The sequence below is a fragment of the Schistocerca piceifrons genome, chromosome 5 (assembly GCF_021461385.2).
Source record: "Schistocerca piceifrons isolate TAMUIC-IGC-003096 chromosome 5, iqSchPice1.1, whole genome shotgun sequence".
Lineage (NCBI taxonomy): Eukaryota > Metazoa > Arthropoda > Insecta > Orthoptera > Acrididae > Schistocerca > Schistocerca piceifrons.
Genome location: NC_060142.1, coordinates 173,206,844 through 173,278,932, shown reverse-complemented (window position 1 = coordinate 173,278,932; position 72,089 = coordinate 173,206,844).

The window sequence follows — 72,089 nt, the reverse complement described above, 5'->3', positions numbered from 1 at the left end:
GAAAGTCACAATCAAGACGTTATTACGACAAATTCTAGTTTATTGTTCCAGCATTTAGATCTCTTATCAAGTAGAAACGATAACAGAAAGCGAACCAATTCAGAGATGTATTGTTAGGATCGTAAAAAATCGGTGTAGACCTTACGACAATGTAACAGAAATTTTCGGAGAATTTAAATGAGAATCCTTGTTGATTTAATTTTGAGAGCCTATGTTCGAAAGGGACTGTGCGATGATTCCACTGTCTCCGTCGTATCTAACTTGGTAATCGGGAGAGTAAAATAAGAGGCATTAGGGTATGTAAAGAGGCATAAAGACGTTTTTCCCTAGCTCATAACGCTAATAGAATAGCACAGAACGCTAGTTTGAAGTACCCCTCCGCCATTCACTGTACGGCCACTTGCGGATATGTCTCGTGGTTCCACAGGTGTTGTTATCTAAGGAATCTAGAGGCATCCGCCTACTTCACCAATTTAATCATCATTTTAGTGTATTTCAGCCATCCTATCGTGACGACAAAGACCGATTTGAATGCCCTCTGCATTATAACTACCACCGGCCAAGGCGAATATTGGGCTGTAAAGCGAGTAGCGTTAAGGCAGAGACAAATTGCTCAGATGGGCTCAAAATAACATATTCAGTGCGATATTTCTCCAACTTACGACTGGCTTCCAGTTTACGCTGAAGACATCAATGGTATCAGTGGGGTCTTATCGTTGAATGGACGGTGTAAGTACGTCGCACCATTGACCGTGAGCTTTTTGCTGACTACTCTAAGGAGCTGAAGGTTGCACCTCGTTACAGCAGGCTTCGGTTATGAGATTATGAAAGACACGGAACCTCGTCTCACAGCCCATCGCTCTCTGTCACTCCCTGTTTTGCAAACTTTCGCTGTAGCATCCGACCCACGCGGGGAGTGAGCTCTCAAATTACCCGCCCACGCTGCGGCACGTCGCGCGGCTTTGCTGTACAGTGCCCTAGACGGCGACGGCTGGGATGAGACGCAGCATGGCTCCCATTGGCTTTATTACTCAGTCCATAGACCTATCTGTCTAATTTCGTTTCATTTTTCTAGGTTTCGTTACACAGAGGTGTGTCTTGTGCATCTGAAATACAAGCACAAACGGTCCTAAAATTAGACTGTTATAAAGGAGGCGTATCTTGTTCTGGCAGTGTTTGTAGGTGCAATCAGAAGTTGACCCGGAATTGATGAAGCAATATTTGAAATTATAAGAGAAAGTTTATGCATGATAGACGGTATGCAATGATACTGCTTATTACGTCTGAATACTGCAATGTTGTTAGCCCAACAGACATCAAACAACACGCAGAAAACTAACACTGACAACCAAACCTTTATGACTACTGCCCACTGCAAGGTTGGATGCCGCCTGCTGGCGTTGCGGCACGTGACGCGATAACAAAAGCATGTGAACGGAACAAACACTGACAGGGGACCATTATAGGAAAGAAGATACGAGCTGCAAACGGGGAAATCTATTGAGATAAGCGACTTTGACAAAGGGCAGATTATTCGCACCCAGAGCCTGTGAACGAGTATCTATAAAACGGTGAATGTTCGTGTGGTGTCACCGCCAGACACCACACTTGCTAGGTGGTAGCCTTTAAATCGGACCCGCGTGTCGCCACTATCAGTGATTGCAGACCGAGCGCCGCCACACGGCAGGCCTAGAGAGACTTCCTAGCACTCACCCCAGTTGTACAGCCGACTTTGCTAGCGATGGTTCACTGACAAAATACGCTCTCATTTGTCGAGACGATAGTTAGCGTAGCCTTCAGCTACGTCATTTGCTACGACCTAGCAAGGCGCCCTTACCAGTTACTATTGTTGCTGTAAAACATGTACCGTCAAGAGCGATGTTCACCATTTATGGATTAAAGTTAAGTATTCCACAGCTACGTCCTTTTTTTTTTTTTTTTGCTAGTCTAAATTCTTTGACCTGTTACAGACCTCACGCCAGCCTGCGTGAGCTAAAACGCGTGCCTTTCGGCTTCCTCTCATAGTGGGTTGGCTCTCATGACAATCCACAACAGTTCGCGTGCTACTATCTCTATCTACGGGAACAGGTAGGACAGTGAAATTACCACTAGGCACTAAATGATGGGACGTCCACGACTCTTCAAACAGCGCAGGGCTCGGAGGCTTGTCTGCTTTGTGAAGTAGGCTAGATGGTGATCTGTGGCATCTCTGCTGAAAGAGCAAAATGCAAGTGCACGCACAGGTGATTCGGAGCACAGCGTTCATCGTACATTGTTGGAAATGAAACTCCTCTGCAGATCATCCCTACATGTTCACATGTTGACCCAACGACATCGTCAATTACAAAGACAGTGGGCATGGGACCATCAGGATTCTATCGTCGATCAATGGAAATGTGGTGGCTCTTCGGCTGAATATCACTTTTGCTTCACTGGGTCGATGGTCGTCTCCATAAACGCCGTCTACGAGATAATCTGCGCCTCTAAACGTGCAGCGCGCCACGGGCGCATGGTGGTGGGAGCAGTATTATGCTATGGGAGACATTCTCCTGCGTTTTCATGGGACCTGGGGTAGTAATGGAAGACACGCTAACGGCTGCGAACCACCTGGATCCTTTCATACTTTATGTCTTCCACGTTGGCCATGTCGTATTTCAACATATAACTGTCCGTGTCTCGGAACCAGAACTATACTGCAGTGATTTGAAGAGCATTATAGTAAACTCATGTTGATGTCTCGGCGACCAAATTCCACTGATGTAAATCCTGCATAACTCATTTGGGTTGCTATCGAGCGACGTCACCGCGTCAGCAAATCTTCGCCCTGTTGTCTCCGTGAATTACATGACATCTAATGCCAAATACCTCCATAAACATTCCAACAAACTGTCGTTATGTATCAGTGATGTACTTCGTTCCAAAGACGGAATAACAAGCTATTAAGTAGGTAGTCAATGTCTTGGCGCATCATTGTATAATCCTACGAAAATCTACACATCCCTCCCTACTCAATAAAGAGGTTCACACACTGATGCGTCTGAGAATCTGGTATAGGCATGTGTGTCCAAATACAGAGACGTGTAAACAGGCAGAATATGGCGCTGCGGTCGGCATCGCCTATATAAGACAACAACCGTCTGGCGCAGTTGTTAGATCGGTTACTGCAGCTACGATGGCAGGTTACCAAGATTTAAGTGAGTTTGAACGTGATGTTATAGTCGACGCACAAGTGATGGGACACAGCACCTCCGAGGTAGTGATGAAGTGGGGATTTTCCCGTACGACCATTTCACTAGTGTACCGTCAATATCAGCAATCCGGTGAAATATCAAATCTTCGACATCACTGCAGCCGATAAAAGATCCCGCAAGAATGGGACCAACGACTACTGAACAGAATCGTTCAACGTGTGAGAAGTGCAACCCTTCCGCAAATTGCTGCAAATTTCAACGCTGGGCCATCAAGTGTGAGCGAGCGAACCATTCAATGACACGTCATCGATATGGGCTTTCGGAGTCGAAGGCCCACTCGTGTACCCTTCATGATTGCACGACAAGAAGCTTTACGTCTCGCCTGGGCCCGTCAACACCGACATTGGACTATTGATGGCTGGAAACATGTTGCCCGATCGGACGTTTCAAATTGTATCGAGCGTATGGACATTTACAAGTACGGAGACAACCTCATGAATTCAGGAACCCTGTAGGTCAGCAGGGGACTGCTCTAGTTGTTGAAGGTTCTGTAATGGTGCGGGGCGTCTGCAGTTGGAGTGATATGGGATCCCCTGATAAGTCTAGATACGACTCTGACAGATGACATCCATTCATGTCCGTTGTGCATTCCGACAGACTTGGACAATTCAAGCAGGACAATGGCCCTCAGCTCGTGGTCGTGCGGTAGCGTACTCGCTTCCCGCACCCGGGTTTCCGGGTTCGATTCCCGGCAGGGTCAGGGATTTTCTCTGCCTCGTGATGACTGGGTGTTGTGTGATGTTCTTAGTTAGGTTTAAGTAGTTCTAAGTTCTAGGGGATTGATGACCATAGATGTTAAGTCCCATAGTGCTCAGAGCCATTTCAACCATTTGCAGGACAATGCGACTTCCCACACGTCAAGAATTGCTACAAAGTGGCTCCAGGAACACTTTTTTGAGCTTCAACACATCCGCTGACCACCAAACACTGACTTTACTCTTTCTGAGCCATGTAAAGAATTAAATTTTACTCTTCACTAAGGCTCCACGTTGTCTCCAGGATTACAGTAATAACAGACCTAGGCATCACGCCCAGAACCAGCAGGCTTAACTACTGGCATCAAGAGACGGAAAAATTACACTTAGTGTTAAAAGGGACCACTAAGCCATAACATACATAACGCTCGTCAACCATCAGTACAAGCTCTAGGATTTACAAGCACAATTACAACTGTTCAGGTACTTGGAACACCACAGGCTAAGAAAAAATGAATACGCAGTTTAAATGGGATCCGTTCAGATTTCCACAAATGTACAAATTTAACTACCTGGACATCAGCAACTATCTTACTGATCAAGGAACGACTCAAAATAACCATTTACATTTACCAAAGGCCCCGACCAGTGTTCTAAGCAATTAGGTAGTCATTGAACCACTGTGACAATTTCAATCATTCACATACTTTGTAACCTCCCCGCTATATTTGTACCTATCTGAAACTTAGCCTAACTTTACCTCTCACTCTATAAAAGTCTACATATTACCAAAACTACGTTACCACAAACTATTATCCAACTTAAAATCGTGTGCTAACCTTTGACCAAACAGAACCTAATGTAAACTGAACTGTAACTGGTCAACATGCAACTTGCCATTATATTAAATGCAAAACAAAACATATCACTTCCCAACCACAACATGTGTATGTGAACTGTGTAACGAAGCCTGTGAACGATATCGCATAGAACTGTGCAGTAAAAGGGTGAAATCGATAAATGAATATGCCAAAATGTAAAATGTAAGTGTAAAACGTTGAGCAAAGTAACTTTACATGGCTATTTGGCTGCAATTTTATTAAATTATATTAAATGCGCAACTGAAGTAAAACAATTATCTGGCCCTAATCAAAATTTTCACTTACCTCGCGTCTTGACAACTTTGTTGCCGAGTTCTCGAAAGCACAACAGCAAATAGCAAGCAGGCAGCGGCTAAGCTAGAGTTATGTTTATAAATACATATTCAAACTGATGCATGTGGTAATGCGTGGTGACAAGCAGTGGGATGGGGAGAGTAACTATTCCTGTGAAATGATATTCCAAGACTACGATTTTAGAATGAAATATTTATTCGAAAAGACAGAGTATAACCTCGTGTGATTTTCACACATAACATTGGTCTGAACAATACTAAGCTTGTCAAAATGAACAATGATTTTAAAAGGGTACAATGTTAACGGAGAATTTCTATGAGAACCAAACAGGTGAATCAGTTAATATGTTACTGCATGAGTCAGGGAAGTGGGGTGGTCTTTCTCTCAACTCGGAGCAAGTTAACTAGCTGAAAATCATTCCTAGCTATGCAGTGGTCCAGTCTTACCTCAAATTTCTTCTCTTGAAAAATACATTCATTTAGTTTTCCAATAAATCTATCATGTTCATCCTTGCTGTCCTTTACCATCAATCTTTCTTCATCTAACAGATACAATAACAAGTCCACACAGCACTGCTGCAAATGAGGATGTCCTTTCTCAGCTCTCAGTGAATTTATACTTCAAAGAATGATTAAAATAAATGCTTTCTTGAAATGCTGAGGTCAGAACCCCCTAGTATTCGACTTAGGAAGCCACTCGATGTTACATATTCCACCATATATGCTGATGAAAAGAATCACAGCACTAAGAAGGAGTTGTGCGACACAAAACTAAGATGATAGGTGTATTTCTACTTCTTAAAGATGACGTCTACTCAAATTTCAAGCTAGTCGTGTAAGAGTGGCGCTAGTAGCGCCATTATGAGGATGCAAATCAGGGTTGCTTTAAACAATACTGTGACGGTCATCAGGTTAGTTATCCTTGAGACTGGAGGTGGTGAGTTGATGTTAGTCAAGAATGCCTTTAAGGCGACAAAGACGCCAGTATCAACACCTCCATGAGTTTGAACGAGGTCGAATAATAGGGCTACGAGGAGCTGGATGTTGCTTCTGCGATACTGTACAAAGGCTTGACAGGAAGATAGCCACTATCCGTGATTTTTGGCAGCTATGGTCACGAGAATGTAAGGTCGCAAGAAAGACCAGGCTCCAGACTGCCGCATGGCACTACCAAAAGGGAAGACCATCGTGTTCGGCGTATAGCTCTGGCGCATCGTACTGCATCTGCAGCATCAATAAGAGCAGCAATCGACACCACAGTGACACAACGATCCATCACAAATATGTTACTGCAAGGACAGCTCCGAACCTGACGCCTTGTAGCGTGGATTCGAATGACCCCAAATCACCGCCATTTGCGACTTCGCTGTTGTCAAGTGACAGCTCTTTGGAGGGCAGAGAGGTCTTGTGTTTTCTGATGAACGCTGGTTCTGTTTCGGTGCCAGTGATGGGCGTGTGTTGGTTAGGAGGAGGTCAGTTGAGGGCCTGCAACCAACTTGTCTGCATCCTATTGGACTTACATCTGGGGTTATGGTCTGGGACACGATTTTGTATGACAGCAGGGACACTCCGGCGGTCGTCCCACGCTCCCTGACTGCAAATATGTACGTCAGTCTGTTGATTCGACCTGTTGTGCTGCCATTCATGAACGGCAGTCCACAGGGTGTTTTTCAACAGGATAACGCTCGCTCACTTACCGCTGTTGTAACGCAACATGCTCTGTAGACTGTCGACATGTTGACTTGGCCTGCTCGATCATCAGATCTGTCTCCAATTGAGCACATGTGGGCCATCATCGGACGACAACTCCAGCGTCATCAACAACCAGCATCAACCGTCCCTGTTTTGACAGACCAACTACAACAGGCTTGGAACTCCATCCTACGAACTGACATTCGGCACCTGTGCAACATAAGGCATGCACGTTTGTGTGCTTGCATGCAAATTCTGGCGGTTACACCGCTTATCATTGCATCGGAATTTGCAATGTCTTATCTTGGACTTACATTAACCCGTGCTCTTGCAATGTTAATCGCTGAAATATGTTACCTAGAGGAATTTATTCCCGAAATTTCGTTAGTCTACATTAATTTTTTGGGGTGTTGCGATTTTTTTCCGTCAGTGTATGGCACTAATGATCAAATAATTACACAACATACTCAACAGTCATCAATCTTTCTTAAATAACAGCCGATGACTTAAATTTCCCTAACTGAAACGTATCTTCATGCAAAGAAACAGTATTTATTGCTAATGGTTTACAATTATAGAATTAATTTAGTTACCTGTTCATGGTACCTTAGAAAACTTATCTGGTTAACACGTTTGCAACAAGTATCCAGAATGTGGGGTCGTGATACCATGTAGCTGTTTCGAGTAAAGGTAATGAGAAAATGACTCGGTTTGAAAGAAATACTTCAGACAAAAATTCAGATAAAAATATTGTAAATATGTATTTATTTTGTTCTCAAAAGAATACAGTAGATTTACAAAGCCCACAACGGTCTTCGAAGTAGCAGATACAAATAGGATTCTCACACAGAGTAATCGGAATCGTATATTCTCGATTTACGACTCCCAACAACACTTTTTTAGTGCAGGAGACGATGATAATTTTGGGTCTATATCACGACAGAATTAAAATACAGTACTCGGTCCAAGAATTAGCTTTCATTTAATGAAAAAATGAACAGTTTTATGAACTTAGACTCCACCCGGGGAACGGTATCATCACAAGTGGGAATGCGGAGTGATCGCAAATTAACTGTAACGACGCACTTCTGAAATAATCCATATAATCGCCTAACAGGCACCACAGCAAGTAGCTGACGAGATCTCACCCATTTGCGCATCAATGTAAAACTCCGAAGCGTCCCGCACTGGCACCAGTCAAAGCGTGACCACTTCCCAGATGAAACAGAAACGAACTTGACCTCATCAGCTCAAGATTAGAACAGCATAGACTAGAACTGAATGGCGAATAATCATTCGAACCACAGCACGTCGTTGTTACAGAAACCTGTGAACGTTTCCCAAGGGCTGATGGCCTAAAGCGACCACCAAAGTTTCGTAATACATCAGTGGAAAGGCACAGGTTGCTCAAAGAGCTTATTTCGACTATTCGAAGCTCACTATAGCACAAACTCACAAAGCCTTGCAAAGACAATTCGCAATTGCAGAACAGTAAAAACATTATGACCAAACAATAAAATTGCAAATGAACAGGAATATTTTAATCTCAACGTTCAATGTACCGGAGAGTTCATAGAAAAGGGCCATGGAGCATTCTGCATTGTTGGCGCTGAAACTCAGTTCACTGGGTGAACTCCACTCTTTTACGGTGTTTATTATGGAAGTGAGATGTTTAAAACAAGAGACCTTCTTTCTGCATATCAAATACAGTCCGAAGAACGTCATTAACATTACTAAACAGTTGTTTCAGGGATGTATAGGGTGATTCAACTAAGTTGTTGACTTCAAATGCCGGCCGAAGTGGCCGTGCGGTTCTAGGCGCTGCAGTATGGAACCGCGAGACCGCTACCGTCGCAGGTTCGAATCCTGCCTCGGGCATGAATGTGTGCGATGTCCTTAGGTTAGTTAGGTTTAACTAGTTCTAAGTTCTAGGGGTCTAATGACCTCAGAAGTTGAGTCCCATAGTGCTCAGAGCCAATTGACTTCAAATATTTCTGGAATCGTTTCAGATATGGCAGTTCTGTTTACAGCCAGATCATTTTTGATGATGTCTTCGCTATATGAGTTATATCTCTTTTCAAAGCTGTATCAATCACAGAGATATCGGCATGAATTTCACTTTTTCAAATCAAACGTACCAATAGTAATTTCTACCACCAATATCGTAATTCATAAAGAGACAAGAATTCAGCGGGGTTTGACTCTTCAAATCCGATTAGTAGCTTCAAAGAACTTACAGTTTAGAAATTAGGATTTATGTGTTTTGAACATGGACCTAAACATCGCGTTCGTTCTGCATTCTCCGTAAAAAATGGACAGTTTCTCTTGTTTTGTGGAAGATATTTCTTTTTTCCAACGAATCAGCACTCAGTACACATGAACGACACAGACAGAATGAAAACAACATGACATATTTCCTTACTTGGATATGAAATCGCCAACTTCGGCATAAGGCAGCAATTTGTTTCGTGTTCAAAACAGATAAAACCTAAATTATAAATATTGTAACTTATTGGAAGCTACTAATCTGATTCTGGAGAGTGAAACGCAGTTAAATCGGTGTCTTTTGAAGTTACAGTATTAGAAACAGAAGTTACTCTCGTTACATTTGAAAACACGAAGTTCATACCGGTAGTTTTACAGTTAAAATAACTACGACAAGAGGTTATTCTTCATTTGGTGAGGAATTTTTGAGAATTAATTTGAATGAGAACAAACAAAAGCGATACCTTAAACACTTTAGTAGATACTCGTATCTGAGATGAACAGTTCAGCTGCATCTTCCTGTATTCTTTATTTGTAAGACTGTTTCCATAGCTAAATAATCTTCAGTCGAACTGTACATATCAGACAAAAGTAAATTTACATTCTTTGAAAAGTTGTACAAATAATTTAAAAATGGTAGAAATTCTTATGAGAATTGTCATATCTTACTTAAAAGGAATTTTATTAATTGCTAGGAAATATATGGAAAACGTTTCTACGGCGAGTACAAATAGCTTGGTGGAATCTGCGCTAAGGTGTACAAAAGGAGACAGTATGGCGGTAGAGAGGGCAGTAGAGAAAAGCTGTAAAAACAATGACACTTGTATTAAGAGAGAATGATGTCTGGGGACAGTGGATGTAGCAAGAGTTTCCAGATTCGCGAGATATTCACAACGTCGGAGAGCGCCATAATAACAGCAACGAGGAAACATGAAAGATGCCAAGATATATTCTCTAAAGATATATGCAAGAACAAGTAGGACAGAAGGTCAGAAAATGCATATATGGCTGTACTGCGCAACTAATCCTTGAGATAAGAAATGAAGTCATTTGGTTTTATTTTGCCTTGTTAAGTGCTTGATGCTTAGTTATTCTGAAACGTTCTGAAATTCTGCCCACGTGTATGGCAGGGGTTGCAAAGACACCACAAGTTTTTGCACTCGACCTAGTGGGTTCTTGCCTGACCTAGAGAGTTTCTTTGTATTTCACCCGATTAAACTAAGTAGATGCAGTTGGCATTGTTCTATTCCTCTTTCACACATTTTATTGTTCTGATATTTTCTCTTTATCACTTCTTTTGCTATCGCAGTTCAACAACAAATACGGCAAACCGCAAACGTATATTGCTCTCTTATTATCACAGTAGTGCCTTCTCGTTTTAACACATTCGTAGGTCGTCTGTCACGTCACAGTAAACTAAATTTGATGAATTAACTTTCGATAGTTCATTCATGAAGTTAGAGAGCCTTGGAGTTCTGCCGGTACCGATTGATGGGAAAATTCACGGTCAAAGGACGCCCAGTGAAACTTCACCTGCCTCTCTTTCTCCCTACTTATCGTCCATGGCAGATTTACTAGAAAGCACAAGGTAGTCATTTAACAGAAACCCAATCTAGAGCAAAAAAAAAAATCTGTCCGAGACACGGAGCCACCAGTCGTTTACAACTGGAAGATTCGCGTCATTATTTGAGCCCAAAGTACTGACCTCCTTCAATGCACCACTAATGCGTTTGTTGCAGTGAGACTACAACTGGGAGCCGAAGGTGTGCCTGTGACGTTCTGGCGGAACGCCACGGCGGACGGTGCCGTCTTCAACATCACTGGTCGACAGGCCGAGGACTGCGACCCATTCGAACGTAAGTGGTGCCCGAGTTATCTTTCATGGAAGCGGAATCTTCTCTCTCATTCACAGATACTTTATGCAGTTAATGCTTTAGCATTTATTTAATTAAGAAAGTTACTACACTGCCTGACAATAAAACTTCTCCCCAGTAGTTTAATCTACATCTACATCTACATGATTAATCTGCAATTCACATTTAAGTGCTTGGCAGAGGGTTCAACGAACCACAATCATACTATCTCTCTACCAGTCCACTCCCGAACAGCGCGTGGGAAAAACGAACACCTAAACCTTTCTGTTCGAGCTCTGATTTCTCTTATTTTATTTTGAAGATTATTCCTACCTATGTAGGTTGGGCTCAACAAAATATTTTCGCATTCGGAAGAGAAAGTTGGTGACTGAAATTTCGTAAATAGCGCTCGCTGCGACGAAACACGTCTTTACTTTAATGACTTCCATCCCAACTCGCGTATCATATCTGTCACACTCTCTCCCCTATTACGTGATAATACAAAACGAGCTGCCCTTTTTTGCACCCTTTCGATGTTCTCCGTCAATCCCACCTGGTAAGGATCCCACACAGCGCAGAAATATTCTAACAGAAGACGAACGAGTGCAATGTAAGCTGTCTCTTTAGTGCACTTGTTGCATCTTCTAAGTGTCCTGCCAATGAAACGCAACCTTTGGCTCGCCTTCCCCAGAATATTATCTATGTGGTCTTTCCAACTGAAGATGTTCGTAATTTTTACACCCAGGTAGTTGAATTGACAGCCTTGAGAATTATACTATTTATCGAGTAATCGAATTCCAACGGATTTCTTTTGGAACTCATGTGGATCACCTCACACTTTTCGTTATTTAGCGTCAACTGCCACCTGCCACACCATACAGCAATCTTTTCTAAATCGCTTTGCAACTGGTACTGGTCTTCGGATGACGTTACTAGACGGTAAATTACAGCGTCATCTGCTAACAACCTAAGAGAACTGCTCAGATTGTCACCCAGGTCATTTATATAGATCAGGAACAGCAGAGGTCCCAGGACGCTTTCCTGGGGAACACCTGATATCACTTCAGTTTTACTCGATGATTTGCCGCCTATTACTACAAACTGCGACCTTCCTGACAGGAAATCACGAATCCAGTCGCACAACTGAAACGATACCCCATAGGCCCGCGGCTTGATTAGAAGTCGCTTGTGAGGAACGGTGTCAAAAGCTTTCCGGAAATCTAGAAATACGGAATCAACATGAGATCCCCTGTCGATAGCGGCCATTACTTCGTGCGAATAAAGAGCTAGCTGCGTTGCACAAGAACGATGTTTTCTGAAATCATGCTGATTACGTATCAATAGATCGTTCCCTTCGAGGTGATTCATAATATTTGAATACAGTATATGCTCCAAGACCCTACTGCAAACCGACGTCAATGATACAGGTCTGCAGTTCGATGGATTACTCCTACTACCCTTCTTAAACATTGGTGCGACCTGCGCAGTTTTCCAATCTGTAGGCACAGATCTATCGGTGAGCGAGCGGTTGTGTATGCTAAGTAGGGAGCTATCGTATCAGCGTAATCTGAAAGGAACCTAATCGGTATACAATCTGGACCTGAAGACTTGCCCGTATCAAGCGATTTGAGTTGCTTCGCAACCCCTAACGTATCTACTTCTAAGAAACTCATGCTAGCAGCTGTTCATGTTTCAAATTCTGGAATATTCCATTTGCCTTCCCTGGTGAAGGAATTTCGGAAAACTGCGTTCAATAACTCCGCTTTAGCGGCACAGTCGTCAGTAACAGTACCATCGGCACTGCGCAGCGAAGGCATTCACCGCGTCTTGCCGCTTGTGTACTTTACATACGACCAGAATTTATTCGGAAAGGAAGACAAATTTCGAGACAATGTTTCGTTGTGGAACCTATTAAAGGCATCTCGCATTGAAGTCCGTGCCAAATTTCGCGCGTCTGTAAATTTTAGCCAATCTTCGGGATTTCGCGTTCTTCTGAACTTCGCATACTTTTCCGTTGCCTCTGCAACAGCGTTCGGACCTGTTTGTGTACCATGGGGGATCAGTTCCATCTCTTACCAATTTATGAAGTATGAGTCTCTCAATTGATGTTGCTACTATATCTTTGATGTTGAGCCACATCTCGTCTACATTTGTATAGTCAGTTCGGAAGGAATGGAGATTCTCTCTTAGGAAGGCTTCTAGTGACACTTTATCCGCTTTTTTAAATAAAATTATTTTGCGTTTGTTTCTGGTGGATTTGGAAGAAACGGTATTGTGCCTAGCTACAACGTCCTTGTGATCACTAATCCCTGTATCAGTCATGATGCTCTCTATTACCTCTGGATTGTTTGTGGCTAAGAGGTCAAGTGTGTTTTCGCAACCATTTACAATTCGCGTGGATTCGTGGACTAACTGCTCGAAATAATTTTCGGAGAAAGCATTTAGGACAATCTTGGAAGATGTTTTCTGCCTACCACCTGTTTTGACCAAGTATTTTTGCCAACATAATGAGGGAAGGTTGAAGTCCCCACCAACTAGAACCGTGTGAGTGGGGTATTTATTTGTTACGAGACTCAAATTTTCTCTGAAGTGTTCAGCAACTATATCATCGGAGTCTGGGGGTCGGTAGAAGGATCCAATTATTAACTTAGTTCGGCTGTTAAGTATAACCTCCACCCATACCAATTCGCACAGAATATCTACTTCGACTTCACTACAAGATAAACCACTACTGACAGACACAAACACTCCACCACCAATTCTGCCTAATCTATCCTTCCTGAACACCGTCTGAGACTTCGTACAAGTTTCTGCAGAACTTATTTCAGGCTTTAGCCAGCTTTCTGTACCTATAACGATTTCAGCTTCTGTGGTTTCTGCTTTCTATTAGCGCTTGAAGCTCAGGGACTTTCCTAACACAACTACAACAATTTACAACAACAATTCCGACTGTTCCTTGATCCAAGCACGTCCTGTATTTGCCATGCACCCTTTGAGATTGCAGCCCACCCCGTACTTCCCAGAGGCCTTCTAACCTAAAAAACCGCCCAGTCCACGCCACACAGCCTCCGCTACCCGTTTAGCCGCCAGCTGAGTGTAGTGAACTCCTGACCTATTCAGCGGAATCCGAAACCCCATCACCCTATGGCGCAAGTCAAGAAAAAATGTGAAGCACCCAGAGGTGGAGAGGATAGGTGATGTTATTTTAGTGATAACAAAATCGAGTCAAACTTACAAAGAAATCGGTAGTATGAGTCCACTCATCAATATGACATAACACTCCCTCTGAACTATAACCTATAGACCTATATCTCTAACATCGATCTGTTGTAGAATTTTAGAACATGTTTTTTGCTCGAGTATCAAGTCGTTTTTGGAAACCCAGAATCTACTCTGTAGGAATCAACATGTATTCCGGAAACAGCGATCGTGTGAGACCCAATTCGCTTTATTTGTTCATGAGACCCAGAAAATATTAGATACAGGCTCCCAGGTAGATGCTATTTTCCTTGACTTCCGGAAGGCGTTCGATACAGTTCCACACTGTCACCTGATAAACAAAGTAAGAGCCTACGGAATATCAGACCAGCTGTGTGGCTGGATTAAAGAATTTTTAGCAAACAGAACACAGCATGTTGTTATCAATGGAGAGACGTCTACAGACGTTAAAGTAACCTCTCGCGTGCCACAGGGGAGTGTTATGGGACCATTACTTTTCACAATATATATAAATGAACTAGTAGATAGTGTCGGAAGTTCCATGCGGCTTTTCGCGGATGATGCTGTAGTTTACAGAGAAGTTGCAGCATTAGAAAATTGTAGCGAAATGCAGGAACATCTGCAGCGGATAGGCACTTGGTGCAGGGAGTGACAACTGACCCTTAACATAGACAAATGTAATGTATTGCGAATACATAGAAAGAAGGATCCTTTATTGTATGGTTACATGATAGCGGAACAAACACTGGTAGCAGTTACTTCTGTAAAATATCTGGGAGTATGCGTGCGGAACGATTTGAAGTGAAATGATCATATAAAATTAATTGTTGGTAAGGCGGGTACCAGGTCGAGATTCATTGGGAGAGTCCTTAGAAAATGTAGTCCATCAACAAAGGAGGTGGCTTACAAAACACTCGTTCGACCTATACTTGAGTATTGCTCATCAGCGTGGGATCCGTACCAGATCGGGTTGATGGAAAAGATAGAGAAGATCCAAAGAAGAGCGGCGCGTTTCGTCACAGGGTTATTTGGTAACCGTGATAGCGTTACAGAGATGTTTAGCAAACTCAAGTGGCAGACTCTGCAAGAGAGTAGCTTGCTCGCCAGGTTTCGAGAGGGTGCGTTTCTGGATGAGGTATCGAATATATTGCTTCCCCCTACTTATACCTCCCGAGGAGATCACGAATGTAAAATTAGAGAGATTCGAGCGCACACGGAGGCTTTCCGACAGTCGTTCTTCCCGCGAACCATACGCGACTGGAGCAGAAAAGGGAGGTAATGACAGTGGCACGTAAAGTGCCCTCCGCCACACACCGTTGGGTGGCTTGCGGAGTATAAATATAGATGTAGATGTAGAACTGGATGCATCCACTGATACGGTTGTGAATGGAGTCAAAGTTGTTGTACACTGACCTGAAGCAAGCTGACATGTAACTATTGCAACTGGTCCATTGTATAGTTGATATTGGTACTGGGGCGTAGCTGACGCACGAGCTTGTCCCAAATATGCTCTATTGGGGACCGATCTAGGGATCTTACTGGCCACAGAAGTATCTCAACATCACCCACACCGTTTATAGAGAGACGTATCATGTCTAGACGAGCATTGTCTTGTTCAAAAATGGCACAGCTATACAGTCTCTTGAGAGGTAAGACATGAGGATACAGGAAGTCCGTGACGTATCCTTGTACCATTAGAGTCCCCTCAATCACTGACAGCCGTAACGTGAAGTCATACTCGATTTATCCCCACACTACGACTCTACGAGTAACACCTGTATGACTCTCCAAATTATTGCAAGAATTGGACCTCTACATCTACTTCAACATCCATACTCCGCAAGCCACCTGACGGTGTGTGGCGGAGGGTACCTCGAGTACCTCTATCGGTTCTCCCTTCTATTCCAGTCTCGTATTGTTCGTGGAAAGAAGGATTGTCGGTATGCCTCTGTGTGGGCTCTAATCTCTCTGATTTTATCCTCATGGTCTCTTCGCGAGATATATGTAGGAGGGAGCAATATACTGCGTGACTCCTCGGTGAAGGTATGGTCTCGAAACTTCAACAAAAGCCCGTACCGAGCTACTGAGCGTCTCTCCTGCAGAGTCTTCCACTGGAGTTTATCTATCAACTCCGCAACGCTTTCGCGATTACTAAATGATCCTGTAACGGAGCGCGCTGCTCTCCGTTGGGTCTTCTCTATCTCTTTTATCAACCCTCTCCCGAGGTCGCCGAGCTGCTCGCTGACAATGGTCATCTATCAACCATCCATGCTTCCAGGTCACGCCACCACTCCAAACGCAGCCGTTAGTGTTAATTGCACCCTATGCAAGAGACGATAATTCCCTTGGCTGCTGTTGGTTTCCGACAAATGGTGCGGAATGACAAAGAACGCTGGCCTGATTGCAGGCACAGATGCGAAGAGATTACGATATGCTTGGTTCACAGTATGGCGGTCCTCCCTTGTGGTGATCAGACGTGGTCGACCACGCCCTTGACGAGTATGCCTACCCTCACAATCCAATGCTGTCCCACTTCCGGCTACCGTCACATTTGAATGCGCCACTAATCTGGATATTGCACGATTCTACCAGCTGGTCAAATGGAGACTCACAACTGGCCCACTTTCAAACTCTGCCATGCGTCAGTAAGGCCATCTCACACAAGTAGTAGTATCTCAGTGTCCGTTACAGTGGTGAATCAACATCCGACGCTGTTCAGGACCTTATATACCCTAGCACGCCTGGTAACAACACTGAACGCTAATAAACTCTGGTGGCCTTTCTACCTCTCATAGCGAATTGTAGCTCTCACCATTTACATATCCGCCGAAGGTGTATACGTTACGAAGTTACAGTGACATATGGAAGTATTTCTGGTTGCTTCACTTTGTCAGACAGTGTACATGTGGTGATCCCTGCCGACACTTATGCAGTCGTCACAGACCGAGCATGGGCTTAGAACATTGCTGGGATATTTGTTGCATGCTAGCGCCCTGGTGCTACATAAACGAAAAGGAATTATTCGAATGGGACGGAAATCGGTAGAGGTAATGCACATATACAGACACGCTAAAGATTACAGTTTCAGAAAAACTGAATGATTTATTCAAGAGAAGGAGCATCAAAAATTGATCAAGTCAATAACATGTTGATCCACGTCTTGTCCTTATGCAAGCAGTTATTCAACTTGATGTTGACTGATGGACTCGTGGGATCCTCCTGTTTGATAGGTGTTTTAGATCGTCAAACTCCCACTTAGGTTGGTGGGCCCTGACCGTAATGCTACAGACGTTCTCAATTTGGGAGAGATCAGGTGAACTTACTGGTCGAGGTTGGGTTTGGTAAGCACGAAGACAAGCAGTAGAAACTCTCACCGTGCGCGGCCGGGCATTATCTTGCTGAAATGTAAGCTCCAGCAAGGCTTGCCACGATGGACAACAAAAGGGGGCGCAGAATATCGTCGACGTACCGCTGTGCTCTAAGAATGCCTCAGATGACAACCAAATGGCACCTGCTATGAAAAAACTTGCACATCAGACCATCATCCCTGGTTATCGAGCTGTCTGGCGGGTGACGATCAGGTTGGTTTTCCAGTGCTGTCTGAGGCGTCTCCAGACATATCTCTGCCCTGGAGTCTCATTGCAGAATTGTCTTTAGTGATGAGTCCCACTTCGAACTGAGCCCCGATGACCAGCGAGGACGTGTATGCAGAATCCCCTGAGATTGGTCGGAGACAAACCTGACTGTTGCCCGATACGGCCCGATAGCCAGGAGTGATGGTTTGGGACGCACCTTCCTTTCATAGCAGGACCCCTTTGGTTGTCATCCGCGGCGCCCTTATAGCACAGCGGTACGTCAACGGTATTCTGCGCCCTGTGTAGTTACCTTTCGTGGCAAGCAATCCTGGGCTTACATTTCAGCAAGATAAATCCGCCTGTATACCAGTTTTCTGACTGGTTTGAAGCGGCCCGCCTCCAATTCCTTTCCTCTGCCAATCTTTTCATCCCAGAGTAGCAACTGCAACCTACATCCTCAGTTATTTGCTGAATTTATTCTAATCTCTGTCTTCCTCTACAGTTTTACCCTTTCCAGCTCCCTGTAGTACCATGGAAATTTTTCCCTGATGGCTTAACATATGGGTTATCATCATGTCCCTTCTTCTTGTCAGTGTTTTCCAAATATTCCTTCCCCCGCCGAATCTGTGGGGAGCCTTACCAGTCGACCTAATTTTCAACATTCTTCTGTATCACCACATCTCCAAGTGCTTCAATACTCTGTTTTTCTCACAGTCCACGCTTCACTACCATACAGTGCTATGCTCCAAACGTACATTCTTAGAAACTTCTTTCTCAAATTAAGCCTATATTCGACACTAGTAGACTTCTCTGGCCACAAATGCCTTTTTTGTCAGTGCTAGTTAACTTTTTATGTCCTCCTTGCTCCATCCGTCATGGTTATTTTGCTGCCTAGGTCGTGTCGTGTGACTAGGGCCTCCCGTCGGGTCGACCGTCCGCCGGGTGCAAGTCTTTCGATTTGACGCCACTTCGGCGACTTGCACGTCGATGGGGATGGAATGATTATGATTAGGACAACACAACATCCAGTCCCTTAGCAGAGAAAATCTCATACCCAGCCGGGAATCGAACCCGGGCCATTATGCTTGCATTATGTCCCGCTGACCACTTTTTTTTTTTTAATTGTTCTCATTTTGTTCGTTGTATTTGTTCGGTGCGGATGTCCCATGGCACCCGTTCAAGTTCAGTGTTGAGCCGTTGACTCAGTTTTTTTATTACAGAGGGCAGCTAACCCTCTGACCGAACACGCTGAGCTACCGTGCCGGCGACCACTGAGTTACCGGGGGCGGTCACTGCGTAGATAGCAGAATTTATCTAATTCGCGATCACCAGTTCTGATGTTAAGTTCCTTGCTGCTCTCATGTCTATTACTTCTAATTACTTTCGTCTTCTGTTTACTCTCAATCCATATTCTGTACTCAATAGACCATTCCAACGAACAATCCTGTAATTCTTCACCCTCCCATCAGCGAACGTTATCCTTTCACCTTCAATTGTAATCCCACTCTTGATATTTTATTTCCGTCACTGCTTCTTCAGTGTATAGGTTGAACAGTAGTCACAGTAAAAGTTAACACTGATTAACGGGTAGTTTTCATTTTGATTAGGAGTCACTTAGAGACAGATCATCTATGATAAAGAGCGACATACTCCGTCAGTACAAAAAATTCTAGACTATAATATATATATATATATATATATATATATATATATATATATATATATATAAAGAAAAAGAAAAGGTAAGATGGTGGTTTTAATGCTCCAGGAGTTCTACACAGTCTTCCCCTACTTGAGTACAACCCACGTTCATACAACTATTTGTAACTGCCAGAGAAGTCCTGCGGTCTTGGCGAACCATCAGGGATCCGTTTGCACTTTGAGGTTTTGCTGGAGGTTCGTACAGATGCACACAGTCCCGTCGTCGGTGATAATTTTTTAGTGAAAAAAAGTCCGCGTTTTGCATCTCTTTCAGGTCGCGACAAGAGTCTACGTGTAGTTGTTGGTCGGGAGTCAAGGTGCGCAGGATAAACTTTGCAGAAATTTATCTCTTCTACAAAACATTCTGGAGAAAGAATTGGACATTTGATGTAGGGATGTTCAGTTCGTCACTTCATTGAAATTTGTGACATAACAATGTTGACACGCTAACACCGCTTTCTCACAGCTGTCGGTTGCACACAATTGTTTAGAGTTACTTGTTCAAGCTGCCTCCGTAGTTACTGCGCTGACGTCGATTATACACCAGGAGTAAAATCACTTTCGGAAGTTATTGGACAGACGGCGTATGTCTATAATGCCAATGATTCTATCAGCTGAATCTGTTCACGAAACTATTTTTGATGGTATTAGTAATCTATTAACATACTGACTGACTGATACACTGGCAAGCATTCATTGGCGATACAACTTGTGTCCACATGTTACAGAATTATGTTAGCTAGAGTCAATAGAATTAATATGTTAGGTCAGGTCAGTTACTGTGGTTCTTGTATTGTTTTAAACATGTTTTTAGACTTTTCACGGTATGTATGTGAACGCACTGTGAGGTTGGTAACGTGTTGTCATATGTTTTAGAGCATCAGGGTGCCGTGTTGGCGAAGAAAAAGTGCTTTAACACTCATGTCGACGACTTACTTGTTAGCACCTGAAGATGGCCCACTGGTCTGACACCAGCCAGTTGTCTTGATGTAACAAACAATTTTTGTTGACAAAGTAACAGTTACGATGGAAACGAAGTTGTTAATCTGTAATACAGTGGGAACACCAACGTAGGCAACACGTCCGCTAACGTTGACGACGACGGCCACTTGGTTTAGGTACTCTGTTTCATTTTCTCTCTACTGAACGCAGAACTGTCGAACGAAATGCGTGTGCACCAACTGCAGATGACGTTCCTCACTATTCCAGTCTGTCAGTTACAAACCTATTTTAAATCAAGGTAGGCTTACTACGAATGTCGAAACATCCATTAAATTTTATGTTTAATGGATTACTGTATGATTCGATATCCTAAGAACGTTATGAGCCGCTTTTATACTTCGATTTTTCTTACGTTGTTGTTCTTATAACTGTTCTTATTATTACATGAATTTTATTATTCTATAAGCCGTCTATTTCTCTTTTCCACGACAAGAAGCGCTTTGTATTATGTTTGTTTTCGAAGTGAGTTGTGTACTACAAAACTTTTGTTTCCCTTTCAGTGGACGTCCCTCTGCAGTGACGAAGTTGTGTGGCGTCTAATCCGGCTTCGCTTCTGTAGTTGAATACGTTGTGAATGAAACTCGTTACATCAGATCTGTAACAGCTATTGTAAGTTATTTATAATTGGTAAGACTTGTTTGAGCAGAAAACTGACTACAACTGTGTTGTATATCGCATAGTGGTAATGATTCAAAGTGAAAGAAATCTCATTTTTGTAAACATTATGAAAGAAAATACAAATAAATGTTATAACTTTACTCAATAAATATTTTGCTTTTCATAAAACATTCTTCTTAGATTGTGCGACTGAAATTTAAACTGATGTACAAATTTCGAAATTATGAGGCTGTTCCATATTTCTTTTACTGATGACAGTATATTTCCCAGGTAACAAGTAAACATCGCAAACTAATCACCACCGTTGTCGTCCAGATTATAGTATTTGAACGGTTTGGCTAGAAATGAACGTGATAGAAGTGGGAGCTCCAGATGGCCAAGAGTTAAAAGAAAATAGCATTTCTGGCGCAGGTTGGATGAGGCATGAGCCACCTGCGTTAGCGTAGCTTCCTGGCAGTGGCTGGCGCAGCGGAAAGAATACAGATCGTTAATCCGGGGGTCGTGAGGTCGTGTTAGACGCTGGGATCTGGAGAGAAATCGACGTTCCAGTACTTCCCAAAGATGTTCCGTTGGGTTCACTGGGCTCGTGCCGGAACTCTTGACAGGCCAGTCAGTTTCAGGAATATGACTGCCCACAAACCATTGCCTCTCAGAGGTGCTCTCCGACAAGGTGCATTGTGATGCTCATACAACGATCTTTTCCGAATTGTTGCTCTAGCATGCGCGGTACACAACCCTGCAAAATGTCTTCATATCCGTCTGAATTTAGAGTTTTCTTCGGCGCTACAAGAGGACAATACCGCGGCCACGAAAAACTCCCCCACACCGTAACATCCCGTCCTGCGTACTACACTGTTGATACTACACAGGATGGCAGGCAGTGTTCTCCAGGTATTCGCCAAAACCAAACCCTTCCTTCAGATTGCCACAGGATATACTGTGATTTCTCGGTCCAAACCACTGGTTTCCAGTCGTCCACTGCCCAGTAGCATAACTTTTTACACCACCTCGTGCATCACTTACGACTGAATACAAAAAAGTGTGGCTCCTCGACAATTGTACTCTAATCTTTTTAACCTCTGCGCGCAGTCATTGTGCTAACTCGACTGCTCGTAGCATTTTGCAAATCAGGAGTGATTCCTTCCGCTGGTGGAGTTAGTTGGCTTACAGAGACTAGTCTACTTCTAAATTTACTGAGTTCCCTTTCGCTGGTGGATGTAGTTGACATCCAATAACGAGTCAACTTATCAGCTCACAGAGCTCTCCTAACCGTGTAAGTAGGCTGTTTAGGTTTTTATGTTGGTAACGCCACGTAGAGTTCTGTATGAAAATCACTGACTGTGCTGTGTGCAGTCTGTGGCTGGCTTGCATTGTTGGAATATTTGCTATTGTAATGTTGGGCTGTTGGATGTGAACAGGGCATAGCGTTGTGCAGTTGGAGGTGAGCCGCCAGCAGTGGACGTCAGAAAAAGGAAATTTGTAAGACTAGATGTCATGAACTGATTAAGATAAATACATTGTTTGTTCTCAGTCAAAATCTTTCATTTGCTAACTATGCCTATCAGTAGTTAGTGCCTTCAGTAATTAGAATCTTTCATTTAGCTGGTAGTATTGGCGCTCGCTGTATTGCAGTGTATTGCAGTAGTTTGAGTAACGAAGATTTTTGTGAGGTAAGTGATTCATGAAAGGTATAGGTTATTGTTAGTCAGGGCGATTCTTTTGTAGGTATTACTGAAAGTCAGATTCCGTTGCGCTAAAAAAAAATAAAAATAAAAAAAGTGTGTCAGTTTACTGTCCATCAGAATTAGTAAAGAGAGAAATGTCTGAGTACGTTCTGTTTTGCTCAGCTGTTGGAAAATCAAATAACGTAACAGGTTTTCCAGCATTGTCATTTATAAAATTCCCAAAGGGGAAGTTTCAATCGACTTATTCCGCTGTTACTGCTTGCCTACTGCAACACAGTCCTTTATACGGGCAGGTCTGCCTCTCGTTACGTCTAGTGATCAATTTTGTGTTTTGTACGTATGTTCGGACACGTCTGATCAGGTGCTGTAGGAGTAGCTGATCCAGCAACAGTGGCGTCAGCAGAAAGAAGAGGGAACACAGACTGAAGGGACTGTGTAAACATTTATACTGGTTTAATTCGATTATTAGCATTGTTCTCTTTCTACAGCAATAACTGTAGAATTCCACAAGGTGACAAACTATGTTCTAAACAGCGAATGGTGTGGTCACTAATTTGCGTTGTGCGGTGGCATCGCTTTACGTTTTCAGGAATGCGTGCTGTCAGTCGGATTTTTTTGCAGTTATATGCTGACAAATTACTTTTCTTGTAAGAAATGGGTTCTAAAGAAATACTTTCGTTCACATAATCACATGATTCCAACATTTACTCTATTGGATACCAGCATACGCTCTCTCTCTCTCTCTCTCTCTCTCTCTCTCTCTCTCTCTCTCTCTTTGTCACACACACACACACACACACACTCTCTCTCTCTTTCCCCAGAAATAGTTGAAATTACTCCCAATTCCCAGTTTTCGCCCAAGGTTTCCGGGAAGTTTCCCATCATTGTCAGACGAATACCGGAAGTCCCTTCACAAATATTCACAATTAGAATTCCCTCTGCCACTGCCACTGCCTCAGTCAGCAGGAACGTTTGACTGACAAGAACCAAAACTGTCTAATTGGCTGGATCTAAAACAGCCTGCATAACATTCTCTGAAGTCTAGTGGGGTGCCTCATAATACTCAATGTAAATTTCTTTGTTGATGTTTGTAACGTCAGTCATTTTCAAATGTTTTAAGAGATAGCGGCCAAATTAATAGCACCTATGAATACACAGTTGCTGACCAAGTAGCTCTTCAGTAAGATGAAATTTTCTTCAGCCTATTTGCGAGTTATGTGAAAATTTATCGCAGAGAATCACAGTCTAATAAAAGCATCTGAACCCTGTCATATACTCATTAGTAAAGATACACACACTGCCTGGCAAAAAAGGTGGAGAACACAGAAAGGGAAGAGGAAACGAAGGTTAACTTCATCAGTTCTGACTGATTACAAAATCGAAACCCATTTACAATGAAGTTAGCCATATGCCAGTACGATGTTGCGCCCCCTCTGGCCTGGATACATGAACTGATTCGGCTGGGAAGAGTGTTATAAAGCCGTTGTATCCTACTCTGAGGCAATCTGGCCCACAAGAGTTGTAATTGGTCCTGATCCTTCATAGTCTGGATAAGAGCATTAGGAGGGAGTTGAGGACTGAGCTGATACCACACGTCATATCAGGAACAGATCAAAAGAACCTTCTGGCCACGGTAGTACCCCAACATCACGCAAATAGTTCATAGGCACATGTGCCCTGTGTGGATCGCCACTGTGTTTGAAAATGGCACCACGATACTGCGCGTGATAGGTGACACTTTGGGGATAACATTCGGTGACATACTGTTGTATTGTCAGAGCTCTCTCAGTCACTGCCACCCGTGACCTGAAGTCACACCAGATGGATCTCCACACCATGGTGCCAGGAGTGACTCAGCTGTGCCTCTCCAAAGCATTGGAAGAATGGGATCGCTCACAGGTCGCCACCACACTCGCCGACGATGGATTCGCAGTGGTGTAACTCTGCGATATTTCTCTGTACACAACGCGACGCCATTCATCAGCACTCTATATTTCCCAGGAACGACACCACTTCAAACGCAGTCGTCGCTGTTGTGGTGTTAACTGTTGTCACATACTGTATATCTCGCGACAAACGTGCTTTTATGAGAAACCATGTACCACTCACAATTATATGCAGCCGTGGCACCTCAGAGCCATCATGCACAAAACAGTATGGAAACTTTGTTTTTATGGAAGCTTTATTGGAGGCTTTTACCATGACCATCAAATTCTGGTTCCGGACGAACACCTGCATAAAATGCAATGCAAAAGTAAACTTTTTGAAGCGAAGCATTTCTCCTGTTTGATGTATGTACAACTGTTGCTTAAGCTCAATTTGAGATTTTACGCATATATTGTGTGTCACTCGTTGATGCACTTTTCAAATGCAAACCGCAGACAGAATACAAACTGTAACTTAGAGACGAAACAAGTTGAGATCCACTGTCACGCGGTAATTTCCTTTTCTTTTTGTCTCCAATCTGATTGGGACATCGATTGACATTCTGAAAGTATGTGTAAAATTCCCATTTATATTACATATTAAAAAATTTTTCAGTTTTCGCACCAACGTTCACTTGTAGCCCTACCTTTGATTGGGTAGGATACACAAGTAAAAGGACTGCAATAGAAAGTGCCAGACGATTGCATGGGACGTATCTCCCACTTGTGTCTCACCCAAATGTCACCAGCATAGAAAGGAACTGTGAACAGGAATGCTGGAAGTATGGTCTAGGCCAGGGATTGTGAACAAGTGCTGGATCAAATAATTTGGGCGCGAATTAAATGAATTTGGGTGGGCCTGCCTAATCTAAATAACTCATTTGTTCGACCGCGTTTGAAGTCTAAGCACCAACGTTAATTGTGAATAGGCTATCGGTGCTGAGGCGTCGTAGAAGTTAACAGATCTTCGCTCATGCTCACTCACTGTTAGTTACGGTGTACTCAGATGCTTTAGTAATAACGTTAGATCGCGTAAGCTGGCAGCTTCTGACAAGTACCGTACTGCTTTTAATTGCCGCGGCGAAACAGTGTTCACGTGTTTGTTTTTGTTAGTTGAACAATTATGTCGAGTGCAGCAATTATACGTAGTTAGTACCATTTTTATGCTATCGAGTATTGTTCAACGCGGCTGATTTGGGCAAGAAACAAAAAATGTGAAGTAAGCGTAATACAGAATTTCAAACTTGCTGGGCTGATTGTCAAGAACATGCCATGGTTAATAAAGGCAAATAAACGATGTGTATTCTATGTTCCGGGACAGAGGTATGTGTAACATCGTCTGTAAAACGGCGCTATGAAGCAAGTCACAAATCCCTTTGTCAAAAACGAATCCGTTGGAAGTGCTATTCAAGACAGAAACAGACAGTCGATATCTGTAATTATGTTAGCAAGGATTGTCATATGAGTGTCGCAAATTTCTCAGGTGCATCTGTCATTGCCCGGCGACGATAAATTTTTCAGGGGAGCTTGGTTATCAAGTCCCTCATCGTTTTTTGAAGATTTTTAAAATAAAGGTAAGATAATTGAGCGGATCAGTCCTACTCCTTTATCTAGAAACACAATGAAAGACAAAATACTAAAACTGCCGAAAAATGTAAAAGAACAAAAAAAAATGACATCAAGTCCTTTCCTCATACGCTAACGGAAAAAATTGAAACACCAAAATATAATTAACTTAAAGTAATGAAATTATGGGAACACATTTGACTAGACAGCATACGGGGTATATCAAAAATGGCTCAAATGGCTCTGAGCACTATGCGACTCAACATCTGTGGTCATCAGTCCCCTAGAACTTAGAACTACTTAAACCTAACTAACCTAAGGACATCACACACATCCATGCCCGAGGCAGGATTCAAACCTGTGACCGTAGCGGTCACGCGGTACCAGACTGACGCGCCTAGAACCGCACGGCCACAATACCGGGTATATCAAAAAGAATTATCCGATTAAAAAAAAAACTATTATGTTATTTGCGATACGTGCGGGAACAACTTACTGTTGAAAAGATTAAACTCTCGAGTTTTACATGATTCCCGGTAGGTAGCAGTGCGGGTCAGTAATAACTGTTCAGCGTGACTTTCGTACTAGGTATGGTGTGGACACTCTTACAGCACAGAGCATTAGCATATGGCATGAACAATTCCGAGAAACAGGTTGTTTGTGTAAAGGTAAATCACTGGGCCGCCCACAACTGTCTGACAAAGACGTCGAACGCATCCGCCATAGTTTCCCAAGGAGTCCGTAGAAATCCGTTCCCCTTGCAGCTCCATAGCTACACATGCCTCCGATGTCCGCCTGGTGCGTGTTGCGTCGACGTTTACCCAAGAAACCATAGACAATTCAGCTACTGCAAGCTCTTCTTGAAGGTGACAAAGAACAACGTGTGGAGTTCTGTAATTTTCTTCTTGACAAGATGGAGGATGACAGTTCTCTTCCACTCTTAGTGTTTGGTGATGAGGCAACATTCCATTGAAATGGAAAGGTGAATCGTCATAACGTGAGAATACTGGGTACGGAATAACCACATTAAGTCGTGCAACATGAGCGGAATTTTCCAAAATTTAATGTGTGATGTCCAGTTTCACGAGAAAAGGTGTATGGTCGAGTTTTCTTTGCTGAGGAAACTGTTACAGGAAGCACATATCTCGATATGATTGAGAACTTTCTTTTCCCAAAATTGGGACGTCATTTACCAACAGGATGGGGCACCACCACACTGGCATCTGGAAGTGCGGGAATTTTTAATCAAAGGATTACTGAACGATGGATCGGTCACACTGGTCCATATGATTCAGCCTCACATTACTGGCCTCCAAGGTCACCAGACCTGCACTATATGATTGTTTCTTGTGAGGGTTTACAAAAGACTGTTTTATGTCCCTTCGTTACCAACAACAATGAACGAACTGAGACATCGCATAATAGCAGCTGTGGTACCTGTAACTCAAGACATGCTCGCTGCTGTGTGGGGACTATTTGAATACCGCATTGACATGTCGTGCATCTCAAGGGGAGCATATTGAACACCTATGAAAAGGTATGAAAAAAAAAACAAAATTCATTGTACATGTTTATTATTTTCAAAAATATAGACGTACCAAATCGGTTGATTCTTTTTGACGCACCCTATATTCAACTCATTAACGTTGTAAGATAAATTGCAAGGTTAATGAAAGCGCCATTGTAAATGTGAAATGCTGGTACATTAATAACTGGTGTAACCGCCACAATGTTGAATGCAAGCAAAACGTGCGTTCTGTAGTACATGTGCCGGATGTCAGTCTGTGGTATAGAATTCCATACCTGTTGCACTTGGTCAATGTAAGGAGGTTTAATGCTGGTTTTGGATGACGCTGGAGTTATCGTCCGATGATGTCCCATATGAGCTCGACTGGAGACAGATCCGATGATCGAGCAGGCCTAGGTAAAATGTCGATGTAGTGGCGTGGCAAGACAGCCAAGCCACTCGGAGGTAGCCGAAAGGCACGCCTTAAGCTCACGCAGATTGGCGTGAGGTCTGGAACAAGGTAAAGTAATTATCCTATAAAGAAAAGAACGTAGTTCTTGGAATACTTAACTTTAATCCACAGTTGTAGAACATCGCTCTTGATGATACATGCTTCACATAATAAATATCAATTGATAATGGCGCCTTGCTAGGTCGTAGCAAATGACGTAGCTGAAGGCTATGCTAACTATCGTCTCGGCAAATGAGAGCGTATTGGTCAGTGTAGCATCGCTAGCAAAGTCGGCTGTACAACTGGGGCGAGTGCTAGTAAGTCTCTCTAGACCTGCCGTGTGGTGGCGCTCGGTCTGCAATCACTGACTGTGGCGACACGCGGGTCCGACGTATACTAACGGACCGCGGCCGATTTAAAGGCTACCACCTAGCAAGTGTGGTGTCTGGTGGTGACACCACAGTCGACACACTGTACAGCATGTTGGTTTACAATAGGGGTATGTGGGCAAGCGTTTCCTGATGGAAAACACCCCCTGGATGCTGTTCATGAATGGCAGCACAACAGGTCGAACCACCAGACAGATTTAAACATTTGTAGTCAGGGTGAGTGGGGTAACCACGAGAGTGTTCCTGTTATCGCACAGCACAACGTACTCCAGATGTGCGTCCAGTGTTTCTAGGCCACATACAGGTTGGTCCAGGCCCTCAACTAGCCTCCTCCTAACCAACAACATCAATGGCACCGAGGCAGAACCACCTTTCATCACCACCCTGCCCTCCAATGAGCTCTCGGTTGAATGAAGTCGCCAATGGCGGTAGTTTGTGGTCAGCAGAATCCACGCTGCAGGGCGTCTGGCTCGGAGCTGTCCTTGAAGTAACCGATTTATTGTATTTCGTTGTGTCACTGTGCTGGCAACTGCTTCTCAAATTGCTGCTGCAGATGCAGTGTGATGGGTCAGAGCCATACACCGAACACGATGGTCTTCTCTCTGTCCGTAATGCCAAATGGCCGTCCGGAGCCTGGACACGTGGCCGTGCGTCCTCGAGACCACTGCTGCTTGCTATCACGTACAGTGGCTACATTCCTGCAAAGTCTTTCTGCAGCATCGTAGAAGGAACATCTAGCTTGTCGTAGCCCTATTACACGACCACGTTCTAACTCAGTGAGGTGTTGATAATGGGGTCTTCTTCGCCTTTAAGATATTCTTGACTAAAACCAACTCATCACGTCCAATCTCTAAGGAATTAACGAACACGACCGTTACAGCGTGTATTTGATGGTTGGTTGGTTGGTTGTTTGAGGTTAAAGGGACCAAACAGCAAGGTCATCAGTCCCTTGTTTCAAATAGACTCCATTCTGCTAACGGGACATCTCAGTATAGTCAGAAAAATAAAACGGATAAAGGGGAAACGTAAAAGGGCAGTCACGTTGTCATTAGTAAAAACAAATGAGGGAAGTTGGCAAGAGAACGAACCCAACACTATGCTGAAACAGCATAGGCAAGACCACCTGTGACTTAAAAGGTACAACTGCTATAATGCAGAAAGTACGTATGGGAATAGAAAAACTAACCAAGCCTTAAAAAGAAGGGGTAAAAACAGAGTAAAAGGGAAAGAAAAGAGGATTCCGGTCAGGGAGGTGAATCGGGAATCTCTGAACACTGCATACAGTGGGAGACACCCAAACACTTACCGCCCTGCCCCAACACCAGAGGGAGATTAAAAACTTTAAAACTGAGAATAAAAACCACTCTCCCGGAGGAAACCTAGAACCAGAGAGACCATCCGGGAATCGTCAGCCAACATCAAAGGTAAAGTGTGGGGGAGTCTGTACTTAGCACGCAGAGCCAAAAGAAGGGGGCATTCAACCAAAATGTGGGCCTCTGACTGGAAGGCTCCACAACCACATAGCGGGGGTGGCTCATCACGCAAAAGGAAACCATGGGTCAGCCTGGTATGGCCAATGCGGAGACGACACAGTGTGGTCGAGTCCTTGCGGGAGAGGCTAAAGGAAGAACGCCATGGGCCTGTATTCACCTTAATGGCACGAAGTTTATTAGACAGTGGAGTAGCCTCCCAAGAATTGGCCCATGACTGTGCAAAGTGGGATTGGATGTGAAGCCGTAAATCCGCTGCAGGAGGGGTTACAGAAAACGGGGGGTAAGTAACTGCTCCCCCAGCCAAACGATCAGCGAGCTCATTACCCGGGATACCCACATGGCCCGGGACCCATAGGAAGTCAATGGAACAAGCAGCACGGTGAAGATCAGCGAGATGGTCATGGATGGCAGAGACCAAGGGATGGCGCGAAAAACACCAGTCAATAGCAAGAAGGCCACTCATCGAGTCCGTACATAACAAAACGCGGTTGTGTTGGGATTGTTTAATAAAGGTAAGGGCCCGGGAAATTGCCATCAATTCCGCAGTAAACACCCCACATGAGGGTGGCAGTAGATGATTTTCCGTTCCAACAAAGGACGTGAAGGCATACCCAACATGATCAGCAGATTTAGAGCCATCAGTGTAAAAAACAACAGCATCCCGAAACTCCCATAAAATTTGGCGGAAAAAGGAACGGAACACCACCGGGGGGATGGAATCTTTCGGACCGCGGCGGAGATCCATCCGAATTCGAGGCCGAGGAACTAACCAAGGAGGGGTGGAGGGGAGGGAGCGAGGAAGACAGGACAAAGAAGGAAGCCGAAAATCACGGGTAAGAGACGCAAGGCGCAGCCCAACCGGTAAACCCGCCCGAGGGCGGGAGTCAGGCGGGCGACGTCCATGGTCTGGGAATAGGATAGAATAGGAAGGATGAGCGGGAGAAGAACGGATAGTAAGGGCATAAGACACCAGAAGCTGGGACCGCCGAACAGAAAGAGGGGGGATCCCAGCTTCAACCAGGAGACTATCAACAGGGCTAGTAGGGAAGGCACCGGTGGCCAAACGGATACCACGATGGTGGACTGGATCCAGCACGTGCAGCGTGGAAGGAGCAGCTGAACCATAAACTTGACAACCATAGTCCAAACGTGACAGAACTAGAGCACGATAAAGACGGAGGAGGAGGGAACGGTCCGCACCCCAGGAGGAGTGGGCAAGGAAGCGAAGGACATTGAGTTTACGGAAACATCCTACCTTCAGGAGTCTGATATGGGGCAGCCAAGTGAGCTTGTTGTCGAAAAGAAGACCTAGGAAACGAAACTGTGGAACCACCGGCAATCTTTGTGCAGCGAGATAGAGCTCTGGATCAGGGTGGACCGTAGTACGGCGACAGAAGTGGACCACCCGCGATTTTAAAGGAGAGAATTGAAACCCGTGGGAGAGGGTCCATGCAGAGGCACGCCGTATAGCCACCTGGAGCTGCCGTTCTGCAGATGGCATCGAGGAGGAACTAACCCAAATGCAGAAATCATCCACATACAGGGCAGGGGCGACCAAGGGACCGACAGAGGCCACAAGTCCATCGATAGCAATGAGGAAAAGAAGGACACTCAAGACCGAACCCTGTGGGATGCCCGTCTCCTGGGTCCGTGGAGAACTAAAAGCAGTACCAACTCGAACTCTGAATGACCGATGGATCAGGAACTGGCGGATAAAAATCGGGAGTGGGCCCCGAAGACCCCACTGATGAAGGGTTAGTAAGATGTGATGGCGCCAGGCCGTGTCATAGGCCTTGCGAAGGTCAAAAAACACTGCAACCAAATGGCGGCGCTGGGAAAAAGCCTGCCGAACTGCGGATTCCAAGCGAAGCAAATGATCGATTGGAGATCGTCCCTCTCGAAAGCCACACTGGTAAGGGGACAATAGATCCCGAGATTCGAGGACCCAAGTGAGCCGATGGGCTACCAGCCGTTCAAGTAACTTACAACCAACATTGGTCAAACTAATTGGCCGATAGCTGTCAACAGATAGGGGGTTCTGACCAGGCTTAAGGACAGGAACCACAATGCTATCCCTCCACTGAGAAGGGAAGTCACCCTGGAGCCAGATACGGTTAAACACCCGAAGAAGATGGTGCCGTTGTGGAGCACTGAGATGTTGAAGCAGCTGGTTATGAATGGAATCTGGGCCAGGAGCCGTATCATGAGAAGCAGATAGAGCAGAAAGAAATTCCCATTCAGTGAAAGGTTCGTTGTAAGATTCTGACTCACAAGTGGTGAAACATAAGGTGACAGCTTCAGCCTGCTGTTTTTGATGAAGGAAAGCAGCTGGATAGGAGGCCGACGCTGATGCCACTGCAAAATGGGTCGCAAGATGTTCTGCGAGAACTAATGGGTCCGTACAAATGCCATCTGGGAGGTGAAGGCCTGGGAGGGTGGACTGCCGATGGCAACCTTGGAGAGAGCGAAGTGTAGCCCATACCCGTGACAGAGGGACAGTGGAACCAAGGGAAGAAACGAATCGTTCCCAACATATCCGCTTGCTCTGTTTGATTAAATAACGGGCTTTAGCGCGAAGGCGCTTAAAGGTAGAAAGGCTGGCTACAGATGGGTGCCTCTTAAAGTGTTGCAAAGCTCGACGGCGATCACGGATGGCAATGGCAATGGCCGTACTCCACCACGGGACTTGCCGACGACGAAATTGTCCAGATGAGCGCGGGACAGCAAGGTTAACAGCGCGAACAATCGCGTCAGACACGTCACGTAGGACGTCATCAATACAACCCGACAAAGAGGGAGAAAACTCGACCTGTGCAGTATATAGAGGCCAATCGGCGCGGTGGAAAGACCAACGAGGTAACCTCTCCATCGGGGAGCGGGAAGGGAGCGTGATAATCAACGGGAAATGGTCACTATCACAAAGGTCGTCGTGTGGCGACCAGTGTAATGAAGGGAGGAGAGAGGGAGAAGAAAGAGAAAGATCAATGGCAGAAAAGGTACCATGACCAGCACTGAAATGAGTAGGGGAGCCATCATTAAGAAGGCACAGGTCGTGGTCTGCAATAAATTGGTCGATAGGAAGACCTCGTCTAGATGGAAAGGCACTGCCCCACAAAGGATGATGAGCATTAAAATCCCCAAGGAGGAGGAAGGGAGGAGGAAGTTGCTGAAGAAGGGTGGTTAAGGCAGCAGGTGTAAGAGTCCTGTCAGGAGGGAGATAAAGATTGCACACTGTGACTGCAGAGTCTAAGTGGACCCTAACAGCAACTGCTTCCAATGTAGTTTGGAGAGGAATCCACGTGCTAGCAATGTCTGTACGGACCAACGTACAAACGCCACCAGAAGCCCGCAAGGGTCCGACCCGATTTCGACAGAAAACACGGAACCCACGGAGGGTCGGTGAGTGAGCATCAGTAAAATGAGATTCCTGGAGAACCACACAAGCTGCTGAGTAGGACGAAAGAAGGGATTTCAATTCCGGAAGGTGACGATAGTAGCCATTACAATTCCATTGGAGAACCACAGAACGATGGTTTAAATGAGGGCTGAACACGCTAAATCCAGTCATACCGCCGGGTCCCCACCCGTCACCGACAAGGAGGGGGCGACATCCATAAACGACAGGTCAGAATCCGGTTGTGAAGCCGGGGAAGGGACCTCCGGTGACACCAGAGGCTCTTTGTCCCGGGACTTATGTTTCTTCTTCTTTTCAGGCTGAGATCGAGGAGGGCTGTGTGGCATAATGGAGCCAGCTGCAGCAAGATCAGGAACAGAAAGAGACCGGGCGACCTGGGGGCCAATAGACCGCGGCTCTCGCGGTCGCCGCGCTGCAGCAGACCTTTGACCTGGAAGGTGCCGGGAAGGGGCATCCCGGGAGAGGCGCCCTTGACCGGCAGACGCCGAAGGAGTGGGACACTTCTCCGGCTGGGGAGGGGGAGCGGCGCCCAGAGGAGAAGGTGTGGGAGCCGCAGGGGAGGGGGGAAGGAGAGGGGTCCGGGACGGGGGTAAGGAAGGGGGAGGAAGGGATGAAGATGTAACCAAGGCGTAACTAGATGTCATGGACACAGGGTGCAATCGTGTATATTTCTTACGGGCCTCTGTGTAGCTTAAACGATCAAGAGACTTATACTCCTGTATCTTTTTTTCTTTCTTATAGACTGGGCAATCTGCTGAACGTGGAGAATGACTACCATGACAATTTACACATACAGGAGGGGGAACACAGGGACTCCCCTCATGGAGTGGACGTCCACAGTCACCACAGAGAGGGTCCTGGGTACAGCGAGAAGACATGTGGCCAAAACGCAAGCACTTAAAACACCGCATAGGAGGTGGGATGTACGGCTTCACATCACAGCGATAGACCATAATCTTAACTTTCTCAGGAAGGGTATCCCCTTCAAAGGCCAGGATAAAGGCACCAGTATCAATACTATTATCTTTAGGACCCTTCTGAACACGCCGAACAAAGTGAACACCCCGCCGTCCGAGATTGTCCCGAAGTTCCTCATCAGTTTGAAGGATGAGGTCTCTGTGAAAAATCACACCTTGTACCATATTTAGAGACTGGTGAGGGGTAATGGACACGGGAATTGTGCCAAGATGGGTACAGGCACGAAGGGCCGCAGATTGGGCAGCCGAAGCAGTTTTTATCAGTAATGAACCCGACCGCATCTTGCTCAAGGAGTCCACTTCGCCGAACTTGTCTTCAATGTGTTCCACAAAGAATAAAGGTTTGACACTGGTGAAAGTATCTCCATCAGTCCTGGTGCAAACTAGATAACGGGGGAAAGGTTTTGCCCCTAGACGACGGGCCTGACCCTCCTCCCAGGGGGTAGCCACGGAAGGGAAGGCCGAAGGGGCAAGAGAAGCAGCACTTGAGGAATCAGTACCACGCAGAGAGACGGCCGCAGAAGAGCGGCCAGAGGTTTGGACCCTTATGCGTTTCATCTGCATAGCGTCCGCCCTGATACCACCCACTCCGATCAGGGGCTCTCCTCACGGGCGCCACCCAGCCACAGCAAGGGCCGTCTGGCACGGCGGCCATTGCCGGGAGTTCCGATGCTCCAGGATGACGAGCAACCACTCCAAGGCATGCATGAGGAGGTCACAGCTCAGGTATCAGAAGTGTGATCCCTGTGTGTTCAGGGGGCTCAACCGAAAGGGTACATAGCGACCCCACCACACGGGCTGGCTACCGTGCTGGCTATGCACCCTAGCATCAGACAACGACGTAGAAGAAAAGGTGGAATATACTAGGAGGGCACACGTCGGAGACACTAGGTAAGGTGCTCTTCCCCAAATGGCTCACACTACGGAAGAGAAATTTTGGAATGGAGGTCAAACCCCAGAGGGGGACCAAGGAATGCCAAAAGGAGGAGATGATTACGCAACAAAGCCAGAGTGTAAAACCAACAGAACCAGGAGGATAGCGGGGGCCAACATAAGCAAGGACACCAATAGAGGGAGAGGAGAGGGCGAGGGGAAAGGGGTATGGAGGGGAAGGGAAAGGAAATGCAACCCGGGAGAGAAAGAAGGCTGCAATGGCTCGGGGCCCCGTGCTCGCCACGCACGTATCCACGAAAGAGTTGTGGACCCCCTGGGGGGGCGTGTATTTGAAGTACACCTGATCTGCATTCTCAAAGCAACGCTACTAGGGCCATTGTTTGCGATTGCCGCGAATCTGTCCGTTGTAGAAACACACCTAACAAGTTACGTTTATGCCGCACATCTCCTTCTTGGTGTTGCGACCTTTTTTCCATCAATGTCTTTCACTGTGCACTGAACGAACCTGCCCATTTCGTTGCATTTGCTACATATTGTGCTGCAAATGACATCAAAGAAGCATTGATTGCGATAATATCGTTTCCAGCATCTACTAAAGCCACATATGTTTAAACGACTTAAAAGTTAACTTACTGAAAAAGAAATCGATTTAAGCAGAATTGTTCGATAACTAGTGAATGTGCTCTGAATATGGTGGGAAGAAAAATGGTTTTATTAGTTTATTCCTAGCACATATTGGACATCCTGTTCTTGAATTCCACTGTCTCATACATAAACAAGCCTTGTCTGCAAACAGTGGTTACGCTTGCCGTTAGAGTATAGTGGGTGTAATCACAGAAATAATGAACCTGATGTCGTCGCAAGCTTCTAATAAAAGAAAGATAGAGGAGATGTTAGATAAAGTCAACTTGGTGTACAGTGGGGTACTGTTATATAACGATATTCGCTAGTTGAGCCGCGGCAATGTACTTCAAAGATCCGTGGACTGTTTGAAGGAATCAGGATGGTTTTACAAAAATCTGGAAAAATTGTGCAATATTCACAGCTAATGGATGTTACGTGTCTTCCAAAACTCACGTCTTTTATGGACATGCGCCAGTATTTCTGTGATTTGAATGTAAAACTTCAAGGAACAAACAAAATAATTATTGCTACGAGATATCTTATTGCGCTTTTTAGGATAATAACAATAGTGTTTCGAAAAGCTAGAGCTATGACGCAAATATGAAAAAGTTACCAGCGGTTTGGATTCACACTAAAAACCAGGTTCCAGATTGTAGCGTAGGCGTGGCCTGTGCCTCTTGAACCCCTCCCCTTCTCAGACGCCTATGCCTGCAGCATATGTACACTGAAGCGCCAAAGAAACACATACAAACTTGCGTATTCAAATACAGAGATATGTAAACAGGCATAAGACGGTGCAGTGGTAGCAACGGCTGTTTAAGACAACAAGATTTTCCAATACGACCATTTTATGGATGTATCATGAAAATGAGGAACAGGTAAAACATCAAATCTCCGACATCGCTGGGGCCGGAGAAAGATCCTGCAAGAACGGACCAAAGACGACTGAAGAGAATCGTTCAGCCTGACAGAAGTGCAACTCTTCCACAAATTATTGCAGATTTCAATGCTGAGCCATCAACAACTGTCAGAGTGCGAGCCATTCAACGAAACATCATCGATATAGGCTTTAGGAGCCAAAGGCCCACTCGTGTACCCTTAATAGCTGCACGACACAAAGCTTTACGCCTCGTCTGGGCCCGTCAGCACCGACACTGGAACGTTGATGACTGGAAACATGTTGTCTGGTCGGACGAGTCTCATCTCAAATTGTATTGAGCGGATGGACGTGGACGGATATGGAGAGAACCTCATGAATCCATGGCCCCTGCATGTCGGCAGGGGACTGTTGAAGCAGGAGGAGGCAGTGTAATGGTGTGGAGCGTGTGCAGTTTGGGCTCTGACACGTCCAGATACGACTGTGACACGTGACACGCACGCAAGCGCCGCACGAGATAGCCGCGCGGTCTAGGGCTCGTTGTCACGGTCCGCGCGACTCCCCCAATCGGAGGTTCGAGTCCTCCCTCGGGCATGGGTGTGTGTGTGTGTGTGTGTGTGTGTGTGTGTGTTGTCCTGAGCGTAAGTTAGATTATGTAGGGTGTAAGCCTAGGGACTGATGACCTCAGCAATTTGGTCCCATAGGAACTTACCACAAATTTCCAATTTGCGTACCTAAGCATCCTGCCTGATCACCTGCATCCATTCGTGTCCATTGTCCATTCCGACGGACTTGGGCAATTCCAGCAGGACAATGCGATACCGCACGCGTCCAGGATTGCTACAGAGTGGCTCCAAGAACATTCTTATGAGATTAAAAACTTCCGCTGGCCACCAAAGTCCCCAGACACGAACATTATTGAGCATATCTGGTATGCCTTGCAACATGCTGATCAGAAGAGGTCTCCACCCCCTCGTACTCTTACGGATTTATGGACAGCCCTGCAGCATTCATGGTGCCAATTTCCTCCAGCACAACTCCAGACATTAGTCGAGTCCATGCCACATCGTGTTGCGGCACGTCTGCGTGCTCGCGTGGCCCTACACGATATTAGGCAGCTGTACCAGTTTCTTTGGCTCTTCAGTGTATAACAGATCTGGGAACGTTATTTTTAATACTTATCGCCAAATGCCACTGCATGTGCGTCCTTGTCACCACATTTTCTAGGAATCCTGCAACGAAATGACATCTAACCAAGTGGAGATTTTTGAAAAACAGGGCTAAATGCGATCACACCCATAGTTGAGAAAAATAAAATGTACCGGTGACAATATTCTAATCTGTTTATTTGTGATACTGTTATCACTGTGACGGGTAGTAACATGTGAACGTTGTTTTTTGCCTCTCAACCGTCCCTACAGTTTTTCTAATTACTGGCAAACGAGTACTCACCCATGCTAACATGTTCGGTACATTAACTATGTTTCGCAGATTATGAATTCTTGTGCAGGAAATAAATATGTTTCTGTAGTGATATGCCATTATACGGCGTTTGCACCAACGCACTACAAACGTGTTTTGACCTGAATGGTCGACAACCGCAGCCCGATAGGTATTCGAATTTAGCAGATGGTCTACACATGTTCGGAACTGGTTTGTTTAGCATATTACAGTCGCTTCATTGGTGAGGATACTGCAGAGTATTTAGGGTGAGTGCATTTCTGGGTCGAATCATAATTCAATATCATCGGTACTATATCCTTGTGGTAAGTATATCTAATAATAGAGAATGACGTTATCTCATTTTCTCGATACTGCTTTTTGTATGCTTCATTAACGGTACAGCGCCTGTATGTGAGTACAGTTTTATTGATTTTGGGTTGGACGGTAAATTTAATTTCGCTCTTTTGCCTCAGAATCTTACACGTGGAATTACTGTTAATAACACAACTGAGTTTATTTAGTGTAACATAACGATATTAGATCATTACTTTTTACCCTATTTAAACTTTTTGCTAACATTTCCGATGTGTTGTATATTGAACTGGATGACAAGTTCATTTTCGCCCAACATGTCTTTGGGCATTACTGAGTTTTTTTCATTGTCTTTGTTACGAAACTGTCGTACCTACACAGTATTTCCTCAATCCAGCAATGTGTGTATCACGGATACATGGAATTAAGTCTCAAACCTCTTATTGTTTGCTTATAATGTGTCTCAGGGGTAAAGAGTTGTTACAGCGCATTTCAGTAAAAATGCATTTTTAATCTCTGCGTATTAATCTAATTTATTGGACACAGTTCCTGCGTTTTCGTTAGGGTCTACAGTAGATTTCCGTAGCGCGAGTTTGTTTTGAAAGCTAGTGCCCGCTTGTTGGCGCTAGTCAGCCATTCAGTGATGCAGCTGTGGCTGACCGAGACACAAGCAGCAACAAGGAAGTAACCGATATTGTGACTTTCATGAGTTCCTAACCGGAAGCGAATTTCATTACATCTGTATTCTTTAATAGTTTAGTTTCTTGAGTTCCTGCGTATTAATTTAATATCTAATATCCACAGTTCTCGCGTTTTCGTTTGCATCGGAAAGTAAACCGATTTTGTGACATATTACAAGTTCCTCATCAAGGGTGAATTATTTACTTTCAGCTGAGTGTTAGGTTTTTGAATATCTGCTTATTAATCTAATTTATCAGACAGTTCTTGCGTTTTCGTCAGGGTCTACAGTAGAGTGGAGCAAGACGTGCCGATAGTTGTTTATCTGCATAGTTCAGTTTTCCACGGTCTTTAGTGTGGACAGGGACTGCGACTGTTGTGTGCGGATGAGAGCCGAGTTGGTGACACTTCGCTCTCAGCTTCAGGCTGTGAAGGCTTCGATTACACAACTTGAGGCTGCAGTGGATGGGCACCACTGTTGTGGACCGGCCGTGGGGATCCAACCGACGTCCAGCGCGTCAGAGTCCTCCGATCGGTCCTCACCAGTAGCCAGCCCAGTTACTGCTCGCACTGAGGCTGACCCCTCTCCTGTGGTCGAGTGACAGGTCGCCCCGGGGCGTAGCAGGCAGCTAAAGACTTCCCAGGCGGTAGCACGTAAGGCTTCCCCGGTTTGTCTGACAAACAGATTCCAGGTGCTGTCTGTGGCTGACACTGTCGCTGAGCCGGATACTGTCGCCTGTCCCGTTTCAGAGGAAACCTCTCAGCCTGCAACATCCGGACAAGCACAGAGGTTGGGATTATTGATAGTTGGGAGCTCGAACGATAGGCTCGTTATGGGACCCCTTCGGGACATGGCTGCCTAGAAGGGAAATAAAACCAATGTGCATTCCGTGTGCATAACGGGTGGGTTATTCCAGATGTGGACGAGTCCTCCAGGACGCCATTAAGAGCACAGGGTGCAGCCAACTGCAGTTGGCTGCTCACTTCGGTACCAATGGTGTGTGTCATTTTGGGTCAGAAGAGATTCTCTCTGGTTTAGAGCGACTAACAGAAGTGGTAAAGGCTGCCAATCTTGTTTGCAAGATGAAAGCAGAGCTGACCGTTTGCAGCATAGTCGACAGGACCGATTGCGGACCTCTGGCACAGAGCCGAGTGGAGGTACTGAATCAGAGACTCAGACGGTTCTGCGACCGTGTAGGCTGCAGATTCCTCGCCTTGCGCTAAAGGTGGTTGTGTTTCCGGTTCCGCTGAATAGGTCAGGTGTCCACTGTACGCAGGAGGCGGCTACACGAGTAGCAGGGTCTGTGAGGCGTGGATTAGGCGGTTTTCTAGGTTAGAGGGTCTCGGGAAAACCCAAGAAGGGCTTCAGTCACAAAGGGTGCTGGCCGAAGACAGGAAGAACGTAGATACGAGAACCATCGGTATAACAGTTGTAAATTGTCTTAGCTGTGTTGGGAAAGTACCAAAGCTCCAAGCGCTAATAGAAAGCACTGATGTTCAAATCGTTATAGACACTGAAAACTGGCTAAAGCCGGAAATAAGCTCAACCGAAATTTTTGTGAAGAACCGAAAGGTGTTCCTAAAGGATAGGCTAAAGACGGTCGGAGGTGGCGTGTTTTTATCTTGTCACGAAATTGAAGTAGATAGTTCCTATGAGTCAGTATGGGCAGAGATTGTTGGCAACCGGAATAAAAAACTACATCCTTTTACCAACCTCCCAATTAAGATGATACAGTTGCTGAAAGGTTAAAAGAAAACTTGAGTTTGATTTCAAGCACGTACACGACTCATACGATTATACTTGGTGGTGACTAATTTACCCTCGATATGTTGGCGAAAATACATGTTCCATTTCAGAGGTACGCATGAAACATCATCCGAAATTGTGCTAAACGCGTTCTCTGAAAATTATTTCGAGCAGTTGGTTCATGAGCCTACTTGACCTCTTAGCAACAAATAATCCTGAGTTAATAACGAGCATCAAAACGGATATTGTAACCTCCAAATCCTCTAAAAATAAGAGAATATATTTATTCAAAAAAGCAGATAAAACTTCACTTGATGTCTTCCTGAGAGAATCTCTACCCTTTCCATTTTAATATTGCAAGTGTAGGCCAAATGTGGCTTGAATTCAAAGAAATAGTATCGTCAGCAATTGAGAGATTTATACCAAATAAATTAACAAACGACGGAGCTGATCCTCCTCGGTACACAAAACAGGTCAGAACACTGTTGCAGAAACAACGAAACACTCCAAATTTAGACAGACACAAAATCTCCAAGATTGGCGATCTTTTACAAAAGCTCGAAATTTAGCACAGACTTCCAATGCGAGATGCTTATAACAGTTTCCACAACGAAACTGTCTCAGAAACCTGGCAGAAAATTCAAAGAGATTCTGGTCAACCGGAGTATGTTAGCGGCAAGAAACAATCTGTGCCTTCTCTGCGCGATAGAAATGGAGATACTATCGAAGACATTGCTGCCAAAGCAGAGTTACTAAACACAGCCTCCCGAAATGCCTTCACAAAAGAAGACGAAGTAAATATTTCAGAATTAGAATCAAGAACAGCTGCCAACATGAGTAACGTTGAAGTAAATACCCTCGGAGTAGTGAAGCAACTTAAATCACTTAATACAAGCAAGTCTTCTGATCCAGACTGTATACCAATTAGGTTCCTTACGGTGTATGCTGATGCATTAGCTTCATACTTAATCATATACAACCGTTCGCTCGACGAAAGATCCGTACACAAAGACTGCAAAGTTGCACAGGCCACACCAATGTTCAAGAAAGGTAGGAGTAATCCACTAAATTTTAGGCCCATATCATTAACGTCGATATGCAGCCCGATTCTGGAACATATATTGTGTTCGAACATTATGAATTACCTCGAAGAAAGCGGTCTATTGACAGTCAACATGGGTGTAGAAAATATCGTTCTCGTGAACAACTAGCTGTATTTGCTTGAAGTATTGAGTGCCATTGACAAGGGATTTCAGATCGATTCCGTATTTCTGAATTTCAGGAAGGCATTTGGCACAGTACCACACAAGCGGCATTTAGTGAAATTGCGTGCTTATGGAATATCGTCTCATTTATGTGACTGGATTTGTGACTTCCTGTCAGAGGTCACAGTTCGTAGTAATTGACGGGAAGTCATCGAGTAAAACGAAAATGATTTCTGGCGTTCCGCAAGGTAGTGTTATAGGCCCTTTGCTGTTCCTTATCTATATAAACGATTTGGGAGACAATCTGAGTAGCCGTCTTAGGTTGTTTGGAGATGACGCTGTCGTTTGTCGACTGATAAAGTCATCAGAAGACCAAAACAAATTGCAAAACGATTTAGGAAAGATATTTGAATGGTTCCCAAATCGGCAATTGACCCTAAATAACGAAAAGTGTGAGCTCATCCATATGAGTGCTAAAATGAATTCTTTAAACTTCGGTTACACGATAAATCAGTCAAATCTAAAGGCCGCAAATTCAACTAAATACTTAGGAATTACAATTACGAACAACTTAAATTGGAAGGAACACACAGGAAACGTTGTGGAGAAGGCTAACCAAAGACGGCGTTTTATTGGCAGGACACTTAGAAAATGTAACAGATCTAAGGAGACTGCCTACGGTACGCTTGTCCATCCTCTTTTAGATTCCTGCTGCGCGGTGTGGGATCCATACCAGATAGGACTGACAGTGTACATCGAAAAAGTACAAAGAAGGGCAGCACGATTTGTATTATCGGGAAATATGGGAGAGAGTGTCACAGAACTGATACAGGATTTGGGCTGGATATCATTAAAAGGCGTTTTTCGTTGCAACGGAATCTTCTCACGAAATTCCAATTACCAACTTTCTCCTCCGAATGCGAAAATGTTTGTTGACACCGACCTACATAGGGAGAAACGATCACCAGCATAAAATAAGGGACATCAAAGAACGTACGGAAAGATATAGGTGTTCGTTCTTTCCGCCCGCTATACGAGATTGCCGGCCTGGGTGACCGAGTGGTTCTAGGCGCTACAGTCTGGAACCGCGCGACCGCCACGGTCGCAGGTTCGAATCCTACCTCGGGCATGGATGTGTGTGATGTCCTTAGGTTGGTTACGTTTAAGTAGTTCTAAGTTCTAGGGAACTGATGACCTTAGAAGTTAAGTCCCATAGTGCTCAGAGCCATTTGAACCATATACGAGATTGGAATAATAGAGAATTGTGAAGGTGGTTCGATGACCCCTCTGCCAGGCACTTAAATGTGATGCAGAGTACCCATGTAGATGTAGATTCGTGTCTACGTTTTACTTGAGAAGAATGAGAAAGCAAGGTATTCCCAACGGCTGATCAGTTCATCGCTGCTCTGGATTTGATAGTTTATATTCTCACCTTGTTTTACTCATCACCTGGGGATATGTATCATCTTTGAGAAAGTCGCTGAATTATTGAACCTCGTCTGCAAGATGTTAAACTCCTTACGTCTTGGCCGACACTACCTCTCGGACATCTCTTCGCGAGGATATTATTTTAGCTAGGTTGCGAGTTGGGCACTGTCTTATTAGCCATCGCCACTTGTTACGTCGTCATCCGGCGCTATTTTGTGCTCATTGTCATTAATCTTTGACGGTTCGCCATTTCCTGGCACGATGCCCTTTTTTTAACCGCTTACGTTCTAGTGTGTTTGCCGTCTGAGTTATCGACCGTTTTAGCGAACGATGCGCTTGAAGCCGATCGCTTTTTACCTGTCGCAGCAGTATAGTGAAGGACGTTTAATATTTGCATGAAATGTATTCGCAGTTGCGAAAATGGAGAACCATCAGCTGTATAACGGAATGACGATGAAAATTTGTGCCGGACCGGGACTCGAACCCGGATTTCCCGCTTATCGAGACCGGTTGCCTTACTATTGGGTTACCCGAGCATGACTCACGACCAGACCCAGACTTCCATATGTCCTCAATCATATGTCCACCACCTGTGCTCCTACATCCATTACGTATATTCCCGTACACGGGAGACATTTCACTTGAAGGTCGCTTGCATTTCATAACGGCTGTAGTCGCCGCAGTGCCTGTGAAGGATCAGTGAGTCGTAATTCAGCGTAGCACAGGTACTGCAATATCGTATTTAATCTTTAGTTCGGGACCTCCGCTGTCTCTACCGCTTATTTTGTGGTCTTTTCTCTAAGGGGAAGTCCTTGTTTTTTAGCTCTTTTCTTCTGTCGATTGGGCTTAACGTATAGTTTTATCTTCTTTTACTTGTTGACGTTCTAAGGTTATGACCTGGCCGCTTATGACCTCACTTGTTTTTGCTCCATAAAAGAAAAAAAGGGATTTCATCACATGTGCGTTTAAGAGACATCATGAAGTTCAAAGCGCTTATATTCAGTTTTCTTTTCTCTGAAGGTGCAACAAATCATAGCGATCTAGGAAATGGGAAAAAATATTGAAAGAAAATGTGAGTACTTTGTGACAATATTCCGTCGCAGTGGTGGCGATCATTTAAACAAAGGCGTTTACTTTTCACGAAATTTCTATCACGAACATCCTCCCCTGAAAACTAAAATGTTTTACTGATGCCATCCTATGTGGGAAGAAATGATCATAATAAAATAAAAAATAGTAGAGCTCCTACGGAAAAATGTAAGTGTTCGGTCTTCCCACGGACAGTTCGAGGGTGTAGGCGTAAAAAATAGGCTGAAGGAGGTTCTAAGAACCCTCTGCAGTGACCTTAGTGTTAATTAGAGAGATGTTTTCGGTGGGTGAGATATTTGGAGAACATGTTGGCTACAGTAAAAGGTCAAATACCGTCCAACCGCGTGGTGCTCTTGAGATACTGCATGGCGTTGAGTACGGGGTTCCGAACCCATCGATTCCCTATCTGCGTAGTAGTCGTGGGATCCCGAGCAACGATATACCGCATACTTGCTACGGCTTGAACCTGAATCTGCCGAATTCCGAAATTTCTGACATACTTCCATATCTTCTCATAAACATCCAAAGCTGAAACGTGATTTCCGAATGAGTAACCCGCTCAATAATCTTTTATATACAGAATGCGGAGGCGTTATATCTACTCACTAGTGCAACCGCTCTCAAATCATCTGCATATCGAATCATGTCTTACACTTCATGCCGATTTGACTTTTCCCGCATGCCGCGTTAACGTGTTGCAGTTTTAATGACCGGTATTGAGGTTATTAACATCTAGATATATATTTTGTGGCATATTAATTATAATTAAATTATAAATTTCCATTTGGAATACAGGCTCTGATACCCGATAATAAAGGCAATTACGGCGACCACTGATATCCTGCAGTAGCTATTTGAATGGCTCTATATACACTTGATCACGTAGTATATTGGGATTCATACATTGGGACCACGTATGTTTAGCGTGGCTACATTCCAGCCACTGAGTAAGTACAGTTACAGATACAATTACAAAAGCTGATACTTGCTCGGCTGTGATCAGCCAATTTTCTATTTATAAGCCTAAATAATTTGAATAATAAGTGCAGTGGAAGTTAGAACATGGATTTGATTTTCCAGGTGTTCTGGCTTAAATTGCCTTTTGTGTGATGTTTGGTTTGTGGGGCGCTCAACTGCACGGTCATCAGTGCCCGTACAAACTCCCAATCTGTACACAGTGCATTCTAACCACTCTCACAAATGATGGAATGTAGAGAACACAAATGCCCAGTCGCAGTGCAGAGAAAATCCCAACGCGGCCGGGAACCGAACTCGAGACTCCGTGCACCGAGCGAGGTGGCGCAGTGGTTAGCACACAGAGCTCGCATTCGGGAGGACGACGGTTCCAATCCCGCTTCCGACCATCCTGATTTAGGTTTTCCGCGATTTACCTAAATCGCTTCAGGCAAATACCGGGAAGGTTCCTTCGAAAGGGCACGGCCGAATTCCTTCCCCATCCTTCCCTAATCCGATGAGACCGATGACCTCGTAGTTTGGTCTCTTTCCCCAAATAACCCAACACCCGAGACTCCGTGATACAGAGGTAGCAATGCTAACCACTAGATCACGAGCTGCGGACTTTTTGTGTGACGAATGTATTACTGTTGTTATCGGCGTTGGTTCGGCACGCATTTTTCATAGATTCATACCGTACCTGTACAACGGCTGTTTTCGCTAAATACAGATTTCTCCGACTGATGTCAACAGAACAAATCAGTCCATTATATCCTACGTATTAACAATAAATACTTGAAACGACGAAATGAAAACAAGAAAACGTAATCGGGGTCGCCACAAGGACGTGGATGCGTATAGGGCCTTGAGATCCAGTATCGGGCAGACTGTTTGGGTCAACTGTCAAGGTGAACACTGGCCACTGCTGATCATTTACTGCTGTTTAAGAAGGCCGATACACGCGCGCGGAACTACTTTGACGCGAGACCGGAGACGAGGACCGGGATTAATTTAAGGAAAACACGTGGAAGGGTGACCTAACTTTACGGGTCATTTATCATTCTTGAACAAACTGTTACCGACATTCTTGCCAAATACATACAAATAGTTAAGGGAATTTACATCAGACTATAATTACAAATCTCTAAGAACATGTCAATTGCACGATACAATGGAGGCCTGATTAACTTATCAAATAAACCTGTGGCCGCGCTGTCTGCGCGAATAGCCTCACAGCTGTGAGCTAATCTCACAACAGAACTTTAAAATAAGTTCAAGAAACGCTAAATGAAGACATTACAATGCGTACATATCCACTGTCTATTCTGCTTTCATATAGGCTAGATAACGGCCAAGTTGGCCAAACGCTACCCACGTGTGAAAACCGAAGCTAACAGTACTGGCCATTACACATAAATCAAGTTAAGTACATAAATAAAAAACCGGGCGCCTAAAACACTATTAAAATGATGATAATTAAATCCCTTTAAGAAATAAAGAAACTCAGTGCTCAGTTTACCCAAAGGCTTTCATCACAGGTTCACAAGGGCCTGAGTAATTTACTTCCCAATCCGGCTACACCCCCGCCGTGGTACGATACCAAAAGACCGACAAACTACTCAGCTTGAGGCTGGAACGGGAGACCCGCACAAGCGCGTGTGACCCGCCAACACCTAGGCCTCGTGCGATGACGGGAAAGTCGCCGAAACAGAAGGAACGCATGTTCCTGCCACGGACCATCAGAACAGCAACAATTCAACTGCTGCCGATACAAAACTGACGACATACCAAACAACAAACAAGTTTGATAGGAATTAACGTACACAGCAATACTTAAACGGTCAATAAAAGATTATTCTCAACAAAACCAACTGTTGACATTTCAGCATAGGCGCGCCCCACTCAAACATTGCAAGTTAACCTTTCTCGCAATAACAAGAAACAATATACAAAGTCTTTTAAAAACGTAAATAATAATTCAAACAAGATTAATTAAATAAGTCAAGGTATACCTCTACTGGGGCCTCTTAAGGACTAATAGATACTGTAATTTGGTTACGCTCCAAATGGTAGGTGGTCGGTTAAAATGCATACAGCCGACCGTTGTGGTCGAGCGGTTCTAGGCGCCTCAGTCCGGAACCACGCTGCTGCTACGGTCCCAGCATCGGGCATGGGTGTATGTGACGTCCTTAGGTTAGTTCGGTGTAAGTAGTTTTAGGTCTAGGGGATTGATGACCTCAGATGTTAAGTCCCATAGTGCTCTGAGCCATTTGAACCATTTTTGAAAATGTATACCTACAACCAGAGAGCTGTGCGAATACACCACAAAAACATGACCCACACGTCCGTACCTTCAAGCCGAGTGCGCACAACTTTAGTTACAGGCGAAATCCAATAACCCGCACCCAGGAAGGGCCTTAAGGTCAACAACAAACAGAAATTGCAATTAGTAGGATCCAATAATGAATGGCAACAAACATTGATTTCAAGTACCAGATTAAAAATAAAATAGCTTGGCACTTACAGAAAGCTCCAGATTGACATACACAGCCCAAAAAGGGTGTCTGAATGGGCTTAAGGAACCGGAATCCCGACTAGTTCACACCGTGTGAGAATCTACTAGTACAGTACTTATTGAACAGTCTTTATTCACAATTTCAAGTAAATGCCAAGGAGAGCAATAGCTTCAGGACTCTAGGTACTCGCCAGATAATACTGGCCTCTTGCTCGTAGCTGCTAATAAGCTGCCCAACAAATCTCTACGTATTTAGGACACCACGGTTGACTGATGCACTTCGCAAACACGCGTCGAGAGCTGTTCCTTGCCCGCTATACTCGCCGGTAGCAACGATCAACGCTGCAAGAAAACGCGGGCCTCCCATAGCCCAATGGTCAACTGTTTCAGCTTGCTGCAGTCGCCATGACGCCGAGTACTCGTGCGCACCTGTCGAGCTCCGTGTCCCACATACCACTCACAACCACACAGTCCTAGAGGGAAGACATAGCAAAGCAAAGATGATACGGCGAGGGCCAGAATCGATGGAACGCGCTCACAAGTGGCGCCAGTAGGACTGCGAGCGCGCCCTCACAGAAGCCGCCACGGCTCAAACCATACTCCTTAGAGTAACTTGAAAACTGCATTGAAAATTTAAATATCCTAAAGTTTCTCGCCTAGACAACAAGCCATAGAATAGTATGGAAACTAAAAGTGGTCGACACGCATTACGAGTAGTGCCAGCCACAATAGAAACAGAAAAACTCTAATAGATATCCCGCTTGTTTGTTATTGGATGCACATGTTATTATTTATCCGGCTCCTTTTTTCATTCACCATTGTAACCAGATCTGCGTTACGAATAATAGTTGATAATATTGTGAAATATGCCACTGTGATTAGGAGTGAACGGTGATTTATTTTCGAAGAATATTCTTAAGAATTTATTTTATTTACTAGCGATTCATCAAGAACATTAACACATTTAATCATACTATGTAAGCCTGAAAGTAGTTGCCAGGAAGTACCTGACGAAATCATAACCAAAATTCCTTTTAACAAATGGGACTTTCTTTCACTTTAATAGTGCCTAAAAGCATTTCTTAAAAGAAACAGATTTAAAATTATAATCAGAAAGCACCCTCTAAATATCAAAGTTACAATTTATTCAGAGGAAGAAAGAAACAAGTTTTGACTGTATGAGCCTTCGGGCAGAGAACCTTGCCGCTCCCTTTTGACATGGCTGTAGTTACGACCGCTCACAACAGCCACTGAAAGACTACACTGGTGCAAATCTGCAACACACCAGATAACTTTAAACTAAGAGTTTTAACAACTTATACAAGCACACAAACTATGCACCCCCCCACCCCCCCACCCACCCCCCGTAGGAGGGGTGGAAATGGTACAAAACACTAACAATTAAAATATTAACCTTGCCACCGAAGGTGCAACTTGATTTTAACGCCTAAGAAAGTCTTACGGCGAAAGGGTGGCAACTTTATATACTAAAATGATCATTTAAATAAAAGCCCATGAAATGCAATCTTATATAAAATTCTACAAGGTTGGCCAAACAATAGTTAAGATGCTCTACAGTACACAGATACGGCCTCTCAAGATCATAGGCAATAATATCAAAGTTTCCAAAATCAAAACATATTTCAGGTGTTAGGCCGTTACACTCCAAGCAATAAATTCGTTAACACACGAAATCCGACAAACATGACAGAGGCAGCTACTAGCGTACGGTAGATTGATAAGGAGATTACCGAACAACTCGAACCGCAGGTTGCTCTAACCCGCCCCTACTCCACAAGGGAAAAACGGACCACCCAATTTATAAACAACCACCTTCCCGCGGGTGGGCAAACGGAGAAGAATGGTGGGACGACCCCCAAAGCCAACGGCTGGTGACCTCACCAAGAAAACAAGTAGCATTTAACAAATCAAATCAAACAACATATCACCAATCACTTAACTTCTAATAAACTGCGATATCTCGAGAAGACCTAGCGCAGCACCCCCAAATCGCTCTCCCGAACCGTCCGCTGCCAGCCGCTTCAACGGACGCAGGAAGGTGCGCCGATCTTCCGTCTCACGCCGTTGCAGCTGACTGATGTCATGGGTTGACTCCCGTTGCTCTCGTTTCGACCACGAAGTCACTACCTCTCGCTATACGCTGCGGCCCACCGGACTCACGTGGAGACCTCACATGCGTCGACGCTCAAGACTGGCAAGTCATCTTGTGTCTCAGTGCGCGACCGACCAACCGATCGATCCAACCGCCAATGACCATTGCCTGAACAAACTCGAGCAGACTGGCGGCCTAACGCGCAGACTCAGACGCAGGAACTAAGCCCCGACCGGGCAACCACTCGCTGAGTTCTCTTACTGGCGGAGTAGAAAGACTTTCATTTTGCCGGCTTTAAAGGTTCATCCGACCGACAGACATACTTGCACTCCGAACGACAGACAGACACTAACTGCCTAACACATGCGGACGAGAGACAGACCCAGACTGACCGACTGGTGAGTTTTTTTTTTTCTTTATTGACTTTCAATTCCCCCCGAAGGGAGCGGGCTGGCAGCAGCTTACTACGCTGCACTACAGCCTACAGACTTTTTTAAAATAAAGGAAGAAGAAAGAAACAAGGAAAAACAGGCGATAAAATGGTGATTTAAAGTGTAAAATGGCGTAAAATTGCGGAAAGTTAAAATAGAAAGTAAAAGGGGTTGGCAATGTAGATAAAATACACAGGAATCAGACAAGTAACATAGTAGACACACAATTAAAAAACATGGCGACAGTCTGGTTTCTGTTCGCAAGAGATAAAAGGCACACCCAGCGACAGTATGATGGCCGTTCGCAACAAGTCCCAAAAAACACAACACGGAACACTCACTGTAGAACACTGCACGAAAGTGGCAGCACAAAGACGACACTCCCGAGCCAAAGGCAGATGGCGGAGAGGGGGGGGGGGGGGGGCTGGTGAGCTCATAGCACCCCTTAAATACGCGTGAACAGGCAACCTCTCCCCTTTCCCCGCAGAGGGAGACACCAAAGCTGCGATTGCCACAGCGGCGCCACCGCCAGAAACGGAGGGCGACTGCTTCACACTACGCACTGCGGCGAGCTCTTCAAAATAGCAATTTTTACCGCGGCTCAGGGAGTTCGCCTCTATATTTCGCAAATCACAAATAAATACAAATAGCATAAAGTAAACTTTTGTTTACATGCGTTCATGTTCTGCTGGACAGTAATTCGAAAAAAAACATTATTTTAAAAAGTGTATCAAATTTGCTTTCTTATTGAATTAATCTGGCTTAAACGGTATTTTTTCCGCAGATGTGCCATCTAGCATACCTCGTCACTGCGTTCTTAATTATTAATTCTGAGAACATTTCTCTTGGAGCAACAGCAGTCTGGCTAAAAGTACTTTACACATGGTTTAAAAAGCAGTCTATTCCACCGACTGCTTTGATCCTCTTTTTCTTTAATCTGAATGCCCATACTGAACATTTCCTACTCCCCAAGTCTAAGGCTTAAAAATTCTTTTTTATTATTCTGGGTCTTTATATTTCTTAAAAAACAGTGATAACTCATCTCTGTAATTATCATTCTAGTTACGATATTTATGAGCCACGTTTGACTTTTGAATATAGATGACCGGTAACATTTACTTTATTAACTCAGCCTCTCTGAAAAACAGTATAAACTCTAATCTTTCAAACATTTGGCACTTGTAATTGTAGCGTCATGTTAATGCACTTTCATCTTCTTCTTCTTCAACAAACCAAATTTTACATTATTAAATCTGCATTTTACATTAGCATAATAATTTTTTACATTAACGGTTCTATCCTTTTGTTTCTAATTTTTATACCTAAATTTAAACCTACAGTCATTTCTCTTGAAAATACAGGACACCTGAAAAGGCTGTGATCAGCTGACGAATAATTTATGAAATAGTTTGTTAACAGAAAATTAGCCTGACGGAAACGTGATGTTGGATAATCGCACTTTGCATTAGAACAATGTTTATTTGTAACCTAAGTGAAGTGTACTTACAAATCGTTCACATTAGTATAACTTTGTTTGTATTCTTCACCAGACTGAATGTGCTCATATAATTGCGTGTCGCATAACAATCTCTCATATAGGACTGCACGTGAAATGCTCAGATTATATTTGAGAATCACTGCGTTGGTAATTGCGCTAGATAAATCGTTTGTTTTGTCACATAAACACAAATGATTAAGATTTGAAAACAAACGCTTAGTTCCTCCATCCGGCCCTGGAGCACACAGACCAAGTTCTACAATTTTAGGCAGGACTTTTATTTTTACGCATTTTTTCCTTAAACATCTCAAGTATCCCAACCCATCTATCATGCACGTCTTCCTAGTAATAGTTCCAGTACTGCAATTTATCGGATAGAACTCTTTGACAATACAGTATTCATTAAACAGTTCTGCACTGTCAATTTCAGCACTGCTTACTTCCTTAATCATTGTAAATCAATGGTACACTTCATTATATATCACTCCCTTGTAGCTCATTTTTCAAATTGGTCCTACAAAGTGAATTATAATCTGAAAACTGCTTCCTCCATGAAACCAAATACGAGTAATCAGTTGTTAAATTACAGAATGAATCAAAACGAGAATAAAACCTACTGTGAGCAGCTTGATCAGTGTCATACAATTCCTCCAACATTGATTTAACCTTAAAACTCACAAAATTATTTTCTTTGGTGTTTTTTATTTTGTTGTCAGTAAGAAGATTTCGTCCCTGCAGGACAGGAACTCCGCTTTTCGATCTTCGAGCAAAGGTGACTTTAGAACAGTACATAAATTCAAAACTGAAGAGAAGGAACAAATGTTAACCATCTTATACTGCTATAACCTAACAATTGACAGTAACTGACATCTACAAAATCAGAGATTTCTTTCAGTCTTTTCAGCTTTATAGTAAATTTCGCAAATGATATTCTCTGCATCACCTGGCAGTTCCCCAACAGCTGTTGAGGATGATATGTGCCATGCAACCCACACCTATAAAGTAATTCCTGCCAAGGCTTGCTTGTAATTTAACAAAACCATTTTCTCTGCCACTTCTCCTTAATTCACAGAACACACTGTTCCTATTGCCAGCAGATAAACACACAAAGTTTGATTCTAGACCGTCATCGTACAGAACCAACATCATCTTTTTAGATATTAGAGATTTCATTTTCAGTAGAAATAAATTCCAACATTTTTTATGCGCCTGGCCTTCTGAAATGAAGCATTTAACTAATACTGGAAGAAACTTTCTTGCTTTGTGGTTACTGGTATTAATGAATGAACTAAAAATGTTTACGTGGTGAAAATCTTCTTTAACTAGTTGTTTTCACCGAGAAGGTAATACATTATTACCAAAATCTTCATCTTTGGTTCGTTTACAACTAAACTAGCCATCATAGAGCTTTTTAATGGCATTTGTTGTGCTATCCATGGAACTGCACCTTTGATTATGACACACGTCATGGTATCATGTGTGGTTCTCACTATATAGAGCAGACTTTAATGAAATGTCTGATGGCAATTATGGTGAAGTACCACATCACTCCTCAATGATAACGTAATATTTTTTGTTATTACAATTAATATAGAAGGTTTGAGTCATGAATATCAAAGATTTGATTGTACGATAGCAAGGTAGTTTATGCTGGCATGTTTTACATTTTCAGTGCATGCCTTCTGGAAACAACGCAAGCAGCAATTCTGAGAACGTATGAAAGAAACTTCCCATTATTTTTTAATGAAGAAGTAATCGATTTTAGAAGTTTCTGCAACGGCAGGAGAAGGAACCAGTTTGTGTTTGTTTGATTTATCATGTTGAACAATATTTGAGTTCCAACCATATGCAGTCGAAAATGTGGCAATGCAAATCATACATTGAACTTCCTAATTAACCTTTGTCTCTTCGAGGAAAAGATGTTTTTCCATTACGTTAAGAAGAGGCGCATTTTCGTTTAGGCACATCAACCGCTAACACTAGACTACGAAAGCTTGGTCTCTCCTCACTGTCCACACAACGCTCTAAGCCAGAGATCTCCAAACTATGGCCCGCGGGCCAACGCCTGCGCACGAACACCACCAATCCGAGGCTCATACAGGCATTACCCGGCCCGTTATAATTATATTTTATTACAGTCGAACTGAAGTGCGGTAGGGAACTGGTGTTGAGTGGAAAGGTACTGAGCCATAAAAAATTTATTACACTACTGGCCATTAAAACTGCTACACCCAGAAGAAATGCAGATGATAAACCGTAATTCATTGGACAAATACATTATACTAGTACTAACATGTGATTACATTTTCATGCAATTTGGGTGCATAGATCCTGAGAAATCAGTACCCAGAACAACCAACTCTGGCCGTAATAACGGACTTGATACGTCTGGGCATTGAGTCAGAGTTTGGATGGCGTGTACAGACACAGCTGCCCATGCAGCGTCAACACGATACCACAGTTCATCAAGAGTAGTGACTTGCATATTGTGACGAGCCAGTTGCTCGACTACCATTGACCAGACGTTTTCAATTGCTAAAAGATCTGGAGAATGTGCTGGCCAGGGCAGCAGTCGAACATTTTCTGTATCCAGAAAGGCCCGTACAGGACCTGCAACATGCGGTCGTGCATTATTCTGCTGAAATGTAGGGTTTCCCAGGGATCGAATGAAGGGTAGAGCCACGGGTCGTAACACATCTGAAATGTAACGTCTACTGTTCAAAGTGTCGTCAATGCGAACATGAGGTAACCGAGGCGTGTAACCAATGGTACCCCATACCATCACGCCGGGTGATACGCCAGTATGGCGATGACGATTTCACCTGGGTGCACGAATGGCGAAACGACATTTTTTCGGCTGAATCCAGTTTCTGTTTACAGCATCATTTCGGAGAACGAGTGTTTCACGGAGTAAACTAGTGCCGAAGTGGAAAAAAACCACGAGCAACTTATGCCCTTGATCCAACTTTTTGAGCAGAGGACTCTTACTAAAACTCCAGAAACGATGAAGTTAAATATTTATCTTTATAAAAATCGCTACATTCAAAATCACTCATTTCAAGTTCTGGCAAAGACTTTCTATATTGGTGTTAAAAGGATTTTGAAAAATCCTTATATGGTTTGCAGTTCCAAGAAAATCTGAAAAAACGAGACTTACAGTTGATTTTTGAAGCACTCAACGCTTCAGTTGTGAAATGTACCGGAAATGGTGTTTCTGATTGTTGAATATATGTTAGACATTTATTACAATGCTTGAAATATCTTTTGTTCAGTTGTAAGCGAAACAAAACAATTTTTTGTAGAAAGGATTTTATATGAATGCAGAAATCAAGCAAGAGATGGTTTCTCCTTGTAGTTTTAAATTAAAATCTTTAACATTTTTAATTAAATTGGTATAAAATAATAACCACTCCTTGTTTTGTAACTCAGACATAGGACGAGTCTTTTCAGTTAAGAAAATTTTGATGGTTGTGCGGAGCACAAAAAATCGCGCAGATCTTTCCCACAGGGAAGCCAGCGTACTGCAGTATAATATGGTAAGTCATTTTCTTCAATCTCTTCAATAAACGAGCTACATTGTTGATGATTGAAAGCATGTGATCTTATACCATTAACAGCTGATGTAACTGGTTTTAAAACATGTAACATATCCAAGTATTTTCCGTACAAAGACTGTTGATTAATGATGAAATATACATTTAATAATTTCAATCCACCGTCATTTTCTACGAGAGCAACGGCATCTTAATTTTTCCCAGAGATGTTTTTAGCACCGTTAGTTGTGATACACATTAATTTTTTCTGAACAGCATTTTATAATCCTTAAAAAATTTCTTCTAACGTGGCCGTGCCGTGAACACCACAAACGTCAAGTAGGTCGCCAGACACTTTACAATTTTTCAATGAAATATTTCGTCGGAAGTTTTGTACATTGAAATGCGGTCACAGACACAGAAGTATTGAATTGACTTTGCAATGGCGTCGGAAGCCTACGGTTACATTCCCAATTTTTGTTTGTTTCTCGAATAAAAATGAACACTCGTGCAGTACCTGGAGCGTCTGTTGATTAATCCAGATCCGAAGAGAACCACTCTTAAGTATCGAGTTCTCAGACAATTGAGTTAATATATTTTCATCTCTCTTTGAGCGACAAAGTCATGCTTCTAAATATATCAGCTTTTCCTGGACGTACTTCAACTGCCGTAATCCTGCAATCCTTCATTAATTCGTCGTCAGTCATTGGTTTTCCATGTTTTGCTATTGAATAAGCCACGTGGAAACTAGCACGCATGGCTGCTTCTTGTTCATCATTCACTTTCTTAAACAACGTTTGCTGTGATTTCAAACCGCCTTTCAAAGACGCATATATTTCTGACCATTGGCTCCTTCCGAAAATAACTCTGAGAATGTTTAGTCTCATAATGACGTTTTATGCTGTATTCTTTGAGAACTGATACTGTTTCATTGCAAATTACACAAATTTCCTTATTAATTACTCAGTCACGAAATATTGATGTCCCCCTTGGTCTTCAAAACTTCTGCACTCACTATCATCCGCTTCCTTTCCACATTTACAGAAATCCACGCAAAAGGGGTGTAGCTGCCAATCAAATTTATGTCAATCGCTTTAAGAGCAAGGATTCTGAGTAAAGAACTGCACTGCATTTGTCATCAAGGGAATTTCAGTTAAATTAAATACTCTCCGTTAACCACACTGTATCTTCACTAAGAAAATGTAGTCACAAAACACACTAGTCCCATCACATTTTGCTTTTCAGATCGCAGATGTTGCTGCTATTCACAATATGGGGTTGTAATACTGAACTTCTCTACTCTCTGGAAGACGTCACTACTATACATTTAGCATTGTTGGAAGTAGCCGTAACAATACGCTATCACTGCGACAATGAAATGACCTGCACATTTGCTTACCGCCGGCCAGTTCTAGGCGCTACAGTCTGGAACCGCGCGACCGCTACGGTCGTAGGTTCGATTCCTGTCTCGGACATGCATGTGTGTGATGTCCTTAGGTTAGTTAGGTTTAAGTAGTTCTAAGTTCTAGAGGACTGATGAACTTATAAGTTAAGTTTTTTGAACATTTGCTTCCCAGTGCCAAAAGAAATTCCGAAGTGGAGTCCAACGCCGCGCTTCCTGTCCCGCACGTATCTCAAACACCGTCAAGTTCCGCAACAAAAATCTGATCGTAATTCAACAAGATAGTATGTTGGTACGATGAACTGTACAACTTTTCTTCAGCCATATCGCCATCAGTGCCCATAGGGAACGGATAGGTAACCACTATAATCTGCGCGTGGCGAGCAAAGTTGCGGTGGAAAAGACATCCCACACAGCTAACACCATATGCACTTTGCGTTATGTCCTGACCCCTTGCTGTGATGTTAATTACGCATGGAAGTAACAAGGTAATGTGAAAGCGTGTATGCAACGAACTTTACGAGAGGCTTTTGTTTGTAACAACGTAAATGAAATGAACTCGAGGCCACAGCTCAAGGCCAAACGAGGAGTTCACTGCCTAATAACTACTGCAGTGCTACTCAGCTGCAGCTCGTAAAGACTGGCAGCAGTAGTAAGCGTCACGAAAACTTCTGAATTTTACTGTGGAGTTCCCAGCACTGCTAGGGTATCAGGCCACAAGAAAACGTAAATTATAGCTATGTCTAGGGCTTTGGGATTAGCAGAAGAGACAATGTGGCTTTTAGGCTAAAATGTCCGGAGACCCATGCTCTAAAAAGTGACAACAATGAGACTAGCGGCGATCCAGAATTTCTCACAGCGAGAAATGGCAAAAGTACTCCAGTTTTTAAATCAGGAAGACGCTGTTATGAAAATACGAGACCTATTCGCGTCTCAACAAAGATTCTGGGAACCAGTCGTGTCTTATTCCCCCCAATTCAATAGCATTAATCACGTAGACACCTACTGACCAACAAGACGATGCACCTCTTTGCTGCAAACAGCCAGGGACATTCATGTCCCAAGTTATCAAAAAGCGAGCATATTTGCTTCAGCGTACCACATGTTACTCAACGAGAATAGCTTACTGATAAACTATCAATTAAAAATACGAAATAGGTATAATACCTTTCATTACAAAAATCTATCCTTGAAACAACACAGTGCTATATTATAGACTTTACCATTACTGAAACGATATTATATTATCGCTGGCCCTAACTGAGGGTTGTCTCTGATCTCACCAATTACTGGTAGTGGTAGATATTCCACTGAATACTCGACTGTACAGTTTCGCTATTAGCTGTGTAGGTGATCATTCAGAAACTGATCCAACGTCATATCGTCATATCTGCTAAATTTCCATGTTCTGTATATTAGAGGAGAAATATTTGGAGTTTATCTATACAGTACATCAATCATATATCATCAGTACCTGTCCTTGCCACCGCAGTAACTTTAAAATCGCAGTGGTTAGCACGTAGGACTCGCATTCTGAAAGACAACGGTTAAAATCCCCAACTAAGCATCCAAATTTAGGTTTTCTGTGATTTCCCTAGATCGGTCTATTCAAACGTCAGATGGTTCCCTTGAAAGGGCATGACCCTTACCCTTCCCCATCTTTCGTAATCTGAAATTGTGCTCCGTCTCTAATAAGCCCGCTGTCGACGGGATGTTAAACACTAATCTTCCTTTCTTAACCTACTTTTCAGTAAAAGACAGACAAGAACTAAAAATTCCTTAATCCTAGAGGCTGGTCAAGTCTACATAGCCTACAAAGGCTACTTTATGAACAGTTATTTGTTGGCTGGTTATTGGTGGTGATTGGTGCTTGTTGTGTTTCTCTGTTGAAAAGTTTGTTCGCTTCCCCCTTTGATTTGGATTCAATAACATTTATAAATTTAGGGTGTGGGACCTTTACTATGTGGTATGGAGGTAAAATAGATGAAAAACTTGTTTTACTTTTTCTGCACTCCAGGTTTGTTAACCGCTGTCTTGCTTCCTCACAATCACACGTACCACCCTATATCACTTCATAGACCTTCTTGGTTAGTAACCATGTTGGTTAGGCATTTCGTAACTTCATTCTTCATTACATCTTCAGTTATCTAGACTGATTCGCCATTTGCCGAGCTTACTGAAATACTCTGTTCATTTCCACGTGCTCTAGTAAACTGCTGTTTCCCAATAATACGTTTGCTTGCGTGGTCATCTTCACATCCACATCCATACTCCGCAAGCCACCTGACGGTGTGTGGCGGAGGGCTGTTGACATCTGTTACTATTGGCTACCCGTCTTGAGCTGACTACAATGTAATTAAAAAGAATTACACCAGACGCGTGTCGCTTTTGTTTATAAAGCGTCTTCCGTGGTTATTGCTGTTTCTTTACACATTCTGCTCCTTATCTCTTTCTACACCAACCGCTGCTAGCAAGGAGGGAAGGAGCAGAATGTGTAAAGAAACAGCAATAACCACGGAAGATACTTTATAAATAATAGCGAAACGCGTTTGATGTAATTATTTTTAATGAGACTGCAGTCAGCTCAAGACGGATAACCTACAGTAATAGATACTGTTTCCCACTTTATTACACTTAAGTTCAGATATTATAGAAGACAAAAGATAAGCGTTCCAATAGCAATTTTCCATGAGCCTCCACTGTTAAAGGCACACTATGCACTTCTGTTAAAATATCAGTATGGATATGAGCTAACGTATAGTTAAAATCTTACTTCAATTTTTCATTTTTTGTCACATTTCGTCTTAAAAGTTTATTTGTAGTTTAGATAATTGTTCAGTAATCTCAGTTATATTAGTTTGTAATTATGCCCTCTATGTTTTCAATTTATCAGCGTGTTCTTCTCATCATTGTTCACGTTTGTTCATGTTACTTGTTGCATCTTCCAACTGACATTTATTATCTTGTTTTAACGCAGAAAATTGTACAGAAAACTTCTTGTTCACTCTCTGAAATTGATAAGCACTCTTTTTTACCTTTTTTATAAATTAGTTTTTGGGTACAAAAAGTAGGATTTAATTTTTTCGAATTTTGTAAAAATCTTGATTTAGTTCTTTCTCCTGCTCCTGCAATTAGTAAAAAAATTGTTTTAATTAATTTTAAACATTTTTAAGCTCACTTTGCTCACTTCTAGCAATTTTTCAGTTAATTATCCTATCACAGTTTGTAATCTCTAAGTACAAAATTGATAAAAGTTTCATTTAAAAGTTCCCTAAAAAACGCAATTAGCTTATCGAATATTAATGTGCAGTTCTCAAGGGGCTATGTGACAGTTGTGTCGTCAAGCAATGGTTTTGGCAACAAGGCGTCGTCTGCTTCAGGTTCGAGCTGACACTGCGACCACGGGATCATTGTCTTGATATTATGGCCCAACGTTTGCTACATTGAAAATCTTCAATAACACGATGCCGTCTTGTACGTGTAACATCCACATACTGTTAGTTGCTCATGAACTGTAGAAAGCTGACTTTACTTTCAGTCAAGGTGATATAAGTGCAGGTAACGTAAAATTCTTCATTCAGTTGTACGTCTCCTAAAAGCCACAAGGTTTATACAGCGTTGGCTGACAAAATTTCAAGGAGTTTCGAAATTCAGAGTTCGAGCTGCTTACACAGAAGCACCGAAATATGCTTCATAGTACTGCAAAATTTCACTTCAATCGACTTTTGAAAAATTAGTTATTCTTCTTGCCGGGTTTCGCTTGAGCTTTTAATCAAAGGATAGATCGAGATTTTATAGTAAATCGGCACTTCCGAAGTCTAAAATATAATCAGCACACAAGTTAAACGGATATTTCTGCTGTAAATGTTTGCATGTAAAATTTTTTTCAAACACAGTGAAACGTACTTTTCATTACTTAGTATTCGTAAGACAAAGGTCACTTTATAACAGATCAGTACTACATTGTTTGTTCAGTTACTGTATTCTCCTAAAAGACCTGTTACACAAACTCGTACAAAGATGAGCTGTAAAAATATTACTTTGAAGTAAACTCAGGGGAAATTCAAAATCAGCTAATTAATTTTATTTTAATTAGAACGCACTTTCTAATTTTTTACTGCCGCAGCAATTTCCACTGATGACGTAATCGGCGGTCGCTCACCTTCAACGCAAACTCGCGGCACACAGCCGTCGTAGCCAGGTCTGTGCTTTGGCTGCACCTTGCTCTGGATGGTTGTCCCTTGGAACAGTCTCACTCAGTGAAAGTGAAACAAGATACCAAAAATCTGTTCCTGTGCTAAACACATGAAGAAAACACAAATAAACCATTTCCTTTAAAGACTGATTGTGGCTTAAGTGGGGTAACACATCTCAAACTTCACATTCTGTGACATTACACTTTGGCCACGTGCAGAAATATACCAGACGGTCAATATAACCTCAAAAACGTTTGAAACATATTTCCCCAGTATGTGATTCGAAAACCGCGAATGCTTCGAATGCGTTACATTTGCAACAGTCCATTTCAGTGCTTCATACGCCCAGTTAGGTTAGTTGCGGCCGGTCAAGGCATGTGACTACCATGTGCTATGTCCACTTCACCAGTTCCTTAGAGTAATCAATGGTGCTTTATCCTCATGGCATACTGTTTCTTTCTCCGTTTCGTATAAACGCGCTACATCTTCTACAGTTTGGTCATCATCATCTATTTTTGTACTACTGTCTACATTCACCATTTCTGATTTCTGTTCCTCTTCATCGTCGGTTGATTCCCAGTCAATTCAATCCCAGCAGGCTGGTGTCTGTATTCGATCTCCCCTTAAACCTACTTCAAAATATGGCTTAAAAAACGAAGTCTATTTACTTGTTTGAGTATACAGTTGACTTCAATGTTCGATTGAATTACTTGTGACTGGTACGTCAGCTTACGAGATAACAAAAGAAGGGGCCTTGATGAAAACGACGTTCCTAGAGGATAACTCCTCTTTGGAAAAGTTTGGAGAGATACAACGCAGCCTCAATGCAAGCGACTTGCACTCTGAAGTGAGCACTATTCCTACCTACTCAAAGCTGCATATGAAGGGATAAAGAATGTCCACCACACCGGAACGGAGGTGGACATACTACAGCGAGGAAGAGTGGAAGCTTAGAATCACCAGTGGAACAAGAAGAAACGTGTTTCTGTATCTCAGTGTGCAGAATAGCGGAAACTGTCATCAGATCATAGATATTCAACATCTGCTTGACAATCCCTGACAACACATGGAATGGAGCAGGAAAAGGATGGAAGGCTATTCAACTTATTATCGAGATGAACAACCGATTACAATGAAGAATAGACAAAAACCGTGAAGAAGTCGCCATGAGAACGGAAAAAAGACAACGATGTTAAACAGGTCTTCAATCCTAACTCCCAGTCCAGAAAAGAACAAAGACACAAATAAGAAGAAAGCAAGAAGCACCAAGAACAGCAGACACAATGTAGAAGATTTGGAAGAAAGATGAGCCTGGACCAGAAGAGATCAAGAAATCTTTTCAAATCCCTTCCTATAAAAGACCATTATTACATTTAACTACCAACGAGAATCTAATTTAACTGTTCTAACAGTATATACATTCGATGTTCTTTATGGCAGATTGCAACACTTTCGAAGGGCATACCAGAAAGATGGAAGAGAGCAACTAGATGGAAATCTACCGACGAAATGACCCACGGTGAATCGGCATGAGGATTCGACGAATGAGGAAGCGGAAAAATTGTGGCTTCCAAGAAATGGATTTTCAATTCAACTGCACCACAGGCATATGCATAATGGAACAACGGCTACCACGCATTCACGACACACTCAGACATTCAGACCTTTCCCTCTGCCACACTCAACGGAAACGCGTCGAGACGCATACTGTACTCAAAGAAGACACGGTGAGGCACACTGCCGACCATCATTCCACGTTCGACGGAAACACGTCGAAACACTTGAAGAAAAAGTGAACCATGGTACAGATAGGAGAAAGAACTGTCTTTGACAGACTACTATCTAGAAAAAAAAAAGGGACAAGAATTTAAATTCTTATTGTATTTAAAGATATGTTTACGTAAACTTCTCCTGTGACAGTGATAAACGTTTATTAACGATGTTTGGTTGCTCATTTTGACATGTAAATAATATTTTCTTATATTGCAGTTTTTTTCAACTTTTTTAAGTTAAAAAAAACCTACTATTAACAATTTTTGAGTGTAATGTGTGCATAAAAATACATAGGGTAAATAATCGTGAATGGTTTTAGCTATTATAGGATGTCAATGTAAAGTCTGTAAAGTAGAAATTTGATTTAGATATTCAGTGTTTGTGAAAGTCAACGTTGATAATTTTTGTAAAGCCATGATGCCTAGAATTAAGATTTCTGGAGAACGTGAAAAGAATCATAAATAGGATTACAGCTGTAAAATCATGAGATAGGTTGAGACATAGCTTATAAAGTTTAATTGTAAGTATTAAACATGTTTTCGATTATGTGTAATCTAAAAGAAAAAGTAACATTTTTTTATAAAATGGGGAAGATAAAATTAAATGAAGGTTTCCTCAACTTCAATACATATCCATCATCATTTACTATAAATTAACTGAATAAATTAGAACAGTCTCAAAATATAAAGGAGAATTTTCAAATGACACAAATTTATAAAGATATGCACATTGTTTGAATTTCAAGGTAGTCAACTGCATTTGAAAGAAAATAATTCCTTAAATTAGTTCAATAGAATAGTACAAAAGATCAGAAAATCAAGTACGAGGTAAATGAAGGAGACCGAATAGAACCACTGCATTAATTACACTAAATATTAAGATAGGAAGTTGGTCAGTAAACATCGCAGTTGCTACAGTCAGCAGTTGAACCAATTTTGCACTGTCTTCAATCAATTACTCAACCACTGATTGACCCAGTACAAAATTGAAGACAGAAGGAGGAGGATATGTAAGGTGGCAGAATAAATGGTCAGATTCGCACCTTACATGAGACCTTTACAAATTGCGATGAGAAGGTGAAGATGACACTTAACATAAATCGACAGTTATGAGAACATTTGCCTATCAATATGTAATGCAAAAAGGGATAACAGTCAATCAACAGTAATTAATACACCATTCCTATACAATGCATGTCTTAGAGCAGGAGGTAGAACAGGAAACACGAGTTGAGTCGCTTTTAGTTTTGAAAAGCCAGCTGCACAATGGCGTAGCAAAGCTGCGCTGTGGGAGTTATGCCGGAAACCACTTAAAGGGGTGGCAGAAAGGAGGGCAGCGATCCCAGGTCAGGTGATTCAAGCTGGAGGGTCGCCTGCAGTGTGGGCATCGGTAAAAGAGCAGAGAAGAAGCTTTAGAAAACTGCGTTTCGAAATTCCAACGGGATACGAACAAAAGCAAGTGATGTGTTTTCGTCCAGCGAGTGCGACACAGGGAAAGGTTAATGTACTTTAGGCATCTATAACAGGCACAAAACGTCCGATTGGCGGAAACTCACTAGGAAGAAGAAAACTACTGAAGTGTCGACGCAGTTTGATAGAAGGGACATTGCGATTGGTAGAGGGTGTTTCTACAAAATAGGAGGAACGCTCCTATTGGTCGCAAAAAGCTGTGATGTGAAAAAGGAACCCAAGTGGAGGGAGGCAGTTCTGCCATGAGAGGACAAGAGAGAAATTTTGATGGGACTCTTCTCTGAACTGGCGTCAAGTGCACAATGCAGCGCATAACGCTCTGTATGACGCAGAGAAGAAATTTGTGTGGACACTGCTTTCACAGCGGCTGCACTGCAGCTAAAATTAGCTGTAGCAACGCTTAGCTCCAACTGTGGAGAAACGGATCAGCCTAATTATTTAAGTGTTCTTGCGAGAACTGAGAGGGCACTGTAACGTGCACCCTGCTCCAACCATGCGCGTGTATATCGCCACGTAATAAGACTAGGGCTGAGTACATGTTTTCTCGCATAACGAGAAACATAGGGAAAGTTTCTGCTGGAAAGTTCAGCAAAGGCCAGATTAGTTTTGTAGGAATTTCTGTGAGAGAGAGCGGCCTTGCAGACAGCAGCACGACACAGCTTAAGGTAAATACCGCGTGCAGAGGCGTAAACTTTGTTGGTTCACCAGCTGGTGTCCACTGTAAACTCGCGCGGCCTTGGGTAATCCTGCACTCAAATTTGTCACTTGACTAACCATCCACCATAGACTAGATTGTCATGAACAGGAATCGGACGATTTTCATAGTACTGACCCACATCATAACGTATGTGTAGGAGCAATTTTGTAAAGAAATGTCCAATTAAACTTTCATATTATTGTGCTTAGGATTAATGAGAAACTTCCAATTAAACTTTAATAATATTGTGCTTAAGATTAATGTTCTTTCAGAGAGTTAATATTTAACATTGTTGTGTATAAACTTATTTCGCTTTTTGATGGTGGCAAGATGCGTTATCCATTACGCTGTTCTTATGTTGGCGAGTTGAAAACTGTGTGAAAAGATGTAATTTGGTGAGAATTATTGCGACATTAAACTTGTCATTTCACGTCACACAATTGTTCTCAATTCAAGAATAAGCAAAAAGAAACCCCCTGCAACCTCACCTTTACAAGGTACTTGGTATTGCGCTTTATACAACACCATCAGCACAAATAAGGGTCTCTTTCGGATCGGCTTGTCAAGTAGCGACCAATGCTTGGACTGTCAGACGACTGATACTCTACTTCACCATTTTACTTGTGGCGCCGCTAACGAAGTATGGCTATGGACACGACATAAACTGGCTATCATGAACCGCGCTACTGATGACAATATAGTTCTGCAATAGCTGCTCAGTTTGTAGAGTTCTGCTTAGCAAGGAAGAGCAACTCTCTAGTCGAATTTCAATATGACCTCATGCAAGAGTACGCGAAAATTTCCCGGCAAAGAAAATGGATGGCTCAGTGCGATGGCTATTTGCCGGTGGTTTTGAACACACCGTGACAAAGCAATGAGCGCCGGCTACGTATGTAGTCGTGTCTTATGCCTTCTCACACTATAGAAGGAACTTGATTTAACGCAATCATTCTTATCCTAAATGGAAAAGATGTATTCTCAAGGTTCCTTATATTCACATAATGTCTAGGTTTCAATTTTCAGAAAGTTTGTTTGTTTATTTATGAGTGCATGGCGCAAGGTTAGTACCTTCAGAATAACGTTTTGTGTATTGGAGAAATATAAAGGGACATTTAGCTCTGAGGCAACAGGCATGTCCAATCCACCATTTCTGTTTCAGTTAAATTCTTACAATATATATATATATATATATATATATATATATATATATATACACACACAGGAGAGTACCTTCGTCATTGTCTGAAGCAACGACGATCCCACTTCAAGTGTGCACCGTCGAGCGAGTGGCGCGCTCCAAGTTACGAGAAGCCGAAATAGTAAACTGAATCTGGAAAACGAGACAGTGAGGACATGATTGTGGATTTACTGGAATCCAACTCTTCGAGAAGACAAACTTGAAGTCGTCACTAGGCTGCAATTGTTTCCTTGTTCCTTCTACTTGGAAAAAAAACTGCCTATTCCCTTTCCTGATCCTGGAGAAAAGAGCAATTCTACCCGCCGTTCTGCTCCGGGTTCAAATCCCGAACGAGCACTCCCGTTAGAGTGGGTGGAGCTCAAAAGTAAAAAATGGGGGTACGATTCCTGCTTTGGGTGCAGGAGGTCCAGGGTTCAAATCCCAGACGAGCCCTACCGTTTTGACCGTGCTGAAGAGTAGGTGGAGCTCACCCACGTTTGTAGCTCTGCAATGAAGAAGAGATGTCTGCCGCAGCACGCTGTGTGTAGCACTACGGTCATGAAGGGACCGTTTGATATGACAAGAATCTGACACCACTAAATTACATAGGTCGATTTCTGGAGAAGAGCCGACAGTAATCTTGCCTGCAACGGAAAACAAAGGTTGTCTTTGCAGAACATGAACACCGTGAGTGGAAACGTACCTTAATCGTGGAGCAGTGTGCCTTCATCTGATTAGCGACGACGAAAACAAAACGGTGGGATGCAAGACTGAGCGCAGCTGTGAGTTTCTCATTATTAGTTACCTTCACACTTTAACAGAGCTGCGATAAGGCGAGAGCGGTGAGCTAAGGAGTATAGTATGCAAGAAGACGCAGGTTCATGTTGTGGCCACAGCACAAATGATGATGAAAGACACACAACACCCAGTCATCTCGAGGCAAAGAAAATCACTGACACAGCCGGGAATCGAACGCGGGACCCCGCACGCGGGAAGCGAGAACGCTACTGCAAGACCACGAGCCGAAGACTTTAGATACCATCATTCTCATATTTATACATCGTTATCATGAACATACATACACAAACTGAAGATTCTTGGCAAGATAATGCCTGTTCACATATTGACAGATTTTCTACCGCTTTTCTTCGTGTTTGCCAAACCCTACCTTGACCTTATGGTCAGGGCCCTTCAACGAACTCGGGATTTAGGGGAACAAAAAGCGCTGTTGGGCGGAATTTGGCACGATATCCCTCAGGAGCACTTCCAACAACTGCATCTATCAATCCCATGTCGGAAAACTGCTTGCATGAGGGCCAGAAGTCTACGAAACTGTTACTGACTTGCTCAATTTAAGAAGCTCTATCTCTTGATTAAATATCCATTTTTACTGGCATTGCAATCATTTGTTCGTCTGTACGCATGCCTTAGATCTACTGACTTCCATCCCATTCTGATAATCCCTTCGTGGTGCGTCTTCTTTTTATGTTTTATTTATCTATTGTCTTAGAGTGTATTCTTGGAATAACTTTGCTTTTATTGTGCCATCCAGTCCGCCCCCAGTAGTTGATATGCCGGCACGGTAGCTCAGAGTGTTCTGTCAGAGATACACTGGACCTCTGTAATAAAAGAAACTGGGTAAACGAATCAACGACCAACTTGGGTCTCACGGACTGGGTGTTGTGTTGTCCTAATCATCATCATTTCATCCCCATTGACGGCCAAGTCGCCGAAGTGGCGTCAAATCGAAAGAATTGCACCCGGCGAACGGTCTACCCGACGGGAGGCCCTAGTCACACGACATTTACATTTTTATTGTACCATCGTACTTAGCAAAGGGTACAGTACAGCACTAGAATCCTTTACCAGAGTATTAAATGTTCATTTATCTCAGGTCTAAATCATGCTTTACGCTTTTCGATAGTAAACCCTACCGTTCTAGTGATGAGCTTTTACTGGTAGATCAGATGATCCCTCCTCTCATTAATACGTCTATTCGCGTGGTGTGGTAGCCACATTGTCATGCCTGATTGGGCCACGCCTGTCAGTTGTCATTCAGTAAGACGTGTCCGTTGGAGACATTATTATTTCCTTTAGTTGATTTGCATGATCATATGGGGTGATTCCCTTCTCTGTAGGTCACCAGAGATCGGATTATAGCATCACAGGGGTATGCGAAACAGTACAACCGACACCCCACTTAGGGAAACTCATCGACAACTGTATCACAGCTATACGAGGGAAACATGAATGAGAGAAGCTCGGGTGCGTCAAGCGATACGCAAAGTTAATGGACTCACACGTCATCCGCCACTGCGAAGCAGTGTACACATCTCCAGTGAACTGATTAGACTGTCGACGTCAAAGTTGACAAATGCCACGCTGCGAAGGCACACTGCCCCTATTTCTGTAATGTAGATCGTGTTGCGCCACGGCACAGCAGTGGAGGCGGAAGCGCGTCGGAGCTTACGGTCCGGTCCGTTAAGCCGGCTGGCTCTGCCCGCCTCCTGCAGATGGCGCGGGCGCGCCCTCGTTACGCGGAACAATGCGCCGCGCGGCCATTAGCTGATTGTCCACCCCTGCCTCCTGCAAACACTGTTGCAGGGCCGCCATTACACACTCTTCACGATTGTTGTCTGTCTGCGACAGCTGCCGGCTGCCAGTTGCCGGGCCCGGACCGTGTCGCGAGAGCAGCTGTGTGACTGCACACCGCCGTCAGATATCCCTAGTGCGATGAGTAGTAAAGGCAGCTGAAAAATCACGACGACAAACCATCTGTCTTCTTAAGAACCTTTCACACTGTGGCAGATGTACGAGGATTATTTATAAGGTTTTAATTTCCATCTCTAAGAAATAAATTGAGGTAATTATTTATTTTGTAAATAGTCTTCAAGGGTTGCCGGCGGCAATCCCGTGAAGACTATTTACAACACATCCGCCGGGAAAGCTTCAAGAGTCACAATTATTTATTTGTTTATAAGGACATTATACAGGGTGTTCAATTATCTGATGATCTCCTGTGCGGCGCAATAGGTGCTGGGCAGCGAGCGCCCCTTTGCCCGGTGATCAGAGGCCGTGTCGCCCGTCTGCTGTTGCGGGTGACATGTGTAATTTAAAACACAAGCAAATAAATTTCGTACTCACCCATGTCACGCAAGGAGATGCTGGAACTAGCTGCCACTATTTTCCACCCATTTCTGGCGTCTGCTCAAGAAATTATTAATCACACGATGTAATTCTCTCTGAGATATTGAATAAATTGATTCTCGGATATTATCATTGAGTTCCTCTATCGCGTGAGGATTTGTTGTGCACAATTTGTTTTTCAGTGCATCCCACAAATAAAAATCGCGCGGAGTTAAATCAGGACTTCTAGTGGGTCAGATTGTTACTAGTCGCTCTTTACTCGATCACATCGTGAATTGCGTGCGAAGAAACATTGGCCGAATGAGCTCTTGCCTAATCTTGTCGAAAAAAAAAGAAGGCGATGCTTCGTTCTTTTTCATTCAGTTCATTCAAAAGCGGTCGCAAAATGTTTTGCACATATCTTTCACTTGTAAATGTCTCATTAAAAAAAATCTGCTTCATTATTCTGTCACCACTAACGGCGCACCGCACCCCTATTATGTGATCGTGAAGGGCTTCCTCAGGAACCAGAACAGGTCTATCTGCCCTCCAATCTCGTCAGTTTTGGGAGTTTGCATACACATGTAAATGCAACCAAGCCTCATCTGAAAACTGAATGAGGTAACTATCCATTTCACTTGTTTTAAAACTCGTTCGCAAAACTTAACGCTGTGCGCAGGATGACTAAATGGGTCACACGGCTCTGAGCACTATGGAACTTAACTTCTGAGGTCATCAGTCCCCTAGAACTTAGAATTACTTAAACCTAACTAACCTAAGGACAACACAGACGTCCATGCCCGAGGCAGGATTCGAACCTGCGATCGCAGCGGTCGCGCGGTTCCAGACTGTAGCGCCTAGAACCGCTCGGCCACTCCAACCGGCTAAGATGACGTGGTCGAAGTTCATGTAGTGCTGATACTTTATAGGGTCTCTTTGTTCAGAGGTGCTCGATTTTTGTGTTTGCTGCGAAAGGCGTCTAAGAGACTAGAATGGAGACGGGCTTCTGTGAACATTGTACGTCGTCGTTTACGCTTCTTATTTGAATAATTAAATAATTCGCTCTTGCTGTTGTTGCGTTCGCAAAATTCACTGTTGCACTAGTGATGCCTGTTTCACAGCTCGAATGACACTGGCCGACAAGGCGAGCATGTCTGTACGGCCTTCAGGCTAAAACCCAGAAAAGAAAAGGAGGCATGTGCGCGGGACCCATTCGACCGGCAGGAGCAATACCGCATACCCCGGGTATGCTGTCGTCAGGTAAATGGAACACCCTGTATGTTACGGTACGAGGCCAAGACGCTGCTGTGTTCCATTATATTTTTATTGCAGTAGCCTATTTCGAGGTGAGTGCCATCTTCAGGTTATATCAGGTGGTCTTGTTATCCAAATGACACTGCTGTCTTAGCTGCTGTCACTGATGTATAAATTTTGTCGTTTGATGTTAGCGGCGCTATAGGAGGAGTTAAACTTTATCTGGAGCAGTAGTTTCTGGAGTTTTCAAATAACATCATTATGAAATAAACTTTCATAATTCGACAACTTCAGAAATAATTGCTCCAGCTAAAGTTTAACACTTACTATAGCTCCACTAACATCAAAGGAGCAACAGGGATATCATTTGGATATAAAGACCACATGATATACCTGAAGATGGTAATCAAGCCAGTAAAGACCTATTGTCTTGGTTCCATAGCATAATATATAGTGTCCTTATTTGACATACGACGCAGTGGGCAGAGATGAGTATAAATTTGTTTGTCTGTAGGTTCCTGGTGGTTATAACTAGAGTTCAGCTTTACTAAAACTACGGTTCGGTAGTTTTGATACACTACGTAAATGAGGTAGTCAGTGGTAGGATTACAGGTAGTACTGGTAGGGAAAGATACATAAATGAATGTACAAGAGTGACACTGGGAGCCAACGACTTCTCCCTCTCTCTCTCTCTCTCTCTCTCTCTCTCTCTGTGTGTGTGTGTGTTTTTTTTTCTTTTTTTTTTTGTTCGGTTTGCACATAATTAGAACCACGCATCGTTCAGTGTTAGCTCAATGAATACTAAGTATCCTTACAGAAAATAAATTGCATGTTATAAGTCATAAAAATTAGTTCACCCCATAACACCTGCACTTTTATGTAAACAAAGCAATGCTTTTTGAGGCCAGTACAGTTTACATGAGCAAACATATAAAATATGTAATTATTGTCTTTTTTGTAATCAGTAGAACGTTCTTCATCATGATCAAAGGCAAGGGTTTCCTGTCATTATTGATGAATCCGGAAGTTTTTTATGATTATCAGAAAAATGCTTTACAGGAGCTCGAAGAGGTATTGAAACAACGTGTGATATCTTTTTGTTTAGTGTTTTTTTATTTAACCTTGTTATTGAGAAAATTAATTTCCTAGCGCTATATCATAAATCTACATTTTTTCTTTATTCTTATTACAACATACCTCT